Source organism: Cannabis sativa, chromosome 4, assembly GCF_029168945.1.
Source record: "Cannabis sativa cultivar Pink pepper isolate KNU-18-1 chromosome 4, ASM2916894v1, whole genome shotgun sequence".
Classification (NCBI taxonomy): domain Eukaryota; kingdom Viridiplantae; phylum Streptophyta; class Magnoliopsida; order Rosales; family Cannabaceae; genus Cannabis; species Cannabis sativa.
Window position 1 is genome coordinate 11,124,076 of NC_083604.1, and position 72,089 is coordinate 11,196,164.

The window sequence follows — 72,089 nt, forward strand, 5'->3', positions numbered from 1 at the left end:
CCAAAAGGGTTTCATCTATCGGAGTCCCTCAAATATAAAGGTACTTCTAACCCGATAGATTATCTTGAAAAATTTAATACTATAATGGAAGTGGACCAGGTACCGCAGCTCGCAAAGTGCCGCATTCTTGCGGCAACACTCGAGGAAAATGCCCGTGATTGGTTCACCCAATTACCCGAGGCATCGATATCGACGTGGGAAACCTTCGTCGACCTATTCCTCACACATTTCCAGGCCACAATGACGTATAGGCCACCTTATACGACTTTGGCCAACATCAAACAAGAACCTGGTGAGTCTTTACAAGACTATTTTAAACGCTTTAACGCAGAAGTAACAAAGGTCGAGAAGGCCCCCGAGTCTTTGCTTGTTTGCATGCTGATAACAGGTATCTTTCCGAGGACCGACTTTTGGAAGGAGCTACAGGCTCGAAGGCCCGAATCCTTAGTTGAATTCTTCGCCATAGCCGAAACTTCACAAAAGAATCGAGAATTCTCTAGCGGAGTTAGAGAAAGGGAAGGACAAGCGCCGGTCACCCATACCGCGGTCACAATCTCCCAGTCCACGAGGGAAGAACTTCAGGGGCTGAAGCCCAAGAAGACGCAGCCCGCGAAGACAGCGAAGTCCGAAGTTGGCCAAGTCTCCTCCAAAGAAGGAATCCTCGCCAAAAAGGAAAGGTGGACCTCGCTTCGTCAACTATGCTGAACTCGCAGTCCCTCGAGACCATATCTACGCGATCGAGGAAAGAAACGGAGTCTTCAAGAAGCCGCCCCCCATCAGGGGAAATCGCGACAGGAGAGACCCTAAAAAATTCTGTAAGTACCACAAGGATATTGGTCACACTACCTTAGAATGTTGGGTCTTGCAGGATGAAATCGAGGAGCTAATCCGGAGAGGGAAATTCGACAAGTATAAGAAGAGCGAGGAAAGTCGTCCCCAAGCGGATGACAAAGGAGAAAACCAGGATGTGAGTGGCTCCAGAACACCTCTCAACATCCTGACTATAATTGGAGGACCTCATATCGCAGGGGACTCTCGCAAATCACAAGAACGATATGCCAGAGAAGCCAAGGAGAAGTCGCTTACCAATGTGAATAATCTTAGTGAGCGGCCCGAGAAGCTGTTTAAGAAAGAATGCGACGACATCACCTTTATGGAGAGTGATGCGAGATGGGTCCATCACCCGCATTCTGATGCACTATTGATAGTCGCCAATATTGGCGGGGATAATGTCCATCGCATACTTGTCGACAATGGGAGTTCAGTGAATCTGCTGAATTTCCAAGCATTCAAACAAATGGGGTTGCAGGAGAAGGATTTGCGACCTATGAAGTCGAGCATTTATGGTTTTTTGGGAGATGTCATAACAATAAAAGGAATGATCAAACTCCCAATCACTTTGGGAACTGCCCCAGTGACAGCCAAGTCAATGGTAGATTTCGCAGTAATCGACCAGCACTCAGCGTATAACGCCGTAATTGGTCGACTAATCCTGAAGGAGATGAAGATCATAACCTCGATCTATCATCTGACAATGAAGTTCTCTACTCCCGCTGGAGTAGGTTCTGTGCAGGGAATCCAATCAGAATCGTGAGAATGTTACAACGCAGCGGTTAAACTCGCAGAGAAAAGGATGGTAAATGTTATCTACCTTTTGGAGGCACCACCTCCTCGCCAAGAGATCCTCAGAATCGAGGAAGTGCCGCATATAGATGAACCAGACTTGGATCCAAGAATCCTCGATCACACCTCCGCAGCCCAAGCCGCGGAAGACACAATTGAGGTACCTATAGATCCTGTAGATAATAACAAAGTTTTAAAAAATTGGTTCTAAATTAAATTTTCAGCTGCGAGAACAATTAACGACCTTTTTAAAGCAAAATCTTGATGTTTTTTCTTGGAAACACTCAGATATGGTTGGGATATCTCCGCAAGTCATGTGTCATCGCTTGAACATTGACCCCGAGGTGCGAGGTGTCCGACAAAAGCGCCGCAAAATGGACCCCGCGAGGTACCAAGCGCTAAAAGAAGAAGTCGATCGCCTCCTTGCCTGCGGCTTTATACGGGAGTCATTTTACCCCAACTGGTTAGCGAACCCCGTACTCGTGCCAAAGCCTAATGGCTCATGGTGCACATGTGTTGACTTTACAGATCTAAACCAAGCCTGTCCCAAAGACAGCTTTCCCCTTCCTAGCATTGACCAGCTTGTTGATGCCACTGCAGGTCACGAACTCTTGAGTTTAATGGACGCATACTCGGGATATAATCAAATCCCGATGTATGCACCAGACCAGGAGCATACCTCGTTCATTACTGATCGAGGATTATACTGTTACAAAGTCATGACTTTTGGTTTAATAAACGCAGGTGCGACTTATCAAAGGCTAGTGAACATGATGTTCGCAGATCTCATTGGAAAAACCATGGAGGTATATGTTGACGATATGCTCGTGAAATCTCAACATGCGAAGGATCATATTGCCCACTTACAGACCATGTTTGATATATTACGACGGTATAAGATGCGTTTAAATCCACTGAAATGTGTCCTTGGAGTTGGCTCTGGGAAATTCCTTGGGTTCATGGTTAATCAGTGAGAAATAGAAGCCGATCCCGCGAAGATCAGGGCATTGGTGGAAATGCCATCACCAACCAAGCCAAAGGAGGTTCAAAGCCTCACAGGTAAAGTCGCAGCTTTAAACCGCTTTATATCCAGATCTTCTGATAAGTGCAAGGAGTTTTTTCAGATTTTGAAAGGCAACAAAAAGTTCCATTGGAACGAAAAAAGCGAGCAGGCCTTTCAAGCTTTAAAAATACACTTGGGGCAACCTCCGATCTTGTCAAAGCCATTGACCGGTGAAGTCCTATCCGTCTATTTAGCCGTTTCAGAATATGCGATTAGTTCGGTACTAATACGCGAGGACCAAGGACGCCAATACCCAGTGTATTATGTCAGTTTGCGATTACTGGATGCCGAGACGAGTTATCCCTAAATGGAGAAATTGGCTTTCGCCTTGATAATATCCTCAAGAAAATTACGACCTTATTTCCAGGCTCACAGCATTGAAGTTTTGACGAACTACCCCTTAAGACAAGTTCTAGCGAAACCAGAAGCATCGGGGAGATTGTTAAAATGGGCGATGGAGTTGAGTCAGTTTGACATCAAGTATAAACCAAGAACTGCGATCAAGGGGCAAGCCTTGGCAGATTTTATACATGAATTCCCCAGCACCGAGGTAGCACTCATAGAAGACAGAAGCGACATTGCTATAGCCAACAGAGAGACGTGGACATTGTACGTCGATGGAGCCTCAAATAGCGAAGGTTCTGGTAGTGGGATCTTGTTAATCAGTCCCAATAATTTCAAGGTACACACTGCTTTACGTTTTGAATTTTCTGCATCTAACAATGAAGCCGAGTATGAAGCTTTAATCGCAGGATTGAAACTCGCTCTCGAGATGAAAGTCGAGTATCTTCAGGCTTTTAGCGACTCCCAAATTGTGGTATGCCAGGTGAATGGAGAATATCTAGCAAGAGGCGGGAGATTGGTTAAATACTTAGCCATTGTCTGCGAAATGATGCAGAAGTTCAAAAAAATAGTCGTGTCTCGAGTACCGCGTGCTCAAAATTCACACGCAGATGCATTGGCCCGTTTGGCCTCAACTAGAGAAGCCGAATTGCTCGATGTGATTCTAGTGGACGTATTGGCTCACCCAACTATAAATCAAGAAGTGATCATGGAAATAGATACCGTTCAGAAGATTACCTGGATGACTCCTATCCTCGCATATTTGGAAAACGGGCTCTTGCCTGATGATAAAATAGAAGCAAGAAAGTTGCGACAGCGAGCCGCCCGTTATGTAATATATGACCAAAGGTTGTATCGCAGGAGTTTTAGTCAACCTCTTCTCAAATGTATCAGCGAAGAGGATTGTGGTTACATACTTCGTGAGGTACACGAGGGGATTTGTGGCAATCATACCGGAGGTAACTCCCTTGCATTAAAAATCATGCGGCAAGGGTATTACTGGCCAACCTTGCGACAAGATGCTCTCGCGTTTGCGAAGAAGTGTGACAGGTGTCAGCGAATAGCCGCATATACCCACCAACCTCCAAGTAGCCTCCATTCTATCACAAGTCCATGGCCCTTTGCAATATGGGGGATTGATCTAATCGGCGAGTTACCCAAAGGGAAAGGTGGAGTCAAATATGCGGTAGTCGCAGTAGATTACTTCACGAAGTGGGCCGAAGCCAAAGCACTCGCAACCATCACAGCAACAAAATTGCGCGAGTTTGTCTATACCTCCATCATTTGTCGCTTTGGCATTCCGCACAAACTCATCTCAGACAATGGAAAACAGTTTGACTGCAAAGAGATGCGACAACTATGCGACGATTTGGGAATCAAAAAGGCATTCTCCGCAGTTGCTTACCAGCAAAGTAATGGAAAAACTGAAGCTGTTAATAAAATAATCGAGCACACCATCAAGGGGAAACTAGAAGATCGCAAAGGGGCTTGGCCAGACGAGTTATCGCAAGTCCTATGGTCTTATAATACAACTCCTCGATCTACAACTGGCGAAACACCCTTCTCACTTTCCTACGGGTGCGAGGCCATGTTGCCAGTTGAGATTGGAGCAGGTTCCCTACGCAGAGATATTTTCAACATCTCGCGGAACAACGAGAAACAGCTATTCTGCCTTGATCTTTTGGAGGAAAAGCGTGACCAAGCGCACTTAAAAAATGCGGCTTACCAGCAGCGAACTGCAAGATACTTTAACTCCAAGGTGAAAGTAAAAGCCCTGCGAGCAGGAGACTTGGTCCTTAGAAGAGTAATGCCAAATACCAAAAACCCGTCACATGGGGTCTTTGGGGATAATTGGGAAGGACCATATCTCATCGCAGAAAAAATTGGTGATGCCACATACCGACTCGCAACACTCGATGGAACTGCGATTCCACGAGCTTGGAATGGCGAGAGTTTAAAATTATATTATTAATAGTACTCGCATTATTAAACTATGTTCACTCTTGTACTTATACTTAGATCTTTTTCATACCAAAAAAAAATCCTAAGTATAGGGGGATATATATGCCAGAATGTACTATTGATTATATAAAGGAAATTGATTCATGATTGTTAAATTTTCAAAATTTTATCAAAAGACGCTAGTACCCGTGTACTGCGAAAATGTTAAAGGATAATTATCCCCGCGAGGATATAAATTTGTCCAAAATAAAAAGCAAATTTGTCTAAGTACAAAGCGCGAGTACCCCTGTACCGCATAAGAAAAAAGTAAAATTAAAAAGCATAACAGTTTTAACATGGAGGAAAATCAAGCATCTGGAACAACAAGAGCAGTCTCATCCGCGACTTTGCTGATGACCTCGTTCTCGGCTTCCTCAGCATCCGCACCCTCGACCTCTTCAGGAAGGTTCCCTCCACCACCTTGGGTTTGAGTAGGCGACATAGCACGAAAAGCCTCGGCCATCTCAGCGACTTCCGCTCCGAGGATCAAGAAGTCGAAGTCTGGGACTTTGGAAAGAGTGGTGTAAATATAATCAGAAACTGCCTGATCATATTGTTTCTTCCCATTCTCTTTCTCGGCCTCCAAGTCGGGAGTCATCTCCTCGACTTTTGCCTGCAAGTCCTTGGCCTCGAGCTCGGCCTACTCCTTAGCCTTGCAAAGTTCTTCAAGCTCTTTATCCTTTCTAGCCGCCTCTTGCTTCAGCCTCTTCATGTTCTCCTGAAGCTGGGCATTGTGCCTCTTCAGCGAGTCAGCTTCCTTCGAACCAGCGGCAGCAGCTTTTAGGAACAGGGTCATCGACTGCGAAGCCAACTCCACAGAGCGCGGGACAAGCTCCTCAGAAGGGATCTTCTTCGCCTTGGACATGAACTCCTCGCCCACGAACTTCTCCTGCATGGCCAAGAAGTCGCGAGCTCGGACAGTTGGCTCGATCAGGACTTTCTTCCCCTTGTCCTCCGTGGTCTTGGCCAGCTTCTTGGAAGAATCGGTGGCAAGAGTAGCCACCACATCGCTCTTCCTCTTCTGGGCAACAACGGGCGAGGTCGTCGTTGCTCCACCCTTCGGCTTGATCTTAAGGATGGGCGCGGACTTCAAAAAAGTCATCTCTGCGAGGAGAAATGAAAGATAAATATAAATAAAACTCAAGACATCAGTTTATAACAAGAGATAAATTACCTGAGATTGGTCGTGAAGTTTGCTTGGAGAGGCGTTTGTCTATCTGCTCTTGTTGCCTCTCAGACGGTTCTTTGTATACTGGCTCTCTTTGAAGACTTGCGTTCTCTGGAATCAGCTGGTCTTCTCGCAGCTTGGCAGTCGTACACAGTAATCGCCAGTCGCGATCTTGTACCGAAAGGCTCCCAAGGATTTCAGCTGTCTCTCTACGAGTCGCGTCAAGGGCCGGTCGTGCTGGTCTATCTGCGAGAACAAGGAAAAGCGAGTTAGCATAAAATCTCAAAATAAATCAGAAAATGCCTAAGTTAAGAAACACGCGACATACTAGGTCTGCGATTAAAGTCAGTTCTAATCCCAGGGACTTTAAAGACGTAGAACCACTTCGATTTCCAGTCCCCCATGTTCGACACCATTCCTTCTACTCCATTGATCTCAGAAGTCGCCCATTTGCTAAAACAGTAGAAGTCGTTATGAAGACCTACGCTTTTTATGTCGTAGAAATAGCTGAATTCTTCTACTGAGGGAGCCCTATGAACATACACCATATACATCGCATAGAAGGCCAGGGCAGTGCGATAACTGTTTGGAGTTAGTTGAAAAGGCGATGAAAGGATGGAAGGGGATCGATACCCCACATCGGAGAATAGGTATTGAGACTACCACATCCTTTGTAGGAATAATCGCAGGATTGGTAAACGGGAGATGCGCCCTCCGGGACGGTTTAGGTTTGTAACGCAAGCCGCAGCAGATTTAACCTCACAAAGGTAGTGAAATCTGATTTGGTAACCCTCGAAATCAGATCTTCACACGCGAAGGGCTCGTTCAGCTGAGTGTCGTCAGCCGAGTCTGTCCCGCTCCCTTCTGCCTCTTCTTCATCTTCGCCTAACTCGCGAGCTGGGGCCGTCCAATCATCGTCTATCTCCTCAACCTCGATGTCAGGAGCATGCCTCGAGTGAATAAGGTAGTCGCGGGCCGACACCGTGGACTCGCTATCTCGAATGTCGATGGACCTAGGCTCGGCAAGTTCCTGCACCATTCTTTCGATGTCTGCAGAAGACATCGGGCCTAGCTCTATCGCTGCGGCCTCCTCTTCTGAAATCGAGGTTGGGAGAAAGCTATCTTCCTCCTGGTCAACTTCTCCATCGAATGCACGGCCTCCAGAGCCGAGCTGTTGGCTATCCGACAAGTCACTCATCTGAAAGATAGAAGATCTTTTCAGCGTGATGAATGTGTGAAAAACAAGAATAAGTGATCTCACCCGCATTAAAATTATAGAATCGCAGTTGCCAAAATAGTCAGTATTCTTACGAATGCTGACCACCCCATTTGTATGCGAGTAAGTCGCGCATCCTGGGCCAAATGATATATCTCCAGGAACGGCTGGAAGAAACTCAGTTACTCGAGGGGCATGCGTTCCTAGGCATGACCCTGAAATTACTGAGTTACTCCCACCGTTCCGAGACTACCTATCAGCCAAAGAGTACGCTCATCTGAATATCAACGCGTGTTGCAAATGGCTGAGTGTATCTCAGTATCTCAAGGGGCATATAATCGCATATATGACCATTAGAATGCTGAGACACACCCACCATTTGGAATAGCGATTAATATTCTCGCAATTCAACCCACAGCATATAAAATCCTAAAAAGCTAGCTAAATAGTCAAAGGTAAATAAGTTCTGTCAATGTGCGAGTATTCGAACTGTGCATCCGAATACCCGCGAGTATTCAAAGTATAGAACATCGTCTATTTAAATGTTTCTTACTCAGTATGCGGTTATTCCAAATTACAGGTCATTTTTCATAAAATTACCGAGTTTTTTACCCAAAAAATATAACCTCATACATATCCCTTACAAACATGCATTTTCTAAAAGCCCCAAAATACCAAAACCCAGAAAAGACGTCCTTTCCCAAATACAGAAAACAAGAAATACAATGGAACTCGAAACTAACCTTTAGTTTGACAAGTTGTTCCTGCGGTTACTCTTGATTGCTTCTGAGATTGAAGGATGCTTTAGATGAACGGTTGAAATCTGAGCAAAAGGTGAGAATGGTTTTGAAGTCTTGTAAGGGAGAGCAGAAGTTAAGAAACAAGAGGGAAAAATAGGGGATTTGATTCGTATCAAAGGGTTTAAATACCCATATCCCTCATTAATTGGGATCACGACACGTGGCAACTAGAATGCCTAAGATCGCCCAATCCAACGGCCAACCATGGCCGCGCCTACACGAAAACCGAGGAGTTTTAGTGATGTGGCACCATAAATGCAATAAAAGGTAATAATTACAGCTGTCATTTTTCGAAACGCTCGATGGGACAACTAAAAGGTCACCTCCTCGTGACAACCCTTCACCTGTCTCTCGAGTAATAGTTTCCCTCTGTGACCGCACCTGTCACATCGCGAAACTAGGGGCATGTGTTATAGTGAGATTTCTCTCACCTAGAAACTCGAGACCAGACTCCTATTTAAAGGACACGTGTATTCAGATTTCCAATGAAAGCTGAATTGTCCATGAGAGACTACTCGATGTTTTAACCTCGCCCAGGATAAAACCAGCGAGATACTGTGAATGCGACCTAAGTCGAATCGCATAACTTTAACTCACATTATACAGGATGGATCCAACTCGCATGAGTCAGGACATATGCGAGTATCCTCTCTATATTTCTGCGAAAACATAGAGATCAACTCTCTATGATGCGATTTGGTCCCTACAATCCAATAGCCTTGATAAACCGATATAGACTCGCATGTCTAGGTTCTATCAGCTCGACATGCGATGTCTACAAGAGGTAATTACCTAAGGGCGCAGACGTTCCAGGCATATTGATGACCCTGCGAGCTCAACAACGGAACATGAACGGTCAACTCGCATATGCGGAAGACGCACACGTTGGACTTAGTAACTGTCATTCATTTATTAATGTTAACGTTGCTTGTGTTTAATCATTGCAATTTAATATGTAAATAATGGATTAACAATGAATGTGATCCTTGTGTAACCGATTGGTGTTGCGAAATTTGGTGTTGCGAAATTTACTCGACAACAATAATAAAAACACTTACACATACAAACATAAAAATATAATGTAGTAATTGTGTTTTAAGATAAATTAAATGAAGCTCAATCTCATAAATTGCAATTTTTGAATAGAAAATAAAATATTATTAATAATAAAAAAAAATGTATTGCAACAATATGAGAAAACAGGGATAAAAATCCCTAACTAAAATTCGAAATCCAAATTGTCTTTAAACTAAAACAATTAATTCAAAAATAGATAAATGAGCTTCATCTTCATCTTGGACGATCGTCACCCTGTGTCCAGCTTTCCGATCCAACTCACTAAGATAGCATCTGAGTTCAAGTAGCTTGGCCTATAAGAAGAAGAAACAAATAAACAAAGTTAGTCCAGAATCAATAATCCAATTGGATAATAATTCACTAAAACTCTTAAAGTTTATAGAAAGAAATACCTTGTTTCTTTGCAAGAAGTTTAGGACATTGGGATTTCCAATGACCTTTCTCATTGCAGTAGAAACACTTTCCTTTGAGTGCATCACCAGAAGCAGCAGCCTTTTTGTTTTTCATGGCTTTGGCACGCTTCTTGGTGTTTCTCCACTTCTTCTTAGATTTGGGTTTAGAAGCAGAGGCAACATTTGCCTCAGGTTTGACCGTCCCATTACCATTGCCAGAATTCTGAGGTTTACCCCCTTTCTTTTTGGGGCCTCCAATCAAATTTTCATATGTCTGAAGGTCATTGACTAACTCATGAAAGTCTATGTCCTTTTTATTCATGACATAATTTGATGTATAGGGCAGAAATGATGGAGTCAAACTATTCAAGATAAGGCTTACTTGAGTAGTGTGATCCATTTCAGCACCATAATCGTGGGCTTCTTGGAAATAACTTGCCATGAGGAGAACATGATCACGCATGTTTTGATGGGGTTCCATCCGTGCATTGATGTATTTCTTAGTCGCGTCAAAGCGAAACTGAAGAGATGCCCTACTGAATAGCTCAGTTAACTTCGTCATAACTTCAGTAGCCTTTTCGGTTTTGGAAAACCGAGTTTTAAGGGTGTCAACCATGCTGGAAAGCATGAAGTATAGAGCTTTGTCGTTAGCTTTCTGCCAACACTCATACTTTTCTTTCACAGCTTTGGTTGCATTGTCCCCCGACACTTCTAGAGACGGCTTAGTTAACACAAACAAGGCACTTTCTCCTATGAGAGCAATATTAATGTTCTCATTCCATTTTGCAAAGTTAGATCCATTTAGCTTATTTTCGGTCAAGAGTGATAACATGGAATTCATCATGGTTATACAGGATACTACAAAATAACAAATAAAAATCAATAATGGTTTAACACAAAATCCAATTCAGAAATTATAAGCACATAGCATGTAGGAATGATAAGAGAAAATACAAAAAATAAAAAATAAAAAAATACAATCCTAAATAATTTCTAAGGTTTTCAACAAATTGATATCAGTGTCCCATTTAGGCGAGAGTCAAAGCTACCATCCATTGAATAGAGTTGTCAGCTCATCTAAAATGTTAAACATTCTAGCAACCTTTTATTCGATCAAGATTGGAATCCAGCGTTGTCCAGTTTAGGCGAGAGTCAAGGCTATTCTATCTTATGAGCTTCTACCATTGTTTCATATTTTGCAAGTCAAATACAGTCGCCACCATTAGGGTGATTCATACCATATAAAACACTTACAAAGCTACTCATCTTTCGAGATTAAACGGTGCGAACTTGCTAATGAACGTTCCTCCATTAGGGAGGATTACTCACTAAAACAAACGCTATGTAAAACAAACAATGGAGATCGAATATCTTAATAATAATAAAGCTCATTCTTTAAAGTGTATTTTCTTTATTATTTATAATAAAATATATTCATTAAATATCGAATTTAGAATTAAAATTCTAAATTAGAATTTAATTTAATATTTATAAAATTATACTTAGATGGTGATTGAAATAAATTGAATTATTTCAAGCTTAGTAGTAATTTTGATATATAAATATTAAGAAAATTATTTAAGTTGTATTAATTTAAATTGATTTGCAACTCAAATAAATTTTCATGAGAATATATTTATTATATTTTGAAAAATAAAGTATAAAAACTTTACTATTTTCGAAATACTTAAATAATAATTACTTAGAAAAAATACTTCAAGCAAAAATATCACCTATCTAGATTTTCCTTTGACTAATTAATTCAATTTCTAATAATATACTTTAATTCATTTATTTTAAATTAATCAATAAATGAAAAAATCATTGATTTAAGTTGGTCCAAGAATTAATTAAAATAAATAATTAATTTACAACTTAATCTATTTTTCAAAATAAATTCAAAATCATCTTGCATTATGAAATGCAATTTTGAAAAAATAAACAAAAAAAAATTATTTTGAAAACTATTTAAATTTAAGTTGAAAAATTAAATTTCAACTAAAAATAGTTTTCTATTTAATTAAGTGTCATGAAAAAAAATATTTAAGTATCATGATGAAAATCAACTTAGATATTTAATTTTCAATTTAATTAAATGTATTAAATTCAAGAAATAAATAATTAAGTGTAGAGAAGGCTTAATTATTAATCTCTAGTTTAATACTAGGAAAAAATATACTTAAATTAAATTGTACCAAAATTAATTATTTAAATAATTAATTTCACAATGTATAATATTTTCCTATTTAATATTAGAAATAATAAGTAGTCTAGAAATAACTATCTAGAAAATATCTTATTTGACTAAGTATCTTTTCAACAAAAATTTGAAAAAGTATCTAATTTAAGTTGTTATAGAAAAAATCTAGAACTTAAATATTTTCAAATTTAAATTTAATTAAATATCAAAAATTAAGTTGTAACCACTTAATTTGAAAAATATTCCATTTTAAGTTTAAAACTAATTTAGAAAAAAAATATCTTAAGAATCTTTAATAACTAATGCCTAGAATTCCTCAACTTAATTTTAAATTTAAATAAAATATTAAATTTAAGTTAGATATGAAAAATCAGTTAAAGTAACTAATTTATAACTTAAATAGGAATATTTAATTAAATAAGCTTCAGAAAGAATCTAGTTAGTTAAAATTCTTTATTTAATTAAATACAAGAAAAATACAAATAGTTTGTCTAGAAATAATATCTAAAACTAAGAGTGTTTTTCTTAAAATTAACTTTAAATTATTAAAATGAAAAAAAAATTCATATATTTTAAAAGTTAATTATGTTGCTAATTCAATTTTATTAGGTTAAACTAATTTAATTAACCTAGCACAGTTATTCAAATCAGGCAAATGGGCCTTCACAATTGGGGTAGTTCATGTGAGGGGGAGCTGGGTTCAGTATGTCGTACCCACTTCTATTGGCCCCCAACTCTCACACAAGGCCTAAAAGAGAGGAATTTAATCTTAAAATAAATAACTGTTATTAATTGAATAGGTCCAAAAACTATATGGACCTAAATAAAATCTATCATGGTGTGACATTTTATTTAGCAACAACCTATATGCATCTATATAATAAAATAAACATATAGGCTCACACAGACACACATTTGGATGGATCCTATCATGTTGCTAGGTCATACACAAATGAAAGAAGATTGTAAAATTTACCTGTTACAAATTATTTACTTGACTAATTGAACCATGGGTTAAAATCAGATCATTGGATCTCTCAACAAGTTGACCATGGCAATTTAGATCAAGCAATAATAGGTTTTATAAAACTTACACATAAGCTAAAACACATATTCCTGCAACAAGGTTAACTGGATAGTTTTTTTTTTATAAAGGTTAACTGGATAGTTGGATGTAGGTTTTATTTAATTTTAAATAGTTAAATTTCGAAAAAAAAATTAAATAAATAATAAAAAAAATAAATAAAATAAAAAAAATATTTATTTGCGAATTTTAAAAAAAATAATAAAATAATATTTAAAATTAAACCTACAATTTTGAAAAATTAGGTTTCAACTAACCTAAATATCATTTCAAAATTTGCTAACTACTTTTAAAAAATTAATGTTATTTTATAAATTAAATATTCAATAAAAATTAGAAAAGATAAATAAATATCTTTTTTCTGATTTTGTGATTTAATTTAAATAAATAAAATAACAAAATTTAAAAGTTAGCAAAATATCTTATTTCTATTCAAAATATCATGATTATAGTTATCTTATTTTAAATTTAAATAAGGTCAAATTTAAGAAAAATATTTAATTTAAAATTTAATATCTGACCATAAATTTAAAAAATAAGATAAGATATAATCAAATTTACAAATAAGATAAAAAAAATCAAGCAAAAAGATAGATATTTACTTGTTTTCAAATTCAAATTACACTAATATCATGAATTAATTTTTTTTTAAAAAAAAAATAATTTAATTATGATATTTAGAATTGAAATAGGAATAGTAAATATCTAAATACAAAACTACACAAAAAATCGGAAGTTTAATCCATGAAATAGCATGAAAATTCGAAGAAAAACGAAAAAAATGCGAGCTGTACGGACAGTATGCTGTGCATACTGCCCGCGCGCGCAGGGAAGTGCACTGCCGAGAAAACTCGGCGCAGGGGTGAAGCTGCAGCATGTCCGCGCGCGGAGATGGGGTTTCAGACACCCCTGGGCGTGTTGCTCGGACAAAATCTTGTCCGAACACGCGTATGACCGAGGATCACTCGGTTCCGCGCGCGCGTGGGTGAGTGCTTCATCCCGATATTTTTTCGAAACTTCAAAAAATCATAACTAATTCAAATTAAATCGAAATTGAGTTCTGTAAAAAAAGTAAATTGCTTAATTTTTTCCATACTATCCAACAAAAATAATTCCAAAAACAGAATTTCAATTATTTGTCACGAAAATTCACAAACATCAATCAATTATCATATAACACACAACACAACATGTAACCATCCAAATCACAAACAATCGTTTTAAAGTCTAAATTTCTTGCAAGCAAATCAATTACCATGACTCTGAGGCCAGTTGTTGGAATTTATTTTACCAAGATCTTAGATCTACTCACAAGTATGTTGTTTAACACCCTAAATATGAACTTTCTAAAACGATAAATAAACACATATAAAGTTAAGAAAACCTTACATTGGTTGCAGCGGAATAATGTCTCCTTCCACTCAGATCTCTAACACTTGTATCCTTTCTGTCGCAGAGTATTATCAAGATCTGAGCCCGAATGTCCTTCTCTTTGTGTGTGATCCTTCACAGTCTTCAAATCTATGATTGAGGTACCACATGATGTGTGTGGGCACTACTCTATCACTGAGGGTTTCGACATTTAGAAGAGGAAAAGAGAGAGAGGTTGGTTCGACTATAGAGAGAGAGGGAAGGCTCAGTTTTTCTGAAAAAGTTGATTTTCTGATTTTCTGACAAAAAGCATTAATTTGACTGAGCCATCACTTTCTATTTATAGGCAACTACTAGGTTTAGGTTAGTAATTATTTGACATTAAAATAATGAAAATATTAATTGGAAAAACATGCTTAAGTGGCCGGCCAAGGTGTCTAATGGGCCTCACTTGGTTTTTGCAGTTTTCACAATTTTTATTTCTATTTTCTTAAAAACGCCAATTTTTTAATTCTAACCTTTTAAATGCCAAAACTAATTATTTAATAACTAAAATAGATTATTAAATAATATTATCATTTAATTTAATTATTAATTAGACATATAAAGTCTATTAATTAATAAATAAACCTAGAATCTCTTTTCTTTACAGTTTCACCCCTACTTAGTGAAAATTCACAAATTAGACATAGTCTAACTTTAGAATTATAATTGATTAATCACAAATCAATTATTGAGTCTTACAAGCAGTATAGTCTCAACTAGAATGGGGACCATGGATCTATATGCTGAGCTTCCAATAAGTGAACTAAATTTACTAAGTAAATCCCTACTTATTAATTCCTCGTTGAATCTACTCTTAGAACTTAGAATTGTACTCTCAGACTTATATAGAGCATATTATATGTTCCACGATATAGATATGCTATCTCATTTAACCATTGTTATAATCTTATTGTGATCAAAGATTCTCTATATGGATGATTTACATCGAGATGGGATAATTTTACCGTTCTCACCCCTCAACGTATTTTGCCCCTTAAAACACTTATCTACCTGTAAATGATGTTTAATGATCTAAGAATTAGTCACTTAAACAAGAGCTCATCCATTTACTTCTATTTAGCTAAGCTCGAAGGGAATCATCACTTGACTTCTATACACCAGTAGAAGCTATAGATTCCATATTTATGTTCAACACTCCCACTCAATCATACTATCATGTTCCCAAAATATACGTATCACCCTGACCCAAAAGTAGGTTTAACTAATAAATAAAAGAACATGAATAGTACTCTTGAGTTGAGCCTAAGCATATCAGGATTTAGATTCTTTTAATCTTAAGATCAACTACTGATATTGACTTGGAAAGATATAACGGTAAGTTTATAATATCTTAACTAAGTTGCAATATCGGTCCAGTCCAATGTATACTCCATACATTCGAAACTAGTATACTTTACCAATGTCCTGGAAAGAACATAACACTTACTCCAAGTGTAAGTACACATCATCGCTGATTATCACATCAGTGTAAATCCAAAACACTGATGAAATAGGGACTTAGTCTTTTGATTCATATGATCACAATCACATTCCACTGTGTTGACGATACTGTAATTGTGAATAAACATATGATCTGGACTTAACAGATTTTGTGTGTAAATGTAATAAACATATTAAACCATTAGCATGTGAAATTCATGCAAACATAAATCACTTCAAATTTCTTATATTGATAACTAATGAGATTGTAAAGGGTTTTATTTAGGGCACAAAACCCAACAGATTGTACATGTCGGGGTGGTTAGGCCTGGAGCGTACGATCCTCGGGACATCAGGGCTTTTGTTGTTTAGTCGTTGGGCGATAAATATTTTATAAATGAATAGCAAACTTTTGTAAAGTATTTTGTAAACGGGATCTCGAAATATTATATATGTAATACTTTAAGTTTTAATTAAATAAGTAAATTTTAATTATTCACGATTTTCAATAACCTCGTTGATTAGCAACGAGTTGCACAGTATGTTTAAAATCACGCTAACACGCCTATGCTAGTTACTGTTGGAAATATATTTATCCAGGATCTTAGATCTACTCACAAGTATGTTGATTTAACAACCTAATATTGAACTTCTTAAACGATGAACTAAACACATAAAAGTTAAGAATAACTTACAGTGATGGCAGCGGAATTAAATGTCTCCTTCCACTCTGATCTCTAACCCTTGATTCCTGTCTGTAGCAGAGTATAATCAAGATCTGAGCCCGAAAGTCCTTCAGTTGGATGTGATCCTTCAAAGTCTTCCAAACTATGATGAGGTACTGAGTGATGTGTGTAGGCACTTCTCTCTCACTAGGAATTTCGAAATTCTCTCTTGTTTTTCTCTATTGATTTCGTGTGATACTATGCATGCAAAAGCTTGTCAAAGCTCACCAAGAGTAGAGAGAGGGGGCGGCTATAAATGGGAAAAGGGAAAAGCACAACTTTCCAAATAAACAGTTTCCTCTTTTACTGTGTAATTGAATAACTGCCTTATTTAGTGTGATCCACCACTTTCCTATTTATACTAGGCTTTGATGAGCAATTATATGGCAATTTAAATTGAAAATAATAATTGGGAAATATGCAAAGGGTGGCCGGCCATGGTGTGTATGGGCCTCACTGGAATTTTGCAGTTTCCTCAATTTTATTTCTATTTCTCCAAATTGCCATTTTTCCAATTCTAATCTTTTAAATGCCAAAACTAATTATTTAATAACTAAAATAGATTATTAAATAATATTGCCATTTAAAATAATTATTAATTAGACATGCAAAGTCTCTTAATTAATAATTAAACCTAGAAACCCTCCTATTTATAATTTCATCCTTAAACTGTGAGAATTCACAAATTAGACATAGTCTAACTTTTAGAATTATAATTGATTAATCATAAATCAATTACAGAGTCTTACAAACAGTATAGTCTCAACTAGAATGGGGACCATGGATCTATATGCTGAGCTTCCAATAAGTTGAGCCGATTTACCAAGTAAAATCCCTAACTTATTAATTCCTCGTTGAATCCACTCTTAGAACTTGGAATTGCACTCTCAGACTTATATAGAGCATATCATATGTTTCATGATATCAATATGCTATCTCATTTAACCATTGTTATAATCTTAATGTGATTTAGAGATCCTCTATATAGATGATTTACATCGAGATGGGACCAATTTACCGTTTACATCCCTCAATGTATTTTGCCCCTTTGAACACTTAGTTACCTGTAAATGATGTTTTAGTGATCTGATATACAGTCACTGAAACAAGAGCTCATCCATTTACTTCTATTTAACTAAGCTCAAAAGGAATCATCACTTTACTTCTATACACTAGTAGAAACTATAGATTTCCATATTTATGTTCAGCACTCCCACTCAGTTATGCTATCATGTTCCCAAAATATATGTATTATCCTGACCCAAAGGTAGTCTTAACTAATAAATCAAAGAACAAGAATAGCACTCCTGAGATTGAGCCTAAGCATATCAGGATTTAGATTCTCTTAATCTAAGATCAACTTCTGACATTGACTTGGAAAGATACAACGGTAAGTTTACAATATCTTTGACCAAGTTCAATATCGGTCCAGTCCAATGCATACTCCATACATTCGAAACCAGTATACTTTGCCAATGTTCTGGAAAGAACATAACACTTACTCCAAGTGTAAGTATACTTCATCGCTGATTATCACATCAGTGTAAATCCAAAACACTAATGAACAGGGACCAAATCTTTTAAATCATATAATCACAATCACATTCCACTGTATTGACAATACTGTAATTGTGAATAACTATATGTTCTGGATTTAACTGATTTTGTGCATATATCAAGTATATATATTAAACCATAAACATGTAACATACATGTAATCATTATTCACTTCAAAATTCTAAATTGATAACTAATCAGATTGTAATGGGTTTTATTTAGGGCATAAAACCCAACAGTTAGGGTGTTACATACATACTACACTAGACATGGACATCAAGAAGTTGAGATTAGTTGAAATGCACTTTTAGTTTTATGTTAGTGCAATTGGGTTTTTGTTGGAATTTTATGCCCTGAATAAAACCCATTGCAATATAATCTTATTTACTCGTTAATAAAATATTATAAATTATTTTATGTTGCTTGATTCACATGTTACTTTCATGATTATATTTTTAATATATAAATTTTATTAAATTGCAAACATATTGTTACTCATGATTATAGTGTTATCTACACAATGAAAAATAATCATGATTATATGTTTCAAACTATTTAATCACACGAATTATAAATGCACTAGATTTATATTGACGTGATAATTAGCGACGTGGTTTACTTATACTTGGATAAGTGGAATGTCTTATCCAAGGATTGGCAAAGTAAACTTGTATTAGATGTATGAGTTATACATTGAACTGGACTGATATTGATAGTGAAAAAGATATTATAAACTTACCGTTATGTCTTTTCTAAGTTGAGTTCACTTAGTTGATTGTAGGTCAATTGATCTCAATCCTGATATGGCTATATTCTAGCTTATTTGTACTATACGGGTTCTTTAACTTGTTTGTTACCAGCTTACCCATAGGACGTACTAGCCCATACTTACATCTGGGAATTATGTAGTGTAATTAAGTGAGAGTGTTACTCATAGATATGGAATCTATAACTACTATAACTATTTAAAAGTGAAACAATGGTTTCCTTAGAACTTGGCTAAAACGACATAAATAGAAAATCTCTTATTTCAATATTATATTAATTTACTAAAATATCATTTATAAGTAGCTAAGTATTTTAAGGATAAAATACACCAATAGATAAAACAATAAATTTGTTCCTACTCAATGTAAACTGTCTTAGAGGATCAATAATTGTTTAGATTGAAACAATGGATTGTTCATAGCGTACATGTATTTGGTATATATAGTGTTCTATGTAATCTAGAGTGCAATTTCGAATCTATAGTAGAGGCAAGAGAAATTAATAAGCTAGGAAATTTACTTAGCAAATTTTAGATCTACTTATTGGGAGCTTGGCTACATAGATACATGATCCCCACATTGTCTGGAATAATATCGTCTTGTAGACTCAATTAATTGATTCAAGAAGTCAATTAGAATTCAAAAATAGACTATGTCTTATTTGAGAATTTTCACCATATTTGGGACATTTTGAGAAGAAAAGAAAAAAAGGGGTTTATTTGTTAATTAAGACTCTTTATGGGTCTAATTGATAAATATATTTACATTGTATTTATTTCATAATTATTTATAATTATTAAATTAAAATTGATATCTAAATAATTAGATGTGATAAGTGGTAAAATTAGAAAAGACGCATTGTTTCATTAACTTGAAATAAAGTGAAAAAAAATCTAACTCTATGGCCCATTAGGAATTTCGTTCGGTCATGAGTTAGATTTTGAGCACAATTGTCTTTATTTTAAGTCCATCCCATCTTAAGTTAACCCTAAGGAGTGCCTATATAAGGAACATGATGAGAGACAAAAGCTAGACCTAGCTTTCCATGTGAGATAATTCTCATTCTCCCTTCTTTAGCCATTTCAAAATTACTAGACTATATCTCTCTCTCAAAATGTGTTAAATGTGAATTGAGTACCAGCCCAGCCCACACTAATCAAGATGATACTCAGACTTTTGTAGAAAATTGTGAATAAATGTTGCTTATTGGGTTTAAGGAAAGCTATCTAGGTTTAGTAATTGGTGATACTCTACTACAAAATAGGTTCGACGGTTAGAGTACTGAATGAAAAGAGTCATTATATTCTGCTACCATTAATGTAAAGTAATCCTAAAGTACTCTAAGGTGATTATTTATCATTTTATATATTTCATATTTTAAGATGTTAGATTGTATATTGTATAATCAATATACATATTAGTTTATTAAGATTGTGGTAAAATAAGTTCCAACAAATTAATGGTATAGAAATATGTTAGCAGAAAAAAATACAAATATAAAAAAATTTAAAATGTTAATGGCACATTTCAATAAATATAGAATTCTCATTTATCTATTTTAGGTGAATTTTATTTATTTATTTATTTTAGCGGAAAGTCATATTTTATGTGGCTTTTTTTAAAAAAAAAAATAAACAAGACCTATAACCAAAGAAAGAGACTAGAGAAACTAGGTTACACATATCTAGAAAGATTGGAATGGCAATTATTCCAAACAAATTCTTCGCCAGTTCCTAAGGTCGCCTGAGCGAGGTTATGGGCCTGGGTGTTTTCCGATTTGGGGGCAAATCTGAATGAAGCGCCTGAAAAATAGGACAAAGAGGAGATAATATTCATGATGTAGCGAGAAAGGGTTGAGCGGTCGGTAAGCTTCCTTTGAATTCTTGAGATCAAATTATGGCAATTTGAAATAATGAGTTGAATGGGAAAACAAACTGCTTAACACCAACTTAAAGCACGATGAAGGGCCTCTACTTCAGCAAAAATGGGAGGGAAACCTGAATAGGCTGGGGAAGAGAAGCATGCGATAATTCTGCTTTGAAAGTCTTGGATATGGTACCATAGCCATGTCTGTTGCATCAATGCTAAGTTTAAACATTCTTGGAGAAGACAGCAAAGGTGACCAATCGTGCTGATTGTTGGTAGAAGGGGTAGTGATCTTTGTTTGTGGATTCTTGTATTCCAGCAGGTAATTAATGATAGAAGGTTTCACATATAAACCAATGAACTTGTTATCTGCAAAAAGATAATTATTGCGCTTGTTCTAAATAGCCCATAAGATACCAAAAAATACAACTAAGTCATCTTTGCTGAATTCATCAAAACCTCTTAACAGAAATTCTTTAATATCACAATATTTATTATTGTAGAAAAAAGAAGAGAATCTAGACTGTTTCCACAACTTACTTGCCTTAGAACAATGCAAAAAGGAGTGAGCGTTAGATTCAATCTGGTTTAAACATATGGAACAATATGGGTTATCTAGAATTTTCCTAGGGAAAATGTTAAGCTTCGAGGGAAGTATGTGATGAAAGGCTTTCCAAATGAAGTGTTTAATTTTTGAGAGAATATTAGAAGACCAAACTGACTTCCACCAAGGTTTAAGAGCATCGGCATTAGAAGTACAAAGGTTGGGATTATTAGAGATTGCAAGGTGGTAGGCGGAGTTGACGGTGAGACTGCCTGAAGGGTCATGCCTCCAAATGAGACAATCCTTTATTGAAATGATTTATGGGGACTTTGAGAATGGAACTAACAGTATTATCATCAAAGAAATAGGTTAGTTTATTAATGTCCCATTGTCTATCCTCCCTTACAAAATAAGAAACGGTATTTTCTCGTGGATATGAATCACTGTGAAAAGAGATATTCCTCGAATCAGGCATCCAATTCAAACTAGCAATTTCAACCGACTTACCATCTCTAATTTTCCAAACAAGCCCTTTAGAAAGAAGATTTCTACCCCAAAGGAGACTTCTCCAACAAAAAGAAGGATTATGACCAATAGAAGCTCAGAGAAAATCGTTGTGCTTGAAATATTTGGCTTTGAAAAAGAAGCAACAAGGGAATCAGGGTTAGTTAAGATACGCCAAGCTTGCTTGGCCAACATGGCTTGATTATGGTGAACAATATGACGAAATCCAAGACCCTCGTAGAATTTAGATTTGCAGAGCAGATCTCAATTTTTCCAGTGTACCTTATGCCTATTACCCAAGGAACCCCACCAGAAGTTAGTCATGAGGCTGCTGAAATGCTTGCAGATTGAGATAGGGAGCCTGTAACAAGACATAGTATAAGAGGGGATAGCTTGGATCACTGATTTAAGAAATATCTCTTTGCCAGCCTTAGAAAAAGTTTTGGTTCCAGACAGACAATTTATTGCTAGCTTTTTGAAGAAGGAAAAGGAAAAGGAAAGATAATTTTTTAAAACGGGAAAGGCATTGGCGAACACTCATATATTTATCAATAAACGGTTTATCCTCCATAATCAGAGAATTGAGGAAAAAAGATCTATCAGAAGGGCTAGTGTTAGGGGAGAAGAGGATGGAGGATTTAGTTAAGTTAACCGTTTGGCCAGTGGCCTTGTTGTAGAGGAGAAGGATGTCTTTAATAGCATAACAATTGTGAGCTTTAACCTAAGCAAAAAAACAAGTTGTCATCTGCAAAAAGCATATGTGTAATACAGGGAGCAAAATGACAGACGGAGATACCCTTGAATTGGTTGTGGAGGGTTTTATGATTGATAATAATAGCAGAAAGGTGATAACTCTAGAAATTAGAGTTATTTTTCACATTTTTTTAACTAAAAATTGGTTTAGTTCTTAAGTTTTTAATTATTTTTTCAATTTATTAGCTTTATTGTAATTTTATATGTTTTTGTGTGTTTTTATAATTATTTTGTTATAATTTGTTATATGGTATTTATTTTTAATTTTATTTTAGTTTTTTTAATTAATTTTATGTATTTTTAGGTATGTTTGGAAGAAAAAGATTGGGATTAAATTGAAGAAATATTGGAGAAATGGAGCTAAAAGTGCAATTTTTAAAAGAAATCTCATCAGCCCTTATGCAAGGCCCACTTGCGGTCAAAGTCAGCTTCCCATCGCAGCCGTCCACGTCCTGATCCAAAGGTCCAGATCGCGTGTGAGACACACACCTGACCAGGTGCAAGTGACACGCCTCAAGTCTTCTCTCCAGCCTGCACGCGTGGGTCCCGCACGTCAGCCTTTCTCCAACCAGCTCGCGCCACGCAAGCTATTTGTCAGCGTCAGCTCCAACCAGCTCGCGCCACGCAAGCTATCCGTCAGCGTCAGCTCCAACCAGCCCTCGCCATGTGAATCTGCTGAGAACAAAGAAAAAAGGCAGTTAAATTAATTGCTTTATTCCTATTTTCTCATACACATAAAAGCCAAAAATCCATATTTTTCTCCCACAACTTACACCTAAATATCTATTCACTCTTTCCAATTTATTTCACCTAAATAAATATTCCTGTTTTATTTTTACCCTACCTTTCACTACTTTTACATCCTTACAAAATATTTATTTTTTCCAATACTCTTACACATACTCTATTTATTCATTCTCTTCCCAACACTAATTAAATTAATCATTTTATTTATTTTATTTTGATTAATTTAATCCTGAAATTTTGCCTATAAATATGGTGTTGGAAGACCATTTCAAAACACATCTCTTCACCCCCCCCTAAACATTTCTACATCCCATCGTCTCAAACACCCTTCACTCTTCCCTTTCACCATTCATCTCATACACCATTTCACTCACATTTCTACCATTTTTATATTTTGAAGAGCATGTCAAGCATGTCATTTTGTAATTTTTACTTCAATCTAGTTATGAGCTTCTAATTTTTTTTCAATATTATTAAGATGATGATGAAGCAAAATGTAACTAGATAGTGTTTATGTTTGTATGTTGATTTCCCATTTGTGCTATAAAGTTTATGGATTTTTCTATACAAAAATATGTCTTTTTTCATCTTCAATATCATGTATTTTTTATTGTTAAAGCATATTTCCACTTAGTTCTTCATTATGCAAAAATATAATACTCTTTGATTAAATGTCTTTCATTAAATTGTTTACATCTAATTCTTAGAATATAAGTGTTATATTTTGCCTAAACATAGTTTCTTTAATTTTGTGTAGTTTCATTAAATTGTAGCACATTTAATGCTTAGAAATTATACATTTTATAAGTGAAGAAAAATCCTATCTTTTTGAAAATAACTTGTGCTTAAATACAAAATATATTTTGGAAAATATAGTGTGATTTATTTCAACTATATTTGAATTTGGAAATTAATATACTTATAAATATTATTGAACTTGCATTTTGTGGATTCTAATATCTTAATAATCTTATTTTACACATCTCATTTAAAAATCATTTTTATACTCACTCATCTTTACTCTTAAGTCCTTTTAGTTACTTGTCTTTTATTTTATTTTGCAAAACCAAAATCCCATCAAATATTTGGAACTAGTTGTTTAAAAAAGTTTCTTTTGATGTTAGTCAACTCCCACGGGTTCGACCTTGCACTTACTTGAATACTATATTCCGAAACGATTCATGCACTTGCGAGTATAAATATTAAAACACTCACTTTTGGGTACAACAAAAGGCCTTCAACAACAAGAAGGAAAAGGTATGGTGAGTGAGGATCACCTTGCCTAATACCTCGAGAAGGTTGGAAGGGAGGGGGAAGATTATTGTTAATACAGTCTGAAAGAGACAGAGGAGACACATCTAAGAATAAGGGATATCAGTTGAGTAGGGAAGTCTAAATGATGAAGAATTTGACGGATAAATTCTCATTCAACTTTGTCGAAGGCTTTCTCCATATCCAACTTAAGGGCAGCCCAACCTAACTTACCAGCCTTTCTGTAGGTAATAGAGTGAATGACTTCATTGGCAATGATAATATTATCAAAGATAATGCGATTGTGGAGGAAAGCGCCTTGGTTATGAGAAATAAGATCGTTCAGAAGACGGTTAAGTCTATTAGCAACAGTCTTTGAAATAACTTTGTAAATGGTGGAACAGAGACTGATAGGCCGAAAGTCCTTAACTTCGTTGGCATTCTTACTCTTAGGGATACGAACAAGAATAGTCTCGTTGATAGGAGCAATGTTAGCTTCAAAGTTAAGAGTTAAGAATATAAAGAATAACATTACAAAGATCCCTTCCAACAATGGGCCAATTCTTCTTATAAAAGAATGGATTTAAGCCATCTGACCCAGCAAGTTGGAATAGAGCCCGTTTTATATGGATTTAAGACATGTTTTATATGGATTTAAGCCATATTTTGTATAGCTTTTATAAGTAATTAAGTTGTAAAAGTTAGTAAGCTCTATGTAGTGAAAGTACAACAAGAAAATGAATATACCATTTAGACTCTCAAAAACATTTCATATTATTTTTATTACAAAAAACAATTTTTTAAAAATATAGTTGGTATAAAAAAAAATTAACATAAAAAGATTACAATTGTTTCTAATACTGCTTGGAATATTTTCTTAATTATTATAAAGGAAAATTTGCCAAGTCACCACAAAAAATCTTATTTTTAGTCATAACAAAACTCTTGTAATTAAAATTTAAAAAGTTGTAATAAATTATAAATTATCATTTCTATATTCTAACTAAAAGATCTGTGTCTAAAAGTATTAGTTACAAAAATCACAATTTGTTGTAACAAAATATATTTTTAGTCACAAGTTCACAACAAATATTGTAAGTAAAACTAAATTAGTGACAATTTGTATTTGCATACTATGTTTTTAGTCACAAATAATTTTTTGTTGTGACTAAAAATCACATTTAATCATAAATTTTTTATGTTGTAACTAAAAAATTGTCACAAAAAATAATTTTATTTTATTTTTTATTTTTTATTATTATTATTTTTTTTTATAGTGAGTGTTTCTCATGTTTTAATATTATATTTCAGGAGCATTTTATTTGGAGTTACATAACATTTCGAATGTTTTGATGATTATTCATAAAACTTCCTATTTGGCTTAAAGAGAAAAATAAATAGTTAGGTTTTCTCTGGGACGTTATGAATTTTTTTTTTTTTTAAAAAAAAAAAAAAAAAAAAAGTGGCAAAATTAAGGTAGTATTAAAATGCATGATAAGTACAGCGACCTTACAAAATCTAACTTAGTAAATTATCCATTTGAAAAATGAAAGCCATTACCAGTGGGATTAATCATGTTTATCATGTCTCTCTCACTTTCAAAATGATTATGTGTGCAAATAATAATAATAATTTTGTGGCTTGTTATATAAATATATATGTATTTGAAATTTGATGATTATTTCCTTTCTAATTTATGTCTTAAAATCTAGCCAAGTAATGTGGCAACATATTTTCATAAAGTTTCACTTATACGTGACTATTGATGGACTATCTAATTGAAACTTATCTTTATTTACGTACGAGTGATTCATAAAGGTCTGAATCTGATATGAGTTTGCTAAATTTTGACATGTTTGTGATCTAAATGTAGAAATCTTGCAAATAGATAAAATTATTTATCGATTATATATAAGCAGGATCAATTTCTTTTCTTTAAATTCACTTTCCCTATTTAACTCAAATGATTTTTGGCCAAGTTTTGATACAATCATGGCTATAATTGACTCCCCAACATTTTTTTTTTTTATTTAAACGTTTATATATTACACAATGCATAATCGGTACTCGAACTCAGGACTTACACACACCCTCTATAGCCACTTGAGCTAGCCTCGAGTAGTTCTCTCGGACTTGATTTAGAGGTAAAAGAACACTGAAAGACATCATTTAAGCATATAACTACACATGAAAACACAACAACACACTATGGCACGAGAAAGGAGTAGGAAATAGAAGTAGAGAGATATTTTCCTGCAACTTTTTTTTTAATATCATTTCTTTTTCAATAATTATAATCATTCTAAATCTTAAATTTGTTTGAATCCTGAGAGGTACAAAGTAACGATGGACAGAGCAGAAGTACAGAAAAGGAGGTTAAGCACTCCCAATAAATTCTTTAAAATAAAGATTATTTAAAAATTTAAAGAACAAAGAAGCAAAAAGACCTTCTAACAAATGATATAAACTCTTCTAAAGCTTTTTTATTTTCTTCAAATGTTTTATTTATTCTTTAAATATTTTAACTATATAGTGTACCATATAAAAATGTAATGTAAAATAAAAAAATAAATTAATATTCTAGTATGTTTAAGGATAGAGTACGTAAAACCATAGAAAGGATATTTTATTTTTTCCTCATAAACGACTACCGCATATTAGGGGATTTGAAACTTAATCTGGCCAAGACAATAACCCACAAAAAACGACAATTTGAACAGCACTACAAAACGACAACATCTATGAAATCAGCAACACCCTGAAAAAACGACAACATATGAGGGGGTGACTTTCAATCTTCATTCATATCATATGAACGCGTGGACTTCTTGAAGAAAAAACGACAAAGGGAGAAGAAAAGGACGTCATATGAATAAACGACAATGTCATAAAACAAACTACAGTTTTAAAAAACGACAATATCTTGACGTTAACGAATTAGTCCTTCCCACAAACTGTCCCATTTTAACTTCAATCAATTATTGGGGGCTCATTTAAGCTCATCATAGCCATTTGAATCATTGAATTCTTAAGTATAAGTTCCGGTATTCTCTCACCTTCATATTGTAAGAATGAGAAAAAAGTACTAACTGAAACCCTCTTCTTTCTCTTATTGGAAAATTAACTAAGTTTCAGACCATTCTGCGTGAGTATTGGCATTGCTTAATTACAACAAAATTACAAGTGTCATTTAATACAACACACCAAAACCAAGCTAAAAAGAGCTGTAAGATTGAAGAGAACATGTTGTTACGTACCAAAGTGAGAGCTTTAACTCATCAAAGCTTGGCAAATTTTGGTTTTCTTTTCTGGAATTGAGCAGAGATAGCCTCTTTTAAATCACCAGATAACATCATAGACGAATTCCAAGTAGCAACATAGTCTAACCCTTGTTCCAAATTCAGGTCCCTACTTTTAAGTAACACTGCCTTTGTCCCAGTCACAGCTAAAGGAGATTTTGAAGCAATTCCTGCCATTTTTCACAGACCCAATACTCAAAATTTGTCTTTTTAAATTATAATTGATCCATATAAACTAATGATCAATGAATGTTAAAATCAGATCATTTTGGTAAACTGAATGAGACAATGTCTAAAAATACTAACTAACCTTCGGCTACCATCCTCACTCCCTCTTCTAGTTCTTGCTTGGAATTGAATACTTTAGAAACCAAACCCAATTGCTTCGCCTCCGGACCCGAAAATCTCCGGCCCGTCAATGCCAATTCAACTGCGTTTCCGTACCCAACGATGCTTGGCAACCTCTGGAGCGTCCCAAGGTCAGCAACGATGGCTAAATCGACCTCCTTTACCGAGAAGTATGCGTCTTTTGTGCAAAACCTAATGTCACATGCCGTCACAATATCAATTCCGCCGCCGATACATGCACCCTCGATACTGGCAATGACCGGTTTTCGGCACCGTTCGATCGCTGTTATGGAATCTTGCAAACCCTTGATGTGTCGTCGGATCCTCTCCCCGCCACGACCTCGGTCGCCAGAAAGGAAACGTTCGGAGGCCTTTAGCTCACTAAGATCGATTCCACCGCAAAAGTTGTCTCCGGCTCCGGAAAGGACGACGACGTTGACGTTAGGGTTATGGTCGAGAGACGAGAGGGCTCTGGGAAATTCGGAGAATAATTCCGGTGAGAGAGCATTGCGTTTCGATGGTCGATTGAGTAAGAGGTGAAATACCGATGAATCTTCCTTGTTCTGTATAATTTCTAGGGTTTTGTAAGTCTCCATTTCTGAAATTTGGGGCAGAAAAGAAAGGGAAGGAAAAATTGGATTAGAAGATTCAGCCCTATTTATAAGGGTCACAAAAATATTAAAATAGTAATAATTGTTTTTAAATTAAAAATATTTAAAGAGGTCCTACCGGGAGTCGAACCCAGGTCGCTGGATTCAAAGTCCAGAGTGCTAACCACTACACCATAGAACCCCAATTGATTTATTTAATATTTTATTTATATTTAATGTTTTTTAATAAATAAGCTTTTTAACCAAAAATTATGCTCGAATGATTTGGCAGTGAATTGACTAAATTTAATCAACATATTTAAAAGATTGTTATCTTACTTTAAAATGTTAACATCTAATTAAAAAGCATGTCAAATTAATTTGTCTCCACAATATTTGTTTCTTGGCCAAAAAATTGGAGTGCCTACTAGCTTTTAGACATTTGTAAACATTGAAATTTAAAGTAGTGGGGATATGGGGTGACTCATGCATGTCATGTAGTGGCTGCTCCAATTATTAAATTAGATTAGTTGAGTTTTTATAATACGTAATTAAATGTGGTTGATTATTCAGATAATTAATTAATTGATTTATTAAGCCAACCAATAACAAGAAAAGGTTTAACAATTAATTGTATTATGCCAACTCAAAGGAAGATAGACTCAAACGTTTCTTCTTCAATCAGTGAATTAATTCATATATATGTAGCACCATAGGTTTGAACAAATTGAGTATATTTTAATGAATATATATTAATAAGTGACATGCACGTATAATATTGTAGGATAAAATGTTGGGACAATCTTATTAACATGAAATTAAGCTGATTGAGGGTTGTTGTTGCACGTAATGAAAGATAATTAATATTATTTGCAAAACTGGTTTCACTCACTTTCCTATTTATATAATAAAGAAAATGAAAATGATTTCCACATGTGTTCATATCATCCTTCGTGTCAAACTCAATTCAATAATTAAGCTATATAACATTATTATCATATTATTATTTGAGTACTAATAGGCCAATAATCATGGAGATGGCAACGTAGTTAGTGCATCTTCATTTTGGTCCGTTTATAATTTCACGAGTTATTTAGTAAATTCTGTATTTTTTTTTTTTTTTGAGCTAATTAAATTAAGAGTCTAGCTTTGTAAGTCTTATTAATTTCTAGTTTAAATTATTGATATGTACATTAATTGATGAGTCAGTCTTAATAAATTGAGTTCTTATTCACAGCCGATGCATGAGTATGACAAGGCTGGAACTTGTCTCATTCACTAATATATATAGTTGAAACTATATTATTAGCCAAGCGATCGATAGAAAGAGATTAGAACCACATGATTAATTATTGTAATTGGTTTAACTAATTTGGCTACCCGAGATACAAATCTTCTATTTTCTACTACTTTTTCAATTATAGTCAGACCAATAATTAATTAGACTGCAACATTTTATGATACATAATTGATATAACAATTAATATATATTTTTATTCTTAATGGGGTCTAGCTCGTTGAGCCTTATAATTGCCATATATCGCAATAAATCATGAATTTGTTGGTGGTATGAAGTAGTGGCTCAAAAAATATATATAACCCAATCAAAGGCAATTTGGAAGTGGACATTGCCATAGCCACATATTCAAATGAATGCATATCCTCCATCATCATCATCATCATCTTCTTCTTCTTCTTCTTCTTCTTCATATCATATATCCAAATGTTTGATGATTGAGGTCTTACTATTCTCTTAGAGACAATTCAATTATATAGGAAGGTGCACCCCACCTATATTTATTATTTAATCAAAACACACCATATATTAATTATTCCCATTTCGATCAGCCACCCAAAATCATTTAATAATTATTTAATTAATAATAACACACTGGTATTACATCATTCACCTTCTATTGATTGGGAGATCAAAAGGGAAGAATCTAGATTCTTGTTTCTATATGGTAATTAATAATACTATACACGAATATATAATTATATAACAATTATTATTAATACACATCATCATAAAATATCTTCAAATTCATATCATACACATAATTTTTCGATATGTCATATATAGTTACTTACTTTCGATTCATTTTCAACCCACAACAATGAGATTAGATAGAGAGGGAACATAAAATAGTGGGAGTATTTTAATTATATATCTTGCAAGCCTTTTTGTGTTAAATCATGGATACCTTTTATTTTTATAGCTAGGAAATCATATGAATATACTATTTATCTTTTTCTAACTTTAATATTTGAAGACGAGAGGAGATGATAAGATAATAATAACTTTATGTTGGATAATGAGCTGAGTTGCCGGTTCATTGTGAACAACATGTACATATGTTTGAGTACGTTTCGGTAATCGTGAAATTAAAAATATATATTAATTTCTGAATAAGTTTATTTTGTTGAACGTATTACAAAAGAGAGTATTGCTTAACAATATTCTCTAAAAAATTATTTTTTTTTTTAAGTAATATAAGATTCGATATTTAATTATACTAATAGTTTAATGTTAATAAATGTGTTAGAGACACCAATCATACAATTTAACTATTCTCTACAAATTAATATTATCTACAATACTTAAAGTTGTGTATTCATGAAGGCTGATATTTGCCAAGTGGTGATCTATAATGGTTGGTAACCAATAAATATTAGAGACTCCAATAATTATAGAGCAATTTGCAGTTAAATTCTCTCAATTATCATTTTACTTGCACTTAACTTTCTAATCTCAAATTTTGATGGTAAAACCCTCCAAACTACTAAATTATTTGTAAATTTAAGGTGTTATCTATTTATCTCAGTGAACTACTGACATGGTCTGTCTACGTATACCATCATGTACACTTGGTATATTTATATTGGTCTACCTAATATGATTATTTAAATTATAAAAAAAATATTTTTTGAATTTATTTTAAAATTAAAAAGAATAATTTAAATTTATAAAATTATTAATAAATAATATTTTTTTTAATTCTTTATTTTCTCCGGACTTTCTCTCTCTCATCGATCTCTCTTTCTGACGCTCTCTCCTCAAGTCTTCTTCATCAATACCAGATTTAAGAAGCCCAAATCACTTCAAGCTCAAATATCCTTATATGACTTAAATGCTAGGCCGACCAGCCTTGTATGACTTAAAGGCTGTCACATCAATATTCCATTCGTGCCTAAAATTTCCAACAAAGAATGGGGTATGGTGTCTGAGAGGAAACCAGCAGACTGCTCGGGAATGTTATAACCTTACAGTGGCCAAGGATAAGAAGGAAGTATCCTCCAGCCAGAGCACAGACAAGGGAAAAAACATTTCCAAGTAGGGAGTTTCCCAAGGCGGGGATGAAGATGTGGATCATCGACTTGGGGACCCAAGCAGCAATGTTGGATTTGTGGAAGAGTTACAAAAGATCAAAATCGATCCAGATATCCCGGCCAGAAAGCTAAAGATCAGAAAATGTTTGTTGCTCGAAGTAAAATCAGAATTGATAAAATATCTAAGAGCAAACCTAGACGTTTTTGCTTGGTCACATGCGGATATGGTCAGAATTGATCCTTCTATCATTTCGCACGTTCTGAATATTGATCCCAATTTTCGGCCAGTTCAACAAAAGCGAAGGCTATTAGACAAAGAGCAAGCACTAGCCCTAAAAGAAGAAGTAGAAAAGCTACGCAACAACAATTTCATAATTGAAGTTTTTGACCCAGCTTGGGTCGCAAATCCTATATTGGTACCCAAGCCGAACAAGAAATGGCGAGTGTGTATTAATTTCACAGACCTCAACAAAGCATGCCCCAAAGACTGTTTTCCACTTCCAAGAATTGATCAACTCGTGGATGTAACAGCAGGGCATGAAATATTAAGCTTCATGGATGCTTATTCGGGGTACAATCAGATCAAAATGCATCCACCAGACCAAGAACATACAAGTTTCTGAACAGATATGGGTCTATATTGTTACAAAGTAATGTCGTTTGGTCTAAAAAACGCTGAAGCAACATACCAAAGATTGGTAAACAAAAATGTTTAAAGACCATATCGGGCGAAATATGAAAGTATATGTTGATGATATGCTCGTCAAATCCAGGAAGGCTGGGGGGCACATAGATGACTTGGACGAATGCTTTAAGGTCCTCAGAAAGTGCAACATGAAATTGAATCCCTTAAAGTGCTCCTTTGGAGTTAGCTCGGGAAAGTTTTTGGGCTTCATTGTCAATGCCCGGGGAATTGAAGCCAATCCAGAGAAGATTCAAGCCCTCCTGGATATGAAGTCGCCAACTAAAACCAAGGAAGTGCAAAGTTTGACTGGTCGGATCGCCGCATTAGCAGATTTGTTTCAAAATCAATAGACAAGTGTGTCCCATTCTTCAATATCCTGCGAGGAAACAAGCAATTCGAGTGGACAGAGGAATGTGAGAAAGCTTTCCAAGAGCTAAAATCACAACTTGCAAAACCCCCCGTACTCTCAAAACCTCTGGACGAAGAAGAACTTGGAATATACTTAGCTGTCACGGAGCATGCTGTGAGTGTCGTGCTAATCAGAGAAGAGAACAGCATACAACACCCAGTCTATTACATCAGTAAAAGACTCATTGAAGCTGAAGGCCGATACCCATTGATAGAAAAACTCGCTTACTGCCTTATTCTAGCAACAAGAAAGTTAAGGCCTTATTTTCAAGCTCATCCTGTTCGGGTGTACACTGACTAACCATTACGCCAAGTATTGCAAAAGCCAGATGCCTCTGGATGGCTACTCAAGTGGGCGGTGGAGTTGGGCCAATACGAAATTACTTTCCAACCCCGAATAGCAATCAAAGGCCAAGCCTTAGCAGACTTTCTGGTAGAATTCACATGCAATGAAGAAAGCATACCAGAAAGCAACCCCGAGCTGGTACAAACACCTCAGTCAAGTAAAAGTGAAGATAAGCCGACCTGGAAATTACATGTAGACGGGTCAGCTACAGATCAGCTATCTGGTGCAGGAATTGCCCTTGTCACGCTTAGGGGGCAACACCTGCACGCTGTAGTCAAGTTTGGATTTAAAGCATCTAATAACGAAGCCGAGTATGAAGCTCTAATCGGTTGTCTAAAACTAGCCCGGGAGATGAAAGCCGAACACGTTGAAATCTATAGTGATTCACAGTTGGTGGTAAATCATGTATCCGGAGAATACGAGGCTCGGGGAGAAAAGATGATAGCGTATCTGAGAAAAATACATGACTTGCTCGCATAATTCCAAAGCTAAGGTCTCAGACAAATTCCAAGGGAAGAAAACACAGCTGCAGACGCATTAGCTCGATTGGCAAGCAGTAATGTAAGTGATAAGGCGAACCTGGTTCCTATCCAGTTCCTTAAAGAGCCTAGCATCACTAGCACGGTAGAAGTCAAAATGATTGATACTTTCCCAAACTGGATGACACTGATAGCCGCCTACCTCAACACTGAGGAACTCCCAAATAATTAGAATGAAGCTCGAAAGATGAGAAGGAAGGCTGCACGGTATATCATAGTAGAGGGAATTATGTACAGAAGAGGATTCTCGATGCCATTGCTTAGATGTGTTACTCAAGAAGAAGCTGCACGACTCCTATCTGAGGTACACGACAGATTCTGTGGAAATCATGCCGCCGGGTAAAGTTTATCTAAGAAAATTCTAAGGCAAGGTTATTTCTGGCCAACGATGATTGAAGATTCAAAAGCCTATGTTAAGAAATGTGACAAATTCCAAAGATTTTCAAAGATACCTCAAGCTCCACCTAACTAGTTAACTCAGATGCAAAGGCCGTGGCCCTTTGCCATTTGGGGAATTGACCTGATCGGACAACTACCCAAAGGCAAATGAGGAGTGTAGTATACAGTGGTAGCGGTTGATTATTTCACTAAGTGAACGGAAGTCGAACCACTCGCAACCATTATATCAAAGAAAGTTCAGACTTTATTGTGAAGAACATAATCTGCCGCTTCGGTTGCCGTATAAAATAGTTTCAGATAATGGCAAGCAGTTCGACAACCAATCCTTCACTAACTTTTGTGCGAACCATGGTATCATCAAAAGTTTCTACGCAGTTGCACATCCTCAAGCGAATGGTCAAGTTGAAACAATCAACAAGACCTTGAAGGATACACTAAAGAAAAAAGTCGAAGATGCCAAAGGAAATTGGTCGGAAGAACTTCCTGAAGTTCTATGGTCATATCGGACAACTGAGAAAACGGAAACCGGACAAACCCCATTTGCTATGGCATATGGATATGAAGCTATGCTGCTTGTAGAACTCGAGCCACCATCCCACAGAAGATTGACGTACAACCAAGATATCAATAACGTACTCCTGGGCGAATCACTTGATGAAATCGAAGAGAAGCGAACCACATCAAACTTAAAGTTGATAGCCCATCAACAAAAAGTAGCTCGATATTTCAACAAACAAGTGAAGGCTTGGAAATTCTTCGTGGGAGATATGGTCCTAAGAAGGGTATTTCTAAACACCAAAGACAGTACGACAGGTGTACTCGGACCTAACTGGGAAGGACCATATCAATGTTGGAATTTATTTTACCAGGATCTTAGATCTACTCACAAGTATGTTGTTTAACACCCTAAATATGAACTTTCTAAAACGATAAATAAACACATATAAAGTTAAGAAAACCTTACATTGGTTGCAGCGGAATAATGTCTCCTTCCACTCAGATCTCTAACCCTTGTATCCTTTCTGTCGCAGAGTATTATCAAGATCTGAGCCCGAATGTCCTTCTCTTTGTGTGTGATCCTTCACAGTCTTCCAATCTATGATTGAGGTACCACTTGCTGTGTGTGGGCACTTACTTTATCACTAATGTTCGAAATTGGGAAGAGGAAAAGAGAGAGGTATAGGGTCGGCTATAGAGAGAGAAGTGGAAGGCTCAGTTTTTCTGAAAAAGCAATCTTTCATTTTCTGAGAAAAAGGTTATGTTGAAAACTTGTTATTTGACTGAGCCATCACTTTCTATTTATAGGCAACTACTAGGTTTAGGTTAGTAATTATTTGGCATTAAAATATTGAAAATATTAATTGGAAAAACTTGCTTAAATGGCCGGCCAAGATGTTTATTGGGCCTCACTTGGTTTTTGCAGTTTTAACAATTTTTATTTCTATTTTCTCAAAAACGCCAATTTTCCAATTCTAACCATTTAAATACCAAAACTAATTATTTAATAACTAAAATAGATTATTAAATAATATTTCCATTTAATTTAATTATTAATTAGACACATAAAGTCTCTTAATTAATAAATAAACCTAGAATCTCTTTTCTGTACAATTTCACCCCTGCTTAGTGAAATTCACAAATTAGACATAGTCTAACTTTAGAATTATAATTGATTAATCACAAATCAATTATTGAGTCTTACAAGCAGTATAGTCTCAACTAGAATGGGGATCATGGCTCTATATGCTGAGCTTCTAATAAGTGAACCGAATTTACTAAGTAAATCCCTACTTATTAATTCCTCGTTGAATCCACTCTTAGAACTTAGAATTGCACTCTCAGACTTATATAGAGCATATTATATGTTCCACGATATAGATATGCTATCTCATTTAACCATTGTTATAATCTTATTGTGATCAAAGATCTTCTATATAGATGATTTACATCGAGATGGGTTAATTTTACCGTTCTCACCCCTCAACGTATTTTGCCCCTTAAAACACTTAGCTACCTGTAAATGATGTTTAGTGATCTAAGAATTAGTCACTTAAACAAGAGCTCATCCATTTACTTCTATTTAGCTAAGCTCGAAGGGAATCATCACTTGACTTCTATACACCAGTAGAAGCTATAGATTCCATATTTATGTTCAACACTCCCACTCAATCATACTATCATGTTCCCAAAATATACGTATCACCCTGACCCAAAAGTAGGCTTAACTAATAAATCAAAGAACATGAATAGCACTCCTGAGTTGAGCCTAAGCATATCAGGATTTAGATTCTTTTAATCTTAAGATCAACTACTGATATTGACTTGGAAAGATATAACGGTAAGTTTATAATATCTTAACTAAGTTCAATATCGGTCCAGTCCAATGTATACTCCATACATTCGAAACTAGTATACTTTACCAATGTCCTAGAAAGAATATAACACTTACTCCAAGTGTAAGTACACATCATCGCTGATTATCACATTAGTGTAAATCCAAAACACTGATGAAACAGGGACTTAGTCTTTTGATTCATATAGTCACAATCACATTCCACTGTGTTGACAATACTGTAATTGTGAATAAAAATATGATCTGGACTTAACAGTTTTTTGTGTGTAAATGTAATAAACATATTAAACCATTAGCATGTAAAATTCATGAAAACATAAATCACTTCAAATTTCTTATATTGATAACTAATCAGATTGTAAAGGGTTTTATTTAGGGCACAAAACACAACAATCAAGTGGTCGAAGTTCTTGAATCTGGAGCATACAAATTAGGTAAGTATGATGAAAAAATGCAAATTGTTCTAGTACCCTGCTATTGAAATGGGGAGCATTTAAGAAAATACTACCAATAAAGTACAAGGTCGGATGACCACATTAACTAAAAGAACATTTACTTTTAAGTGAATGGTCTGCTGGGCAGACTACGCTCAAAGGTTTCGACAAAAGAGAAAAAGTACTCAGGTCAGGATGACCACCATTTAAAGTACATCTCTTATTTCTGCAATTTGTTTTATTTCATGATAAGCTAAAAGATCAGATTAGATCAAATAGCCCTGATGTAAGTTACTACGGTAACAAATACATATTTGATCAATAAATGAATAAAGATGTTTATTTCATAATTCAAATTGAGTTAAAATTATTAACATGTTGCTAATTTACTATCAGCGCGTACAACAGGTTTAGTCGAACCCAAAACCCCGAACAGATAAAAAGTATACTTGTAAGAAACAAGTGACCAAGAGTCATAAGTCTGCTCGGTCACTTGGGGGGCACCTATACCTGTACAAAGCATTTGGTAAAGATAAAACAACCACAATTGCACGATGATTATAAACAGAGAATGAAATTCATTAAAGATAACAAAAGCACGTAAATATCGAGATTAAAAGCTGCCTGGTCAGCCTGTTGTCAAAAATAAATGAAAAATAATTCTAAGTTTAAAGACCGCTTGGCCGGTCGTGATGTCTTAAAAAAGGCCTTATGGCCAAATAAGATATATAAAAAGAAAGATAAAAGAGAAATAGTTAAAAAGCTGGAGTCCCAGGCTCTCGGTTCAGATCTTTTGGGCCGGTAGAAGCTAGAGGATCTGTTGTTTTAACGGGAGGTACATCATAATTTTGGCCGGAGGAAGAAGCAGTCGCATCGGGCTCACCATAAGCCACTTGGGAAGCGCAGAACTCGAGATACATGTCTTTGGCTTCACCCAAGTAATCAAAGTTTGCCTGAGGATTAGCCTTCCAAAAGTCATAAAAGAGCTCAAGACCGGTTGTCTCTAAGGCATGGACTTTTTCTCCCAGCCTCTCCACTTCAGTTGTAAGCTCCTCCTTCTTGGACTTCTTCTCCTCTTCCAGCTGACGAAGGACAGCTCGAAGAGACGTCCTTTCATCTTGAAGGCTATTCACTTCTGCAGATAAGGTCTCGATGGTCTCTTCAAGTCGGTCAGAATCCTCGAGATCATTAGTCAACTCAGTTATTTTCTTCTGAGCAGTGAAAACCTTCTTGTTGACTTCACCCAGCTCCATTCGAACAGCTCCAAGTTCCACCCTGGCGTCATCAGCGTTCTTCCTGGCCAAGTCCACCTCTGCCCTCATGGTGTTGGACAGAGCCGAGTTCTTGGAAGCAGCAGACTTAGCTCGAGAGTAAGTGTAAGCCAACTTCAGACCAGCCTGCGCAGAGAAAAAACTTTAGAATCCAAGCCAAATAAAGAGGATTAAAGGAAACAGTCAAGAAAGACTTACCCTTGTGAATTCCTTCAAGACTCCTCCTATCAGCAGCTCCAAAGAAGAGTCGTTGTCAGCCCCGGCCTTTTGCTCACTAACCTCAGGAACCAACCAGTTCATGTAGTGGGCGAGCATCTCCTTGCCTTTCTTGGCTTCTAGAAGCACTGGCAAAGGTGGAGTAGGGGCCTTCATCTGTTCGGGACCACTTTTGGCCAGCTCGGATCCAGCTTTTGATTGCTCAGGCCTGTCTGAGCTTCCTCCTCGAGAATCCTTAGACTTAGCAACTTTTGGAGTAGATGGGTTCGCAACAGTTAGCTCCTCGGAAAGGTCGATGACCTCCCCGGCAGGCGCCTTTTCCTTTGAAGGGGTCCCCTCACCACCCCTGGATTTCTTGGCCGGAGGAGATGCGCTTAAGCTTCCTCCAACTCTCTTCTTCAGAGCATCAAGCATCTTCTGAGACATGTCTGCACGGAACAAAAACAACATGGTTAGAGAAAACAGACATTAGAAAGCATAAAGCATAATAGTCAAAAGCTTAAAAATAAGACGGAGTAGTATGCTAGACGATTGCCCGAGCAAGACTCGAAAGTCCATTATCACCTAACAAGCCTCTTATCTAAACCATAACGACTTTCTCTTTTCCTAGCACGGGAGAAGGCGTCCGAGCAGGTGAACTGGGCTCCCTAATGCGAATTGCATGTTCAATAGGCCTGGGCTGGGCCGGAAGTTTCTTCCTCCTCTTGAGCGGAGTCACCTGCTCTTCCTCAGCTTCATCTTCAGGATTCAAGGGCTCCTGAGCATATTGCTTGGCCCTTGCACCTCCCTTCAACTTAGCCTCGCGCTTCAGTTGAATCAGCTCATTCTCCTTATCAGCTCCCTCAGCCTGGCCAGCACCTGATTTCCTCTTCCTCCCCTTCATTGGCTTAGGAATGAAATCCTTCGGATAGAGCCCGTACTTGACAAAGTTGTCCTCGGAGGTCAACTAGATGATATTCTGGTCATCCCCCGGCACCTGAGCAAGCTTTTGAGCTCTATCCCTAAGAGTAAGAGTGAGGGGAAGGCGGTGATATGTAGGAATCTGCTGAAACCGAGTGTGGGTGGTGCCCATGCCATCCACCATGAAGTACTCATCAACAAAATGCCCAATTTTGTTGATGGCCGAATCCATGGTGCCCGTCAACCACTTGAAGTCTGGTTGAGAGAAATAGAAGTACCCTAACCTGCCTTGCTTAGGGGTGGACTTCAAATAAAAAAACCAGCTAACCTCGTGGGGAGAAGGCATATCCCACTTCGGGGAGGCATAGAGAACGAAGAGGCAGACAGATACTTAAGGCCCTTAGGAGTGAACTGGGTCGGACAGAGGCAGAAGAAGTCTGTCGCATTCTTAAAGTACGGGTGCAAAGGCAACAATGCCCCTTGCTAGGCATGAGCACCTGACCAGGCGCACATCCCCCTTTCAGGGTTTGTGGCTCGATTATTGTGGGCGGGAATGTAACAGTCCAATTCGCCCAGGTAGCCGTCCTGGTCGAGAACTCGCAGGCGCGCCTCAGTAACCTTGGACGGAGGGCTCACCCACCTGGCACCCAAGGTACCTTGCCTTCTATGAGGAACCGCGACAGTAAGTTCCTCACTGACGTAGTCCACGCCCTCAACCAGGACGTCGCCATCAGCATCAACTGGCTCCCCAGCCTCATTGTATCCCCCATAGTTTGGGGGTGCAACCTCTACCTCTTCCTCCGCCTCGGAGGGACTGCTAGGACTAACATAGTCCTGCTCTTCAATCTCTTGGACCTCAGCGTTCCCTTCATGATCCCCCTCCTCCTGGACGGCTGGATCTTGTTCAGCGTTGGGCAAAGTGGCGTGTCGAGCCACTTGAGGGTCAGATGCGTCAACCTTGCACATTGTCTTTTTGGTACGAGTCATCATTCTATGGCTGGACGAAAGACTTAAGGAAGAATGCCTTTCACTCGAAGAAGGTGGGCTAGAACATAGACGAGGATGGTCCTCGTGCAAGAGTTGAAGCAAGTCCTGGCCGATTCAATGTTCGCTCTCCCAAAACTCACCTAAGTTCATCTACAAAGGACAACACACAAGATGAGTGTTTGGTCAGAATATCGAATGTTTAAACAAGCAAATATGCCGACCAGGAGTACTCAACAAATTAAAGAATAAGAATATTCAACAAAAAGTCAAAACTCAAGAAGTTTGAAATTTTCTTGAGTTAGGGCAAAAAAATTTCATGAAGCTTAGAATAAGCAAGATGAAAGACAGGCATTATGCATTTAAGAAAGCAAAACACCACGGACAATGAAATCGCATGAACCCATGACAAAGGAGAATCGTAGAGTTTCTAAACTTAGGTTTTCCTACATGTCTTCAACAGCAAAGTCAAAGGTTCATTCAAAAAGTAAACATGCAAAGTAAACATAAAGGAAATCGAGAACTTACTCAAGGATCAGATGTCTGGATTCAGGTAACGCCAAGCCAAACGAACAGTTTTGATGAAGGCACTTCAGCAAACTTGAAGCCAAAAACCTCTCTTTTCGCTCTGAACTTGCTTACCAAAGAAGGATGGTGAAAATGAGTTTTTGTACAAAAGCTTACTGGTATTTATAGGCAAACAAAAAAAAGGGGTAATCATTTCAAAAGAACCTCAGACGCCTCGGTTGCCCCTTAAAAGCAAATATGGAAAATAAAAAATAATCAAGTGCAGTCGTCAACCGTGGTGAGAGAAAATCTGATTTTGAAATATCAATTGTCAGAGCATTTATTAGCCGAAAACCGAAGGGATGCCCAGTCAGCCTCGCATCGAGTCGCGAACAGACACACTTGACACGTGTCATCCATCCAAATGCAAAAGCAGCTCGGATGAAGTCTACACACAACTTCGGAAGTCTCGTACAGACTTGGGGGAAAATGTTATCCCAATTTTTGCACTCTGATGTGGCATCGCATGATGGTGACACGTGGAATCGACTCCAAGTATCCGCTCACAGAATATAGTCCGAGCAGGATGCCTCGTATGCATGCTCGGACCAAAGCGATCAGCAATCCACGCAGAGCGACCAACACTTAGCGAATTCAGCTTTCGCATTGTGAATCATCAAAGAAATCCCTATAACTTGGGGATCAGATTGCAGAGATATGGCAAACTGTCCAAATCCCACGATCAGTGTATTCAGTATTTATTATGCAATCTTTCTGCTTATATCCATTGAAACGAGAAGAGAAATACTTCCTCTCCAAGCTCATAGCCCTATAAATAGTGATGCATGTTCACTGGGCAAAGGGTCGAAAACATTCTGGTCGAGAGACCTTACTTAAAGACATATTATCTAAGAATTCATATTCAGAGATATTGTTGTAAGAGCTATAAGAAAAGGAATCTTTCTCCTTGTTCTTGAGTTAATACAAATAACGAGGATTATGCTATTACCGAACTGCTCGGGGCTGAACCTCTATAAAATTCTTGTGTCTTTTATATTACTTTATCATATATTAGTCGTCATAAACTACTTGTCGCTTACTAAATCAGACTCACTGTTATTGGCTAAAAACGAGGTCAATATATATGTATATATAAAAATAATTTGAGTATGAATGTATATATACAAAATATATATAATTTATATTATAAATGAAGAATCTCGTACGTATATATATATGAATAAATAAAATTCAAAATAAATCAAGACAAAGATATAAAATTTGCTCTGGTACCAACTGTTAGACATTTTATGTGTGTATATATAAATATATAAATGTGTATATCAAATGCGAAATTAAATGAACATATACACAATAAATTATAGGATCGAAATACCTACAACCATTAATTTTTTGAGTTTCAATCCCACACAAGCTTTGATCTACTAAGGAAACTGATTTATGTGGGTAATCGAGCTTCCAAGCTCTCTCTACTCTTTTTAGATGGATTTATTGTGTTTGAATGAGCAGTGAGCTCGAGGACCGAAATCCTATATTTATATAAGTGAGACCTTCCGTCAAGGTCTCTACCACAATTAATGTCAGAATATTTTGACAATTAATTTTAAAAATTAAATGAGGTAACTTTTTAATTTGGTAATTAAATCTGGTCATAATTAGAATATTTTAATTAATAAATAAATAAATAATTATATTTTATAAATTAAATCAAATAAAATATTTGATTCATAACCATATAAAAATATTCTAACAATAATAACATTAATTTTGATTAGATACTTTTATAGGTTTACTTATGTATAAAAGTGAGTAGCGAACTCAATATTTAATTTATTTTGTATACAGAGCAAAATTATTGAGAATGATAGTGACGATTACAAGTGAGATACAGTAATGACAATAACTTTGACTGTAGTGGCAACTACATCAAATTTTATGATAACAATAGTTTTGAAATCATATAAATTTTTATAGAATTATTAGTTGTTGTATTACACATACTTATTGAATTTTTATTTAATTTATTCAAACGATATAAATTTTAAAAATTATAATATAGCAATCATAAATTAATAAATTAAAAAGTATAATTTATTAGGTTTAAAATAATTTGTAAAATATTATTTTTTTTGTATTATTAAGATTGAAAAAAAAAATAAAAGTTTACTAAATTATTACTTATATTATTAAAATATATAAAAAAATATTAAATTTTGAAATTTAATATTCTTTTATAATTTAATTAGGGGTTTTTTCATTTTTACACTTCAAAATAATTTTTTTTTTTTTTACATTTTTACGGAATTCTACATAGAAACCCCTATCGCAACTAGCGCTGCAATCTATATTGCAACAAAAAATCGTATAGAAACCCCTATTGCAACTAACGCTGCAACCACTTTTGAAACCCTAATTGTAAATTTGAAAAAAAAAAAGTTAAAAAAAATAGTATATAGAGTAATTTCCCATTTAATTATCACTAAACAAAATATAAATATTCTAGTTTATAAAATATTTTATTCATTTTAAATATAATTATAAAGAACAATTAAAAACTAAAAACATCAATAAAAGAACATTTGAAAGCATTAAATAGTGTTGCTCATAATTTATTGCTTTAAAAAAATAGATATGTAAAGTAGAGTAGAGTATTTTATGTGTATTAACTATATTTTGGGTGGATTGAACTGAAGGATCCTCGTTTCTATTTCAGAGAAAAAATAAGTTTAAAATATCCATTCCATTAATTAATTAAAATCCTGATTTTTTTTTTTTTTATAAAAAAAAAATTGAAATGCTGAAATTCACTACAACAATTATGATTATTAGAGGCGGACCACTCCGCTGGTAATAATCCCATTTTCCGCCGCTAAAGAGTAATACCGGCGGGGTCCGCCGGTAATAATCCGCTGGTAATACCTGGTCGCTAATAACTATTATTAGTGGCGGACTGACACACCCGCCGCTAATAATAGTGTCAGATCATTAAACTCACACTATTATTAGCAGCGGATCAATCCGCCGGTAATACTTTTAAATATAAATTTATAATTTTTTTCTTTAAAATAATAAATATAAATTTAATATTAAATATATTTATGTTTTTTACCATTTTACTTATCAAGAATACTCAAGAGCTAATATTATATAAAATATTTATCTTTAAACATTTATGTATACTAACATTTAAAAAATTACATACAATATAAAAAATGTATACATTCAAACTTTTCCATAACAGAATAAATAATAAGGAGAATTTGGTTTTCTATAAGAAAGTTATCTCTCAAATTCTCTATTGCTATATACAAATATAAGATTACAAGAGATACACAAAAGTCTATAAATATACAATTTTTTTTCTTCAAGTCCAGTGCAATGCCTTCTTGATAACATGGAATAAATCACCTGTAGAGAAAGAAAAATTTGAATCAAATTACATTTAGTATGAATATTAAATTTCATCATCATCATGAAATTTCATTATAATTTTAAAGACAACATTGATTAGAAACCAATAATAAAAATTTAACACTATACAAGAAAATCCCAATAATAATAATTTACACTTCTCTAAATAAAGTTAACTCAAATTTTTTCTTAACAAACCAATAGATGGCCAGAAAAAAAAATTAAGAATACACTATAATCTTTATACAAATTACAAAGTATACAATGAAATAAATTGATCTATATAATATTATGAACATAATGGAAATAATTTTTTATCAAACAGTTGGTGTTCCCTCTTTTTTTTTTTTTTTGATAAAATTTAAAAGCAAATATGAAAAAAATTACATATATATAAATAAATATATATACAAATATACAAAGATTCATATACCTTCTACAGATTTAATATTGGAGTAATTTTTAATCTTTTGAGCTGCAAATAATTAAGAAAAATTGTGAGATAAAAGAAAAGAAAGAGAAAGTTTAACTAATCTTAAATATACATATGTACCTGAACAATGATGAAGATGAGTCCGGCAGAGGCGGTGGAAATGTCGACAACGGTGGAGGCAGTGGGAATAGTCGTTGTTGTGGTCGAAACGGTGGGCTAGTCGATGATGAACAAGGGGAGGTGAATGAGGGTTTTGATATTGAGGATGAAGAAGGAGAGATGGATGTTTGTAGTTAAAAATTTTAAGGATGAAGAGGGAGACGAAGAGGGAGATAGATAAATAAAGATACTGATATATATATAAAACTATTAGGGGCGGAGGTCCGCTGGTAATAATAGGATCCGCTGGTAATAGTTATTAGCGGCGGACTTCCGCCGGTAATAGTCCGCTGCTAATAAATTTAAATATTATTTAATGTTATTAGCGGCGGACTTCCGCCGGTAATAGTCCGCTGCTAATAAATTTAAAATTTAATACCGGGAAAATTCCCGCACAAAGCAATTCTTTCAATATTATTACTTTTATTTTAAAAAAAATCATACTATTACCGGCGGATTTAGTCCGCCCCTAATAGTTCCGCCGGTAATAGAACATTTTCTTGTAGTGATTCTATATCGATAGAGTAGTATATATGTCAAAAAAATCTATTTCATTAAAAAAATCTTTTCATAAAAAATTGAAGCTAGTTTACAAAATATCTCTGTTAATAATACTTTATAAACATGAGATACATGCCAAAAAAAACCCAAAACAAAAAGAGTAGTAAACATTTTCTGAAAAGGTGGTCAATATTATGTATAAAGATAATTGATCAGCAAAGCAAAAGAAATAACTAATAAAAGTAGCTAATTTCTCACGATGATAATTCAATTAATATACTGCTGGCACTCCTACTTTATATTGTTACTTTTCCTAACTGTACGGGAAAATAAAAACATGGACAAAATGATTAAAGAACGATATCAACGAGTGGCGTATATTGAATTGTAAATTAACCAAAGGCCACGGGTCTAAATCATTGCATTATTGGGGGTCACCATATATATTTACGAGTCACAAAACCCTAGCTAAAAACCCACCTCAAATTATTATTTGAGACTCGTATTGATAACATCAGCATAAAAGTAATGAAGCAAATTTAAGCAACCCACTTTTTTTTTTACACCCCTGTTTAGCCTCTTTATGAGAGAATAATGGTCGATATATGCACCACCACAACACCTACGTACGAAAAGAAGCAAAATTCAAAACAATCAATGTCACATCATACATTGATGATTATGATGATGATGATGATGATACATTAATTATTTGAAAAGAAAAAGAAAATATATATTCAGTAGAAATCTTCTTACCGAATTCAAAATTAAACAACCAACCAATATACTTGTAGAATACAAACAAAGAACACATAACCAAACCCATTATCGTTTTCTATTACTCACACTTTTATTTTGGTATAGTCCTTTCCCCATTGTGTAACTAAAGAAAGACTACTCATCAACCCTACCAAAAATAAAAAGACTCATTATCGATTTCATCATGCATGTCAGATATGTATATGTATACATGATAGATATGAATATACATATGTACATGTCCAAATACACAAAGAAGAAGAAGGTGTGTGGTTTCAATATGAAAATGCAATTAATAAAGTGTAGATTTCCTCTGTCGCACGAAATCCACATAGTTTCATTTATTGCTAAGTAAAAAACAAAATTTAAAAAATAATGGAATGCTACACACATTTCGAGAACAAGCTCGTTACACATTAGCTAGCAATTGGATATTAAATCAGATTAGATAATATTTCATTCACTAAATTATGTTAAAATTTCAATTTCACTAATTTGATAAATATTATGTTTGGTGTAATTTTATAAAATAAATAAATAAAGTTTGTTTAACAAATACCCATTAAATTTTTATTATGAGGCTTGAGCAATTAAATTAGTAATATATTTTCAAGAAAAACTTCTTTTTATTTTACACTTAAAAGGAAAGAAAATCAAGGGGATAGAAAAAAAAAAATAAGGTGATAGGAAAGAAAATGTATTTCACTTATGTTGTTTGGTAAAGTGCAAACTAGTGAGAAAGGAAATAGGAGTAGAAGTACTTACAAAAAAAAAAAATAATAGGAGTAGAAGTAAAATTACTTCTTAAAAATTTTATTTAAAGTATTTTTTAATTAAAAATATAGATAAATAAGTAATTTAGTTTTAATATGTGTTTTTAAGTTTTCTCAAATTTTCTCTCCGAATTGGAAGGGAATTAATAATATTAGCGGACCTATTCAAATTGTAAATTTCCAATTTTCTTTTTCTTTCTCTTTCCTGTCTTACCAAACAAACAATTTTTATTTTTATCCTTCCACTTTTCTCTAGTAGCTTTTCTTTCAAATTTAAGATAGAAGGAGAACAAGGTGGTGCAAGTGACAACGTGGAGCTGACGAAGCGGGACGTGTTTCGTTTAGGGCACAAGGCACAATAACAACAACAACATACGGCTTAGTTAACTTAAACTACTTTAAGGTCACGTGAATCGAGCTCTCTATTAATTAATAATTCTAAACTCATCAAGCCTGATCTCTCCATAACTAAATCAAGAGTATAACGTAAAAAAATCTCTCATTTCAATCAAATAAAACTCGTAATGTTTTTCCAAGTTATAAGTTGGTGTGTAATGGCGCGTGGGTCCTCTTGAAATTACAATAATGGCCCCATAGAAACTACTCGAGTCCACATAAGTCCCTACTAGAGATTAGTAGTGAACGGTGTACACCTCTCTGGCCCTTTTGGACATTTGCAATGGAGAATTTTTTACACGCGAAGATGAAGGCACGTGAGCCTCAGATTTTTGGTTTTGAGTGAAATGAATGAATTTATGGTACACTACCTACTAAAGCTCCACCTGTCATGCCACAAGAATGAGTTTAATACCACTCTCCCAAGCTTAGCTAAAATCCAATTATTTAATTATTTTCTCTTATTGGGTCTACTACTACCGCGTATATGAAATTTTGTGTGTATATATATAGAGGGTTGCATACGCCTAATATTAACCATCCACATTTGCATACCATTTTTTGCATGACAACTTCAAAGGAGTTAGCTTAGAGAGAGCTAGGGCTTCTCAACTACTGAAGACCAGCTTTTTCTGGCCACCTCCCAGAGCTAGAGAGCAAGAGAGAAAAAGAGAAAGCAGAGACATAAACATTATTATTATTATTAGTATTAGTATTCATTTTCCAGCATATACTATATAGCTTGTATTATTCCTACATATATTTTTTCCTTTTGTAATATCAAGATATGGCCATCTTCAACGTTCACCACCCTTGGACATTTACTTTTGGGATCTTAGGTATACATATAATCTTTATGATCGCTAGCTATCATTGGTTATATATTGTTTTCTCTTTTTCATTCTTTTGAAACTCATTAGCCAAGCTCTTCTAATCATGAAAATCTTAGTATATTAGGGCTGATGATTCATGATGATCATCACTATAGTATTACATACTCATCAAGATGGCATGACTTAATATTTTACATATACTGGATCATTATTTTTTCTTTTATATAAATATAAATATATATATATGTGAGGTCCACACTTTTGTTACTGTCATAGTCTTCTCCACCCCATCAGCTATGGCACTTTTATATTTATTATTATTGTATTTGCCCTGCATATTCAGCTGAATGTCTTCATCCTTCCCTTCTTATTTGCTTAGCTACATTAATATTTTTAAACCGAAATAAATATATATATGGTAGCATATAATAAAGAGGCCCCCAACTTGCTACTTACTTATAAATTAAATTAAATCTACTCATTTCTTGTCATTAATTACTACTTTTTACGGTTTAAATTAATAACTAATCAACTAATTAATTACTTTTTCTTTCTATGATCATATATGACGTACAGGCAACATTATTTCCTTCCTCGTGTACTTAGCCCCTTTGTAAGTATTATTATATTATATTATATAATTTCACCTATAATTTGTTATTTTTTTTTTTTCCTTATACCATGTAAAGTTGGTTAAATATTAATTAACTTTTTTTTTTTTTTTGTGGTGTTTTTATAGAACAACATTTTATCGAGTGTACAGAAAGAAATCAACGGAAGGGTTCCATTCACTGCCTTATCTTGTAGCATTGTTTAGCTCAATGCTATGGTTGTACTACGCATTAGTGAAAAAGGATGCTATGCTTCTCATCACCATTAACTCATTTGGATGTGTTATAGAGATGATCTACATCACCATCTACATCATCTATGCACCAACTCATGCTAGAATCTTAACCATAAAACTATTTGCTTTCATGAACATAGCCATGTTCTCTTCCATCTTTCTTCTTACCCAATTCGCCGTAAAACATCCTAACCAAGTCCAAGTTCTCGGTTGGATTTGTGTCGCCATTTCCGTTAGTGTTTTCGCTGCGCCCTTAAGCATTGTGGTGAGTAAATAAAAATAGGGACTTTTTCATTTTACACATCAAAATAATTTTTTTTTCTTTTTTATTTTTACGGAATTTTACGTGGAAATCCTTATTGCAATTAGCGGTGCAACCTAAATCGCCACAAAAATCGTATAGCAACCCTCATAAAAACTATTGGAGAAACCACTTTAGAAACCTAAACTGTAAATTTAAAAAAAAATAATAAAAAATGAGATAATTCCCCTTAAAAATATACATATATATTTTGTAATTGAAGGTCAACCAAATCTCAAGTTCGACCTTAAGTTTTCTTTCTAATTTATTTTATTTATTATTATTATTATTATTATTATTATTTTTGTAAAAAAAAATCTATTTTCCCAATTATTTGAACATAATTAGTTTGCTAGGATTCTTTGTAGTGATTTTTGAAAAATAATACATATTTTTTAAGGCCTACCAAATCTCAAGCTCCGCCCTGTCAACACCTTAAGTTTTCTTTCTAAAAAAAGTAATAATAGTAATAATAATAATATATTTTGGGTAATTATTCTAAAATAATTAATTTGCTATTTACTTTTACCAGGCACAAGTTATTCGAACAAGAAGTGTGGAATTTATGCCATTCAACTTGTCATTTTTCCTAACGTTGAGTGCTGTAATGTGGTTTGCTTATGGCGTGTTACTCAAGGACATATGCATTGCTGTAAGTTTATTAATTTAATTAATTACTGTAAATAATTTGACACAGTAATAATTATTAACATATGTGGGCTTTTTGTGTACATATGATGATGCAGATTCCAAACGTAGTGGGCTTCGTATTGGGCCTTGTGCAGATGTTACTGTATGGAATCTACAGAAACAGGAAAAATGTTAGTGTTGATGAGGAGAAGAATAAGGCTCATGATCAACACCTTAAGAGCATTGTAATCTTAAGCTCTTTAGCCACTTGTGAAGTTCATCCTGTGGATGTTGAAACTTGTGACCAAGTGACTACTGTTGAGGTTAATAATAATAACACTAATGATGATAATGATCATCAAAACGGGACTACTGCCACTACTGAACATCATCATGATCAAGACAAGAACAAGCAAGAGAATGCAGTTTAATTAATATTTCTCCCATAGTTAATTATTAATTAAATCCCTATTTTGTAATCTTCATCATCATCATTTGCAGCATATATATCTATTTAAGAAATTAGAGTCGTAAACAAAGCCAAGAAAGAGTAGTACTAGTGCATTGTGAGTGTCTTTGTAATGAAGCTCTATTTATTTTTATAATACTTTTTCCTTTTTTTAACTGTTTTTTTTTACTCTGCGCATGTAATATTTAATACGAAAATGTACTTTGTTTATAACAAGAATGAAGTAATCGATCGAATTAATTATTAATTGTGTTTTTTGTTAGTCATTTTCGTACACCTAACCCTTAACCACACTTGTTACAGAATGAAAAGGAAATATGATTTTCAAAGGACAAAAATAATGCACACACATCACATAAATATAAAGACAAAGATATATATACATATATTTATATTGATTTTGGTACGTTAAATAAATGTAGTAGTACGTAGTACTAGCTAGTAATAGTAGTGTTCATATACAGTTGAGCTTAAAAATAGAAGAATTGAAATATGAGGTGGTGATGTTCATAAAATACCCCATCTAATTTAATACGCACAATTCAATTCAATCAAATCCGTAAATTACACTACATATATTTATATATATTTAAAATAAATTATATATGTAATTAATATTTTAATACAAAAAATATTAATTTAAGAATCTAATACATACAGGGCCGGCCCTGAAAATTTATGGGCCCAAGACGAATTAAATTTTGGGGCCCTCAAAAATATATCAAAAAAAGAGTGTCATGGGATTTGAACCATGACCTTAGACATTATGTCCTCCACCTCAACCAACTAAGCTATAAATATTTGTTGTTTATATTACACTTAAATTTTACTTAAATAAAAGCCTAATAATTTTTTTTAATTTTTTTATTTTGGGCCCCCGGAAAGTGTGGGCCCTAGGCACGGGCCTAGCCCGCCTATGCCTAGGGCCGGCCCTGAATACATATGATATAAATATATTTTAAAAATTTAATAAATTAAATTTATATTCCATTATTATATAGTAAAAAGTATAATTTAAAGCAAAATAAGTTATTTTTTTTACATATAATTTTTTTTCCTTTAAATTTATTTATTTATTTATTTTAATTTGTTGTTGAAAATAAAAAAGAATAATAATTTATTTTGTTTTGTTGTTAGTTATATATATAAGAAATATTTTTTAATAAAAATAAATAACAATATTAAAAAATAATAAATTCAAAATAACTTATTTAATTTATATTTTTATAGATTGAATTAAATTTAAATTATTGTATAAATAAATTAGATCGATTCAAACTATAAAATTTCTACTTCGTAGGAATGGAATGTACTTTAAATAAAATATTAAAAATTTGATGAACCTGTAACACAAATAAAAACAAAAAGTAAATAAATATTTGGATTGAAGCTTGAACGAAAGGCAATAGAGATAAAATTTAATTAATTGCGTAAGAAACTCGTATACTAATTTTCCCTCAAATTAATCATTGGCAGCTAGCTAGGGAAGCTGGGTGGGTGTGGTTCAGGTGGATGGGCAGGCTTTTGTCAGTGCACTGCCACGTATTCACTCAATGGTGTCCAACTCATCTTCCACGTGGCACCATTACTGGTCGTTCGTTTAACTTTCAAAACCAATCACGATCACGAATGAGCCAATAATTTATTTATTTTATTTTGAGTACAATATTAATTTTATGTCTTTATAATTCCCTTTAGATATTTTTACTGAATCTATGCTCTTAAAATAAGAGATTCTTACTGGTTCACCTGTATAGCTAGGTTCACGTACAAGCATGTACGGTCAAAAGTACAGTTTACGATTAACTGTGATGTTTTTTACTAAGAAAAAAATATTAAATATTTGGCACAAAACAGAAACTCTAATCAATCATTGCCCAATCTGGGGCAAATAATTCAATCAGGATTCTGAGAATTTTTCTACCACTATATATTATATATACATATTGATATTCGTGCGGCTAAAATTCTAATAGTGCAACCCCGTCCATTTTGAGTACCAAAAATCTGTTGAATAATGATTGGATTTTGTCAAGAAAAATGCATTTGGTTTATCTTTATAACTGTTGAATTATGATTAGACTCATCCAACCCTTGTTAGTTATTGGAATTAAAAAAACAAATCAAACCTAGCTCAAAATACATTCAACCTTAAACAAATTAAATAAAGTTTATAGTAGATAACAATATAAAAAGCACTCTAGCTCTTTTTTAAGAGATAACAAAATCATTCTATATATATGTATAAGAAAAATCTTTATAGTAGGATAGGAGCAAGCCACTTTTGGTCCAACCGGTAAGAGTGCGCGTGTTCACTATTACATTAGGTCTGTCGCTAATAATCCCCCTAAATTGTTATTGGACATTAACAACAAAAGTTTGATAATTGGTCGCTATTTGTAGTTATTAATCTTAAACTTAGTTTGTTATTTGATTGTTAACTCTGTTAAGTTAGTTGGTCTAGTTTTATATAACAGATTTCTGTTATGGTTGTTAAGTCAAAGTCAGCCCTTTCCCTTTATATAAATACTATTTCATTCATTTAATAAAACAACTTTTACATTGCTTTCACTAATATGGTATCAGCTGCTTAAAAATCTCTTCTTTCTCCTTCATCGTCTTCAACCTCTGTTCTACCATTGATATTCAACATGGCTCGAACTCGAGCTACTGGTTCAAGGAGTTCTGGCCAAAATCCTCCGCCTAATTCCTCTTCTACTATTCCAGATGCTCCACAACATGACGATCCGATCATTCCTCCATCCCATGTGATTACTGGAGAAAATTCCACTAACCAGAATCGACCCCCTCTTCGTCCTGCCCATGAAGATAGTTCTAGCCCTTATTATCTCAGTTCAGGGGATCATCCTGGCCTGATACTGGTCACTCCTCCCCTTTCTGATCAGAATTTCCAAGCATGGAGACGAGATTTTGAACTATCTGCTGGTGCAAGAAACAAGACCGTGTTTCTCAAAGGGACTCTACCTCGACCTCCGATTGAAGATCCTCTCCACAACCATTGGCTCCGCTGCAATCAAATGGTAATGTCATGGATCCTTCATTCTATCACTCCAGAAATCAAGAGTAGTATTATGTTTCTTGAAACTTTGGCTGAGAAGTGGACTGAACTCCATGCTCGATTTCATCAAGGTAATGGTCCCAGAATTTTTGAGCTTCGAGAAACACTTATCACTCTTCGTCAAAGTGATGACTCGGTTAGTTCTTATTTTACAAAACTTAAATGCATGTGGGATGAAATTCAGGAATTAAGACCAAGGATTCCCTGTTCTTGTGCTGCTTCTATTGACAATTAGCTTTCTTGAATCAAGAACAGGTCTTACAATTTCTCACAGGTTTAAATGAATCTTATTTCCCTGTTCGAGCCCAAATTCTTCTTATTGATCCTTTTCCATCTTTGTCTAAAGTCTTCTCCATGGTTATCCATGAAGAAAGACAAAGAAAACTTAAAAATCCCCATCTCCCACTGCTTGCTTCTGTTCAAGATTTAAGCCAACAGCCTGCTGCACTGGCTCAAAATCCCTCAGCCTGTGCAGTCTCAACCAATCCCCGATCCAATAAAAAGATGCGACTCTACTGTTCTAATTGTCACAAACCAGGGCATTTAAAAGAAAAATGCTATTTCTTGATTGGTTTCCCCCTGGTTATGGTGACAAGAAAAAGAATGAGCAGCCTTCTTTCCATAATGCTTCATCTTCTGTTGATCAATACAGTGTTCTTCACAATCTTACCAAGCAAGAAGACATTCAAGCAATAATATCCCTCCTAACACAAAAGTTACAGCCGACTCATCCTCCCACAGATGCATTTGCATCCAATATTTCTAGTAACCATTCTAATCACCTATGGATTGTTGATAGTGGTGCTTCACACCACATTTGCTGTGATTTTTCTCTTCTTTCTAATGTGCACAAAAATACTAAAGCTAACACTATTACTTTACCTAAGGGATCGACCACTAACGTTTCTCACTCAGGTGATATTATTTTCTCACCAGATTTTCAACTATCGAATGTACTTTATGTTCCTACATTCAAATTTAATCTCTTTAGTGTATCGAGTTATCTCAACAACACCTCTAACAGAATGCTTTTCACCAACTCTTCTTGCACATTACATGGCACAATGAACAAGAGGATTGGGACTGCTAAAAGGATTGGCAATCTATACTTCTTGCTGCAATCTGACAGATCTCACAAAACTCCTTTTTCATCTACTTGTAATCAGTTCAATAATACTTGTAACAGTGCCCATTCATGGCACTCTAGACTTGGACATCCTTCCATATTCACAACAAATTTGCTTAATAAACAATTACATTCTGAACACATTAATGTTTCTCCTTGTTCCATATGTCACTTAGCAGAACAGAAAAGATTACCTTTCAATTCACAAAATAATATTGTTGCTGCCTGTTTTGATTTAATACATTTGGACATATGGGGTCCATTTCATGTTCAAAGCATCGAAGGTTATAAATATTTTTTGACAATTGTGGATGACCATAGCAGAGATACTTGGATTTATATGATGAAATCCAAATTTGATGTGCAAATTCTAATTCCACAATTCTATAACCTTGTTTTCACCCAATTTAACAAAAATATCAAAGTGGTTAGGTGTGATAATGCAAAAGAACTCAATATCAAACCATTTTATGTTCAAAAAGGGATTCAAATATATAATTCATGTGTTGAGAGACCTCAACAAAACTCAGTTGTTGAGCAAAAACATCAACACATCTTTAATGTGGCCCGAGCCTTGGCTTTCCAATCTTCTATAGCCTTGGTATATTGGCCCTACCTTATACACACTGATGTCTACTTGATAAACCGCACACCAACTGTTGGGTTTTATGCCCTAAATAAAACTCATTTCAATATAATCAGATTTACTTATTAATAAAGATAAGAAATAACATTTAATGTTGCATGGTTCACATGATTTATTTCATGATTATTTACATAATGTATGAATTCTATTTAAGTCCAGAACATATCAATTTGTTAATGATTATAGCATTGTCAACACAGTGGAATATAATCTTAATTATATGTTCGAAAGTTTATTCCCTGATTTGTCAGTTCAATGGATTTAGACTGACATGATAATCAGCGATAGGTATTCTTACACCTTGGATAAGTGTTATGTCCTTTCCAGGACATTGGCAAAGTTTACCAGCATCGGATGTATGGAGTATACATCGGAAGGGACCGATATTGAACTTTGATTAGATATATTAAAATTTACCGTAATATCTATTCAATTCAATATCACCTGTTAATCCTAGATCAAATGATCTTAATCCTGATATGTTTAGGTTCGATCTCAATAGTATTATACATGTTCTTTGATTTGTTAGTTAAGCCTACTTTTGGGTCAGGGTGATACGTACATTTTGGGAACATGATAGTATAATTGAGTGGGAGCGCTAACATAAATATAGAATCTACAACTTCTATAGGAATTTAGAAGTGAAACGATGATATCCTTCTAGCTTGGCTAAACATAAATAAATAGTGGAGATCTCATTTCACTTCGCTGAACTATCATTTATACGGAGCTAAGTGTTTTAAGGATAAAATACATTGAAGGTGTAACGGTAACTTAGTGCCTATTCAATGTAGATCATCTATTAGAGGATCATTGATCAAATTAGGATTATAACAATGGATAACTAATGACGTATCTATATCGTGGAACATATAGAGCGTTCTATATACTGAGAGTGCAATTCTAAGTTCTATGCGTGGATTCAACGAAGAATTAATAAGTCAGTGAATTTAAGATATAAATTCTTGATCTGCTTATTGGAAGCTCGGATATATAGACCCATGGTCCCCATACTAGTAGAGACCATACTACTTGTAAGACTCAGTTAATTGATTTTGATTAATCAATTATAATTCTAAAGTTAGACTATGTCTAGTTTATGAATTTTCACTAAGCAAGGGCGAAATTGTAAAGAAAAGAGATTCTAGGTTTATTTATTAATTAAGAGACTTTATATGTCTAATTAAAAAATATATTAAATGACAATATTATTTAATAATTAATTTTTAGTTATTAAATAATTAGAATTGGCATTTAAGTGGTTAAATTGGAAAATTGGCGTTTTTGAGAAATTGGGATGGAAAAATGGAAAAATTGCAAAGTGGGCCCAATCCACAATCCATGGCCGGCCACACTTAGTGTATTTTACCATTTATTTTTCCATTATTTTAATGCCAAATAATTCTAACCTAAACTTAGGTGGTTACCTATAAATAGATAGTGATGGCTCTCATTCACACTTAACTTTTGTGAACTCTGTCAGATGAAAGTTGAGCCTCCTATTCTATACATAGCCGCCACTTCCCTTCTCTCTTCTTTTCTTCTCTAAATTTCGAAATCCTTGAGTGAATGAGTGAGTGCCCACACACATCAAGTGGTATCTCAATCATAGTGTGTAAGACTGTGGAAAATCAACCAACAAGAAGGAGAATCAGCATCAAAGGAAGGAGAGAAAGAGATCCAGGTTCAGATCTTGGTGATGCTCTGCTACAGAAAGGAATCAAGGGCAAGAGATCTGAACGGAAGGAGTCATTATATTCCGCTGCACCCAATGTAAGGTTTCTTAAACTTTATATGTGTTTATTTCATTGTTTTAGAATTCATATTAGGATGTTAATGAAACATACTTGTTAGTAAATCTAGATCCTGGTAAAATATATCCAACACCAACACCCTTATTACAACTTTCAACACCCTACCAATTGCTGCACAATAAACCACCAGCCTATGCACACTTACGAAATTTTGGATGTCTTGCATATGCTTCATCTTTACCAAGCACTAGACACAAATTTTCCCCTTGTGCACATGCATGCATATTCATTGGATATCCCAATGGCATGAAAGCATACACACTACTCGATCTGGCTTCTAATAAAATTTTCCATTCTCAAGATGTGGTGTTCTATGAACAAATTTTTCCACTAAAAGGATCCCTCAACACACACTCCTTGGATCGATTATTTCCTGCTACTGATGCAGCTACTCAACCTGCTGCTCTTCAACCTATGACCACTGCTGCACCTTCATCCAAAATTGCACCTGTCGAATCCACACTAGTGCCTACTGCTGCTGATACAACATTATCAAAGGTCCTTGACACTTCCCAGCCAGCAATAACCAAACATACACCAGCAGTTGTCACTGATGCTTCCCCAACTACTGATGCACATCCCATTATTCCACAGCAGCCTATCATCACTAAAGCAGGTAGAAAAACTTCTACACCATCTCATCTCCAAGACTATATTTGTCAATCTTCCACTAATCATCCATTGATTAAATATTTAAACTATGACAAATTAAGTGTTCCCTTTTGAAATGCCATTTTCCATGCATATACTGAATGTGAACCTAAGTCCTTCAAACATGCATCTCAATTCATTCAGTGGTTAAAAGCAATGGATGCTGAATTCTTTGCTCTTAAGAAAAATAACACTTGGTCGGTTGTTTCTCTACCTCCAAGTTGTCAACCCATTGGTAACAAATGGGTCTATAAAATAAAATACAATGAACAAGGTGAAATTGACAAATATAAAGCACGCCTTGTCGCTAAAGAATATTCACAACAACAGGGCATTGATTACACAGAAACATTTCCCCCTGTTGCAAAATTCGATACCCTTAAACTATTCTTAGCCTTGGCTGCCATCAATAACTGGACACTCCACCAAATGGACATTGATAACGCCTTTTTACATGGAGACCTTACTGAAAAAGTATATATGACACTCCCTAAAGGCTATGTCCATGAGGGGGAGTTACCCCCCAATCCAGTTTGTCTTTTGCATAAAAGTTTATATGGCCTTAAGCAGGCTTCTCGACAGTGGTTTGCAAAATTAAGCAACACCTTGATTGACAATGGTTTTGTTGCGATAATTAGCACACGCAAGTGTACGTATCGTTATAAGTAGTAAACTCACCAGGAGTGAGGTCGATCCCACAGGGAGTGTAGTTAAGTACGTTAAAATTAAACTTTTACTTCTATTTGGTTAAATAAAAATAAGAAACTAGTAAGAAACAATTATTCAAGAGAATTGAAAGTTAATAAAACTAGGGCTTCGACTTCAATTGTTTCTATTGAATATGGCCTAATATGATTATTTCCTAATGTTAATTTCTATGCAATAGCAGGTTTACTAAGGTAATTTATAGTCTTCTCAGATATATAAATCTCAATTACATGTAAACTTTCTACTCTCGTGATAAATTTAACATGCAACAGGCATTAAGCATGAAAACCCTATAAGCTATCTAAACCATATAGGTACTCTCGTCCTATATCGAAATTCAGTTCTATTTTACTATAGCATATTTGACACTCACTTCTCAGATCTCACATCAAACTCATAGACAGATAATTGGTGATCAGGCAATTAAAAGTAATTAAGCACAAATAAAATAGAATACATAGAAATTAGGGGGAAAATTAATCATATTAAACCATAAACAATGTTAAATAATATCCATCTAACCCTAATTAAAGTGTTTAGCTACACATGTTCATTGAAGCACAATTACACATATTAACTTAAAGAAAAGAGATGAAAATAGAGAAGAGAAGAAAAGAAGAATGCTGAAAACCCTGAGAAGTATGTCTCCAATATTGCAGTTGATCTCTCCACTCTTTATGTGAATTCTCTCTTTTTTTCTCTCTGAAATTGTCTAATGAAATCAACTCTCTTCTGCTCTTTATATAGGCATTCAGGGCCTAAAAAGATGGAAAAATGCACATGTTAAATGCATATTCGAACTAGGAAACCCCCAACACCCACGTGAGAGAAAAATACGATTTTTGTGCTGTTTAGGGAGGCGGGCCGCGGCATGCTAAAGCCATGCCGCGGCCCGTGTTGGAAATGATTTTTCTGCTGCGTCGACTGATAGTATTTTGGCCATAACTCTCTCAATATTGCTCGGAATTGGACAATTCAAGATGTTCCGGAAAGATAAAAGAGAGATCTAAAACTTTTGTGTTTTAATTTTTTCCAAAATCCAATCAAAAGACAGTCGAATTCAGGCTTGAAGTTTCATTTTTTATTTTTGCACAATTTTCTCTATTTTAAATATCATCTTTTTGTGAGATATTTTTATCTTTTTCCCATCTTTTTCTCTGATATTTTTCTAATCTTCTTCTATTTTAAATCTGCACAAATAAAAGATAACAAGCGTAAAAATACTCCAAATATGATTAAAACTCAATTAAAAATATACTATACTTAATCTAAAATTAATACTAAAAATAACCTAACAGGTTTCCTTCAATCTGCATATGACCATTCACTATTCATCAAATCAAATCCAACTAGCTTTCTTGCACTTCTTGTCTATGTCGACGACATAGTAATTGCAAGCACCAATGATAATGAAGTGACCAAATTCAAGGCATTCCTTAATTCAAAATTTTAGCTTAAGGATCTTGGACATTTAAGATTCTTTCTTGGCCTCGAGATTGCTCGGTCCAAGGCAGGAATTTCTGTTTCTCAACGCCTTTTTTTTGCTTCAACTTCTTAATGAAATAGGTCTTCTCGGCTCCAAGGCTGTTTCCACACCAATGGATGCTAATTTGTCTCTCAGTAAAGATGTTGGTCCCCCTGTTAATGATGCTACTTCATATCGCAGTCTTATTGGAAAACTTTTGTTCTTAACCATTATAAGACCTGACATTAGCTATGCTGTCAATAGACTTAGTCAGTACCTCAGCGACCCTCGCCAACCTCACCTCAAAGCAGCCTATCGCATTATTCAATACCTCAAATGTAACGCCCTAATGCTAAGGCACGCTACAGTGCTTTTTCAATCATTGTGCAATCTTTGCTAATCAAAGAAATTTCTCGAAAAACGTGTCAAATTAAAACTTTTGTATTAAATACTAAACTTTGTAATATAATAAAATATTTACAAATGCCGGGATCCCGTTTTCAAACTTTGTAAAATTTACTTTTCAAAAATATACATTCCAAAATACACAATTTACTAGTCGCACAGCAACTTTCAAAATACAACTCCCAGATGTCCCGAGACCAAACACTCCAGGTCGCGCTGCTTGACATGTACAATCTCACCCGAGCTCAGGTTCACTCCTGTTCAGCCTTCGCCTTTCCTTTACCTACACATGAAAGTAGAAACTGTGAGTCAACAGACTCAGTAAGAAATGCATATAACATATCACATAAATTCCGACCTGTAAATAGGCGCCCATACACCTATTTACAGGGCTTAACAGATGAGCAAGAACGTTCTAACTGCTTGTGCTACTGATCATGATATCACTCCTACTAACACTATAATCGTGCTGTAGGACTGGCACTATGTTCGTGCCGCTACGATAGCATCAATAACATCCAAAAGTATGATTGGCCATGATATCACTCTTAACCAGTACGATGCCTGTACTGCTGAACCGACACAATGGTTGTGTCGCTATGATAGTACCAAACATACTTCCCAGGGTGAATAACACTCTTAACCAGTACGATGCCTGTACTGCTGAACCGACACAATGGTTGTGTCGCTATGATATCACCCAAACACATACAAGGATACACATAGCATGCATATATATCATACATATACATACACCCAGATATTTATATCACACGTTATATTCAGTTCTTACCTGTTTTTCCGAATTCAAACGTGCTGGCCGACCTGAACGGAAATCTCGTGCTAGATGGATGCCCTAATCACATTTTGAAACCGGGTAAGTTACATGATTCAAAACCCTAATCCCGGGAAATCCAAAACCAAAACCCTAGGTTCTGCTATGCTCCTAATGGGTTATTCTAACTCTGGAAATGGGGAAACACCCATCCGAGGCACCGAAATGGCAAAAATTGAGAAAATGAAAGGCCCGGGGAACCCTGCCAAAACCGGCTAGCCGGTTTTTGTGGCCCTGCAAACCGGCTAGCCGGTTTGCACCAGGTTTCCCAAAACCTTTCATTCAATGCCCAATCTTCCACCAAATGCAATGAAACCTTCCAGAGTACCTAATTAGGGCATAAACAATAATTTCCAGCCAGTAATTCACAGAACAATCCATCAAAACCCAAGTTGCCATTAAAGCCCAAAGCTTTGAACTCTAAACTTAAATTTGCATAAAACCATCAACACCAATTAAAACCAGCAGCTAGAACTTAGAATCAACTCAACAAGACTCTAAAATTCGAACCCTAGGCAATTCAAACCTTAACAGCTCCTATTACTACAAAACACCATTTCAACCTAACTTTAAAAGCTTGAAAAACAATAACCAATAGGCTAGGGCTTTACCTCACTAGCAATAGCTTGAAACCTTGCTGAAAAATCCAAAGAAATCTCAGCCCCTTCCCCTTGCTCTTGCTGCCTTCGAAGAGAGAGAGAGAGAAGAAAAAGCTTCTCAACCAAATTTTGCTAATTTTCTAATTTCCTTTATTTTTTGACTTTCCTAACTTAGAAAAGGATTTAATTAAATCTTTGCTGCCAAAAAAAATGACTAGGTGTCATCCATAAAATTAGCCACCTAATCCCCCCATAAAAGACTAAAATGCCCTTTACATCAAACTTAGGTATTTTCAAAAGCTAGGGGTAAAATGGTCAAATCCCATACCCCGCTCAAACCCGATAATTTATTTTCTCTAACATATTTCCCTCTATGAAATAAGGTTCTAAACTTACCCATGTGATCAATCTAGCCATCCATCGCATTTTCCGTTGTCGCCGAGCAAAAATTACCAAAAATATTATATTCCACATATAAACTAAATAATACCCCTAGAGTTTAATAAAATCTCCAGAATTGAGAAATTATAACTCTAATATTTATTTCTAAATATTGGGGTCCACAATTAAATAAATTCACAAATAATAATAAAATAATAAAAATTAGTGCTAATTGCCTTTACTAATCCAAATTACCTAAGCGGTCATTACATCAAAGGCACTCCTGGCCAGGGACTCATGTTCCATTCTAACAGTCAGCTCCAACTCCCTGCCGATCGATTGTTTCATCTTCAGGCCTTCTCTGATGCAGACTGGGGCACTTGCCCTGACACACGGCGATCAATTACGGGTTTCTGCATGTTCATAGGTGAATCTCTCATATCCTGGAAATCCAAAAAGCCATCCACGGTCTCCAAATCATCGGCTGAAGCTGAGTACCGGTCACTTGCCAACACTACATGCGAAATCCTATGGCTGCACAACATTCTCTCTGACTTTAGCATTCATTCTACTCAACCAACAACAGTTCATTGCGACAACCAAGCTGCAATTCACATATCTGAAAATGTCATTTTTCACGAACGCACAAAACATGTTGACATAGATTGTCACATTGTACGGGAGCAAATCAACAAGAACAAAATCAAATTTTCCTATGTTCCATCTCGGCATAATGTTGCAGATATAATGACTAAGGCTTTATTTCCTACTCAATACAAATCTTTATTGTCCAAGATGAGTGTATCCAATCTCTACACTCCATCTTGAGAGGGAGTCTTAAACTTAGTTTTTTATTTGGTTGTTCACTCTGTCAAGTTAGTTGGTCTGGTTTTATATAATAGATTTCTGTTATGGTTGTTAAGTCAAAGTCAGCCCTTTCCCTTTGTATAAATACTGTTTCATTCATTTAATAAAACAACTTTTACATTGCTTTCACTATTAATTAGTGACGGATTTTGAGTTTGTCGCTAATAATAATTAATAGCGGTGGACATTAACGGTAGGATCACCACTAATATATATCTTGTGTCAGTTTTGATTAACAAAACTGACAAACACTATTAGCGCCGAGCTCCGTCGATATTGCCCGGCCACCACTAATATATTAAGTTTTAAAAAATACAAAAAATAAATTAAAATTAAATAATAAATTATATAAAAATTAAATATCTAAATACTAAATTATATAAAAATCAAATATAATTTAACAAATGTTTTTTTTTTGAATAATAATTTAACAAATGTTAAATATTATAATTTAAAACCAAAATAAATACAATATTCATATTATAATGTCTCAAATTAATCTATATAAATAAAATATACTTAATATTTGTAATGTCTGAATTATTAACATACTTAAACTAATTACTCCATAAATTCATCATTAAAGTCTCAGGAAAAAAGTCTTAATTCATATTATTATGGTTGGGAGGTACTACTAGTGCCAATGACTGTAAGGAACATATGGTTAATCTAACGATAAGCCAAGCATTAGCTCTCCTAATTGAGCTTGGTTGAGTATTGGGGTAGAATAAAATTATTGCATATGCAAAGAACTCCCTAACCTACCAAATATTTTGAAGTCAGGAAAATGTGAACTGAGCGGAGGACATAGGGGTGGCAATTCGTGTTCGCAGGTCGTGTTCGTGTCGTGTCGAGACCCATGTATAACAGGTACATGCTTTACCCGAACACGACCTGTTTAATAATCGTGTCAAAAAATGAAACCCGAACACGACCCATGTAACCCGTTTATAAGCATATTTTGTTTAAACATGTCAACCAATAACACGTTTATGAAGTATTTAACACGTTTATAACCCATTTATGACACGTTAAAGTACTTAAATAACTTTAAATAGATCATTAACGGGTCAATATTGTGTTAGCTGTGTCAACCCGAACACGACCCATTTATTAAATGGGTTATACGAGTCAACCCAAACACGACCCGAACCCATTTAAGGAAAACCCAAACCCGCTAATTCTCGTGCAGGTTTTGAGTGGTGTCATCGTGTCTGACCCGTTTTGCCGGTCCTATGAGGAGATTACAAAGAGGTCCATAAACATATTGATTTCTCTGTTGCAGAGAAGACATGTGTTGCTGCTGCGGAGAAGACTGGTGTTACTGCTACAGAGAAGACTATTGTTGCTACTATGGAGGAGCGACATAACTCTGAGAAGATGAACCACCAGGAGTTTGTGATTGACCGTACGTTTGGATAAAGTTATCTAAAAATTAGTTATATAACTTAGCACATTATTCAGGTGTTAGACTACATGTGTCACGTATAGTTGTAAACATATTTGCCACAATATTGTATATTTTATTAGGGGCAAAGGATGCACAATTGACTGACTTTGACTGTATATATTTTTTTTACTTTGCCTTTAATCTTATAATCAATGCCTCTTTGATAATTAGGTCTTTCCCCAAGTACTTTTTTAAGTACCTTGAATCAGATTCAGTACCAAATGTATCACTCTGAAATTGTCTTTCAAGTCTTTTCCTATCAAGCTCCTTAAGTATTTTCCCCTATTAAAGTAAAATATTATTAGAAGATATAACTAATATAATATTTAAAATTTAACTATACAATAATTTGATACTTATAGAAATTATAATTCAAATTATTTTATAGAGCGTATACTTATAGTTATTTAAAAAAATTTATATGTTTTGTTAAATTTCAAATAATTTATGGCAGTAAAAATAGATTATAAAATAACTTATTTTACTTGAAACAAATTTCAAAATTACGTACTTATGTTTTGGCTTTCGGCACATTTATTTAATACAATCTCTGTAATAACCGCATAATTTGACATGGAAATTAACAGTGGTTTATTTATTATTTATGATAATATGTGCATTAGAAAAAAGACAAGTCTTATTATTAGAAATAGGAATTAGTGATATAATTTATTAATTACGAAAATTTTATTGAATTTTAGGTATGCCATATATGATATATATGAATTTTAGTATTTTCATATGTTATGTCTGATAATAGTAAAATTTGAGTAAAGAGGTGTGGTGCAAGTTGAATATTCTGAAGCATAATTTTGTGCTTTGGTTGGCTATTCAAGATAGATTGAAGACTAGAGAAAGACTGCTTAATTTCAAGATAATAGATGACCTGATGTGTATCTTCTGTAACTTGGCAATGGAAACAAATGATCATTTATTTTTTGAATGCCCTTTCTCTCATGATTGTCTTATGTAGTTGAAAATATGGCTTGGATGGAATGTAGGCTCTGTTTCATTGCAGGGGTTGTTGTGGTGGATTGAAAGAACCAGATAAAGCACGTTCAAGAAATAAGTATTTTCAGCTACTGTAGCAGCTTTAGTCTATCAAATTTGATATGTTAAGAACGATAAAATATAGAATTCAAGTACTATTTGCTTGCAACAACAAAGAAAATGATTAATCAAGAATAGAATTACTTGTGCCATGCCAAAGAAGATTACAAAGAAGGATCGGGACTGGTTTGATACACTATAAATGTTGTATATGTATTATTTACTGCTGTATAGATTCTTACATGTCTTCATTCTTGAAGGTGCTCATATGTTGTATAAAACATTGATTGGTAATCAATGTCATATCATTCATTAAAAAAAAAAAAAGTAGAATTTGACGTTTGTTTGGCCAATATTGTCACTTAGGTATGGTTTAGTATCCTAGAATTAGTGCGACAAGATTTATGGACAGTTAGAATATGAGGTTATGATGGGTACTTGGTTATGACTATTTTACCTGTAGGTGAAAAAATTACTTAAGGGTGGAGTAAAGGGTATTTTGGACATTTATCAATTAAGTTTTGTTTTATTTTTCTCAGTGGATTAAGTTGAAAAATAAGTATATTTATGCTGAATAAAGGTTAGATTATTCTTGAAGATTTTAAATAACCTCAAAAATCAAGTTAGAAGCATTTCTCTTTCTTTTCTAACCTAATCTCTCGACCTTAGCTGGAAATCAAGAAGAAACAAGCTAATTCTAGACCACTCCACCATCTTAGTAGGGATTTCAACTTAGTCTCTAATGGTGATTGAATTTAAAGACAAAGGTAAACCCTATACTCTTCTCTTCTCTTTAAAATTTTTGATGGAAAGTTGGTTTGGGTGAGTGACTTTGAGTTTCCGGTTATGTATAAATTTAGGTGAGTTAGAAGCTATTTTAGGGTTTGGTTTGTGATTGTTTGTAGCTATTTTTAAAGGATAATAGCAGCTGTAGTTTCAGTTGTGTGAGTTTGAGTTTAAGAACTCAAACTTAGCTTAACAATGGTGGTTTTTAATTCTATGGGGTTTTGATGTGTTTAATTGGTTGATTGTGTTTGTTATGCCTTAATTAGGTGTTCTGGAAAGTTTAGGGTAATATTAAGGAAGGAAACCTCGAGTTTGTATTTCTTGCTATGAAACAGTCCACCATCTTTCTAGAAACGATGAACCGTTTCCCAAGCAGAACCCCAGAAAACGGTGAACTGTTTGGGGATACGATCCACTGGTTGGGGTGATTTTGGGTACCTTAGTTTTTGTATTTTCTCCATATTTAGGGTATTGTCACGATATATATTGATAGAGAAACTTTTAATTTTGAGTTTAAGTCCCAAAAAGCGTTTAAGCGAGACACTTACTGGTTTAACGTGAATGTGACTTAGGGCCTCTAATCATCGAACACTTTTTACACTCAGTTTGACTAACAAACTTGATTATGGAATTGAGGTAAGATTAGTATAACACACACATATGCACATGTTTAGCATACATGTTTATGTTTGCCAATTAGATAACATATCTGTAAGAGCAGTATTGGTGTACTTAGAGTTTCACTTGGATATTGATGAGATATATGTTTGACAATTCAGTAAAGTACGAATTGATACTACCACATCAATATGACTAGAATGCTGAGTATAGGTTGGTATTATGATTAATTGTACTTATAGTATGAATATTACTATCACATCAGTACGAGTAGATTCTTGAGTATAGGCTAATATTATGGTCAATCGTACTGTAGTCAAGAATATTCAAGACTCATACATGTTTCGCACGGGTTAGGGTTGGGAAAAGGTGTATGGGCACCTATATTACAAGTCAAGTTATTGTTAACCTCGAAAATTGGCACTTGAGATTTCCAAGATTAGCTGACCAAGGCTTGAAGAACGACATGACGAAAGTCGCCTAACCCAAAAATGACTTAATGTCACTCATCCGTGAGAGTGACAATATCACTTGACCATGAGAGTGACAAAGTCATTTAGCAAGAATGACAATGTCACTCGGCCTTGCGAATGTCAATGCCACTCATCCTAGAGGACGACAATGTTACTTGGCCATGACATTGTGAAGTCACTAAACATGCATCCGTAAATGTCACTCAGCACACATTCGTGAAATGTCACTCAGCATGGACATTCACAATGTCACTCAGAATGCATCCGTAAATGTCACTCGGAATGCTCCCGTGAATGTCACTCGACATACTCTGCGAATGTCACTCGGTAAAGACATTCACAATGAGACTCGGTAATGACATTGTAAATGTCACTCGACACACATCTATGAATGTCACTTGGCATACATCCATGAATGTCACTCGGCAAGGACATTGTGAATGTCACTCGGCAATGACATTGTGAATGTCACTCAGCACACATCCGTTAATGTCTCTCAGTATGGACATTCACAATGTCACTTGACAATGACATTGTAAATGTCAATTGGCACACATCTGTGAATGTCACTCAACATGGACATTTATAATTTCACTCAACAATGGCATTGTGAATGTCCTTCGACATGTCTTCTTCAGAAGCCGCTATACCATGACATCGCAAATGTCACTCAGCCATGACCTTGCAAAACATGGTGAATTTTTTCCAAGCAAGAGGAGAGTGAAGCGAGGAGGATACGATCACAAGGATAAGGTAAGCATGCGAGGAGACTACAACAATGCCTTTTACATGCTCTAAATGTAAGGAGGTGTGAGAAGTGGAGGCACCACACCTGCAAGGTCTGAGGATCCAACCAAGGGTGCACTGCAGCCACTATCCCTGCAAATTGGGACCACTTGACACCAGACAAGGGTATGAGGTGCAAGACCACCTCTTGCAACTACGATTTACAGCTTGAAAGTGACACCTTGTCTCTTTGGCACCACCATGTATCTCAGGCCATTAAAGCCTATAAATACACTACTACAAACAAAGGCCTTTAATCCCGGTTTTTAAGGCTTTTTATCCCGGTTTTCGCTAAAATGAAAACCGGGATATATGCCAGTGGGATAAAAAGTCCTTGAAAAAACTGGGATAAAAAGGGACCTTTTATCCTGGTTTTTATAAAAAAAACTGGGATAAAAGATACCATTTTATCCCGGTTCTTATGAGAAAAGCGGGATAAAAAGTGCCCTTTTATCCCAGTTTTCTCATAAGAACCGGGATAAAAGGGTATCTTTTATCCCAAATTTTATTTTAAAACCGGGATAAAAGGTCATTTTTTATCCCACTTTTTTTTAAAAAAAAAACGGGATAAAAGATCTTAAAAGGTGACCTTTTATCCAATGTAGGTGTTTCACATTTTTTTTTTCTTTTAAATTTATTGCATTTGTATTTTTGCAATAATTATTAAATTTAATTTTTATATTTATAATTATATTGAATATGTATAAAAAATTTAACTAAAAATTAAATGATTAAAATAATTTTTAAAAACAACAATGATAATTAGTAACTTGAATTAATAAATAATATTTTACATTGTATACAAATCTCTCTAAAATACTACACACAATAAATTTCTAGTGTATAAAAAAATACAATAAAATACTACTGATAATATTTATAAATAAGGAAGTAATTGATTTAACCACTATTGTCGAAGCGCTACGAGATGTTCTTCCTCACAACATTGGGATAGGTCGCCAAGCTGTCAAATTAAAAATTTAAAACTAATTAAAATGAAAGCAGGGGCGGAGCCAGCATGAAAAATTAGGGGGGGCCAAACTATATTGTAAATTTAAGTGTCAAAAATTTCAATGTTTTATTAAATTCATAATTGAAATTAAAATACAGAACGTCTTTCTTGCATATCACGAAAATCATCGATAAGTGAATCTATACTAAATTTTTTGGCGATTTCTTTTTCAATATACACGAGCAAACAATCACTTAAAAATTCATCTTCCATCTTGTTGCGAAGTGTAGTCTTCACTATATTCATAGCTGAAAAAGATCGTTCTGTGGTAGCTGTAGTAACCGGAAGTGTAAGAATAAGAGTTATCACTTTATAGACAATTGGAAAAATCTCTGCTTTTCTAGTTTTTACCAACCACTGACATAAATCAGAAATAGTTGCCAAAACAGCAAAATCAGGAAGTTCTCGTACATGAGCAAAATGTTCAAATTGCGTCCTTAGTTGTACCATCTCGTATTCTGTAAAATCTCTTGGGTAAAATTTTTGTACCAACTTGCAAATATCATCAATTCTGAATGATGTGTGCATCTCTCTCGGATCTAAAGCTGAACTAAGAATGAGTAACTCCACTGTATTATTATTGAATTTGTTGTTTAATTCTTGTAGTTGAAAGTCTATCACTGAATTGAAAAGATCAACTCTGTAATAATGCTCCACTGTAATTGCATCTTGTTGACCACGACTTCTTCCTCTTTTTGTAGTATAGTGAGCATTAAAATCTAGGACAGGTATATTAACGCGTTCACAAAAAGATTTCACCTCATAAACTAATTCATCCCATCCATCTTCTCTCAATTTCTGAATGAGAGTCTTAGTAGATGAAACAAGATGCATTGCATTTAAAATATCTTGAGACTGAAGTTGTAAAGCTTGACATAGTATATTAGAAATCTCCAGAATTTTTTTCATAAGATGCAAAATGAAAACAAATTCAAAAGAAGTTAATGACTCATAAGCTGCATCCGCATCTCCTCGTTGAGCAAAAGTAGTACCATCTTCAATAATATTCAATAAAACTTCACATGTTGCACTAAACATCTTTATCAAACGAGTATCACCTGCCCTTTGTAAAGAACCAATTTGATTGAGTCCTTTCCCACTTTCTAGTTCATCAATCTCAAGTAAATGAGCAATATTTGTAGCATGAGCAGCTTTTAGTTGGTCATTGCGTTTACATGAAGCACCAACAATATTAACAATAGAATTTAACTTTGTAAAAAATTGATGGACAGGAATAACTTCTCTAGATGCAGCAACTAATGCCAATTGCAAACGATGTGCAAAACAATGAACATAGTAAGCATAAGGACATTCACTTGAAATTAAAGCTTGCAAACCATTCCATTGTCCACGCATATTACTTGCGCCATCATAACCTTGTCTACGAATAGATTGAACATCAAGACTATAATTAGAGAGTATAGAGAAAATACCTTCTTTTAATGTTATAGCAGCAGTGTCTTTGACATGAATAAGCCCAAAAAAACGTTCTTGCACATAACCATCTTTATCAACAAATCTTAAAACAATTGACATTTGCTCTTTCTTAGATTCATCTCGTGCTTCATCAACTATTACAGAAAATTTTGCATCACCAATTTCTTCACGAATCGCGTTTCTCACTTTATTTCCCAATACATGCAAAATTTGTTTTTGCGTTGTTGGTGATGTATATGTGGCATTTCGTGGAGCTTTATCCAAAACTTCCGCTACCTTATCATTATAGGAAGTTATGAAACTCAATAACTCTAAAAAGTTTCCCCGATTAATTGAAGTTTTAGATTCATTATGACCCTACAAAAGGGCATGCTTGAAATGCAAGCCACCTAATCCCCTCAATTGATGTTTTCAAACGAAGTCTATTGTCAGCAATTTCTTGTGATGTGAAGTTTGCAAACCTTCTTCCAATATGTATTGGTTGGTTCATGAGATCTGCAACTGCTTTCTCAGAATTTCTATGAGGTGAATTTATATCGTCTCCAATATGTGCTAAAAATGCACAATTTTTTCCTCTTACCTTTTTCCATGATCGAAATCCATTAATAGTAAATGCATCCAATCTAGGCGGTGCATCTTTAGAGTGAAATAAAAAGCACGGTAGACAAAATACAGCATCTACTTTAGGAGAATATTCCAACCAAGATGGAAATAGCTTAAACCAAGATGACTGAAAAGAACGTGAATGAGCTTCTTCTGATTTTTGATAGCTAGAGAGTATAATCTGATATGGACCAGCTTTAATGTAAGCTCTGCGAACTTCGTCACGCTTCTCTGGTGGATACTCCCATATTAGCGGGCGTATTCCCGGATCACGCTCCAATAAATTAATATCAAATCCTTCTTTAATGTCAAGTCTTAAAGACTTTGTTGGGCGATTTTTTGAATTTTCATGATCTACATCCACTGATAGATTTGATGAGACATCAGATGTTGAAACTTCAATATTCTTTCTTTTAAAGAATGCATCAATTGTAGTTGATTTTTTCATCTACAATTAAGAAGAACTATACATATTAATATTATTAACAAAATATTATCTATAATAATTAATAAACAAAACTATAACAATATAAAGAGCTTATAACATGTGTATATGTATGTATATATTTTTATATTAATCTATCAAGTATCACTTCAGACCAAAAAAAATTAATTAGTAG

At 34.7% G+C, this 72,089-nt stretch overlaps 3 protein-coding genes and 1 non-coding gene across 8 annotated transcripts; 1 reads left to right on the forward strand and 3 right to left on the reverse strand.

The window, feature by feature from the left end:
- Positions 1 to 22,268: 22,268 nt before the first annotated feature.
- LOC115714493 (delta(3,5)-Delta(2,4)-dienoyl-CoA isomerase, peroxisomal) lies at positions 22,269 to 29,173 on the reverse strand. Of its 5 annotated transcripts, none has more exons than XM_061113270.1 (3): positions 28,146 to 28,833; positions 27,794 to 28,005; positions 22,269 to 23,210 (listed from the first exon to the last, which is right to left on the reverse strand). In XM_061113270.1, exons 1-2 carry the CDS (start codon positions 28,777 to 28,779, stop codon positions 27,815 to 27,817), a joined length of 825 nt encoding a protein of 274 aa, XP_060969253.1. In that variant the 5' UTR covers positions 28,780 to 28,833; the 3' UTR covers positions 22,269 to 23,210; positions 27,794 to 27,814. The 5 variants fall into 5 exon arrangements, with proteins under 5 accessions (XP_060969253.1, XP_060969254.1, XP_060969255.1 ...); XM_061113271.1 differs by having other exon boundaries at positions 22,269 to 23,213; XM_061113272.1 differs by lacking the exon at positions 22,269 to 23,210 and adding an exon at positions 26,462 to 26,691.
- On the reverse strand, positions 28,904 to 28,975 carry TRNAQ-UUG (transfer RNA glutamine (anticodon UUG)). The gene has a single exon. It is a non-coding gene; the product is annotated as a tRNA-Gln (tRNA).
- An 18,926-nt stretch (positions 29,174 to 48,099) lies between the features above and the next one.
- LOC115714592 (bidirectional sugar transporter N3) lies at positions 48,100 to 50,925 on the forward strand. Its single transcript, XM_030643339.2, has 5 exons — positions 48,100 to 48,437; positions 49,008 to 49,044; positions 49,171 to 49,543; positions 50,112 to 50,231; positions 50,326 to 50,925. The coding sequence occupies exons 1-5, from the start codon at positions 48,386 to 48,388 to the stop codon at positions 50,638 to 50,640; spliced, it is 897 nt and encodes a 298-aa protein (XP_030499199.2). The 5' UTR covers positions 48,100 to 48,385; the 3' UTR covers positions 50,641 to 50,925.
- A 13,905-nt stretch (positions 50,926 to 64,830) lies between these two features.
- LOC133036787 (uncharacterized) lies at positions 64,831 to 71,917 on the reverse strand. Its single transcript, XM_061113524.1, has 3 exons — positions 71,228 to 71,917; positions 69,526 to 71,142; positions 64,831 to 64,986 (listed from the first exon to the last, which is right to left on the reverse strand). The coding sequence occupies exons 1-3, from the start codon at positions 71,915 to 71,917 to the stop codon at positions 64,831 to 64,833; spliced, it is 2,463 nt and encodes an 820-aa protein (XP_060969507.1).
- Positions 71,918 to 72,089: the final 172 nt, after the last annotated feature.

Excerpts from the sequence above, each read along its gene's own strand:
- LOC115714493 (XM_061113270.1), bottom strand. The coding sequence starts at position 28,779 with ATGGAGACTTACAAAACCCTAGAAATTATACAGAACAAGGAAGATTCA. Across the intron at positions 28,006-28,145 it reads AGTGAGGATGGTAGCCGAAG|GAATTGCTTCAAAATCTCCT; the intron begins GTTAGTTAGTAT and ends GAAAAATGGCAG.
- LOC115714592 (XM_030643339.2), top strand. The coding sequence starts at position 48,386 with ATGGCCATCTTCAACGTTCACCACCCTTGGACATTTACTTTTGGGATC. Across the intron at positions 48,438-49,007 it reads ATTTACTTTTGGGATCTTAG|GCAACATTATTTCCTTCCTC; the intron begins GTATACATATAA and ends TATGACGTACAG. Across the intron at positions 49,045-49,170 it reads CTCGTGTACTTAGCCCCTTT|AACAACATTTTATCGAGTGT; the intron begins GTAAGTATTATT and ends GTGTTTTTATAG.
- LOC133036787 (XM_061113524.1), bottom strand. The coding sequence starts at position 71,917 with ATGAAAAAATCAACTACAATTGATGCATTCTTTAAAAGAAAGAATATT. Across the intron at positions 71,143-71,227 it reads CATTTCAAGCATGCCCTTTT|GTAGCGGAAGTTTTGGATAA; the intron begins GTAGGGTCATAA and ends TATAATGATAAG. Across the intron at positions 64,987-69,525 it reads ATATGCAAGAAAGACGTTCT|GGGAAAATACTTAAGGAGCT; the intron begins GTATTTTAATTT and ends TTACTTTAATAG.